A 71,422-nucleotide genomic window follows, 5' to 3' on the forward strand; every position below is an offset into this window, starting at 1 on the left:
AAACATTAATAAGCAATGCATTATTATTGTTAATTGGCATAAAATATGTAGCTCTAAATCTGATGGGGTTTACAAGTTCCTAATTTTTAGGTGGAGAATAAAGCATATCCTTTTAGACTAGCCTGAGATTTTGCATACAACTGCATGCCTTGAACTATGGCTTGGTATCAAAAGATTATTATGACATTGTTTTGAAAAATACTTTTAGATTGTTGGCACGGGTAATCAAATAAATTTTTGGAATGATTTGTGATGTTCCATTAGATGTATATCTTTGTTTGCAAGTGTTCCTTATCAAGATATGGTTAAACTCTCAACTAAGGTAGTCCATGCATCGAATGGTAACACATGGATTTTGTCCTCTACTCTTTGCAACTTACTTGATATTCACAATTTGAGTGATCTTGCTACATTAGTTCTTTTGATATTCCCAATTGGATGTTGGAGGATTCTGGTTTGCTTAATCATAAGGCAGCAAGGCAATTTTTCACTTCTTCTCATGTGATTAGGGGAATCTAATTTGGTATAATTCCATTCCTCCTGCTAAGCCTTTAGTTTTTTGGAAGGTGTTTCAAAATAGATTACCCGCTGATAAGGATGTTCACAAAATGGGTGTTTCTCTATATTCTATGTGTCCCTTTGTGTAGGGAGCAAGAGGAAACTATTTTGCATTTATTCTCTAAATGTCCTACTACTATGTGTATTTGGTTTTGGCTTTAACAAGTCTTCACTAATTTAACTACTCTTTCTCTTATGATTTAAACCTTTTTAGGGAGTTCACTAATTAAGCACATTGAGTTAACAATTGTTACTTATTCCTTATGGATGATTCGGAGCATGGGAAATCATCCATGCTATCAAATGGTACATTAGATTGTTAGGTAATGCCTCCATTGAATCTATGAATAATGATATCACCGAATTTTCTATTTTGAAGTTCTTTAGTATCAACACTTAGCCTGGGAAAGTTTGTCCTTCTGCTCAAGTTGTCTGGAACTTCCTAAATGTGAGTTGGGTTAAAATTAATGTTAATGGTATTGCTAAAGGTTGCCCTAGTGTTGTTGCTTTTGTTAATATCTTCAAAGGTAGTCAGAGTGAGTATATTGGTAGCTTATTTTCTTCTTTGGAGATTCAAAATTCACTATATGTTAAGATCATGAGAGTTATTCTTGTTGAATTTGACTTTTTTATTATGCAAGTTTTTTCCTCTCCTTGAAGTTATGGAACTCAAGATATCACATGTCTTTCGCAAAGGAGATAATTGTGTTGACAAATTAACAAATATGGGAATTGAGAATAAGATTGACTTCAAATGGTATTTTGTCTATAATAGGTTTCAGCTCCCATATTTCATTTTATTTAATTGAGAGTGTGTTTTGTAATCTCTTGCTATTGGTTTGGTGTGATCCCCATGTTTCGTTGTTTAATTGGAAATGTGTTTCGTTTTATTTAATTGGGAGTGTGTTTTGTAATCTCTTGATATGAGTTTGGTGTGATCCCCATATTTCGTTTTGTTTAAATGGAAATGTGTTTCGTAATCTCTTGATATGGGATTTTATATCTTGTTTCTTTTCTTTTCTTTGGTATTACTTATGTGATGACAGATAATTAGTGAATGTTGAGATATTAACCTAACTGAAATATCAGTGAATGTTGAGATATTAACGTAACTGAAATATCAAAGTTCATAATAATGTCTAATATTTTATAAAATAAATATTTTTTGGCATTTGCGATAAAATAACGCCTGTGCTTAAGCGGTTCAAATATCTACACAAGAGCAAGCTACATAAATATTTTAAAACACACATTATCAGAAACAAAATAGTAGTTGCAAGTCCTCCATTTTAAGTGTTAATCTACATAAAATAGGAGTAAACATCTAACAATACAATAGCCTCCAAAACAAGATAAATATGTCCGTTTAACTAAGTAATAAATAAGTCCCTAAGGTTTTCTACCATGAGTTGTCTTCATATTTTCAAACTCTAATTTATACCCTATAGTTTCTGCAAGACTGCAGCACAGTTCTTTCTCTTCTGAAAAAGGACAAGTCAACCTAAGAATCTTTAGTTTTGTTCTTCAACCTCATCGCCGGTGTCTTCAAAACTGGTTTCTGTTGAGCTTCATCCATACAATTCCCTGCTGCTCAAATTTTGGGTAAACCAGAGTAATGGCTTCCTCAGATTTTAGGGATTGACGTGGCTTGCAGAAAAAATACAGATTTTATTCTAACATCCTTGTACAGATTAGGGCAATTTGAGAGTGCTTACTATACCAGTAAACAATACAACAACCCTTTGCTCCTCCAACCAACCTCCTATTTATTCTACTAGTCACAGTTTAGTTAGTTACAAATGTACTGATTTAGTTACAAGTGTATCTGATCCCTATCCATATCTCTACTCTTCTGTCTTTGCACACACACTTGGGGTCTCATCACTTCAGCAGTGCCATTTCGTCAGTTATGTTGGAAGGAACATAGAATGCTCAGAATCTCTTCGTGCCTGGAGTCTATAATATCTATAAAGTCCATCTCATAACTTGGTATAAAGTACTTATCATCGTTGCCAGTAAAAACATACATGCAGCATCCACAGTAACCATTACCAGGTTGATTCGATTTATATGTTTTATAGTCATAACTATTCTTTTTTTCCATTAACAGAATGCTTGACTTACACTTTCAAAGGAAGGTTGGGCAGGAAGAGCAGTCAAAAGGCAAAGATTGCACTGCAACAAACGTGGATCCTGTCCCTTTTGCTAAAAGTACTTCTGAACCAAGAGCCCAACCATCGTTGCCAGCAAAAACATACATGCAGCATCCACAATAACCATTACCAGGTTGATTAGATTTATATGTAATTATAACACTAATCCTTTTTCCATCATCAGAATGCTTCTCAAGTACACAAATATCTCATGGAGTTTTCACTCTCTCTTCTGATCCAACTTCAAGATTCCTCAGGAATGGGATCCCCTTGTTGTTCATTGAAATTAATATTTCTTTAGCTTTGCTTTCCTTTCCAGCAGATTTGTAAAAATGCACAGCTGCACTCATGATGAACCTGTCTCCTTTTGTTGATTCACGTATACTTTCAAATAACTTTGTTCCTTCATCCACATATCCACATTTCAGGTAACCATTTACCATTGTACGGTAACATACTAGATCAGGAACTAAACCAAAAGTTGATAGCCCCTCATAAACCCTCCTGGCTTCCTCAATCAACCCAGCTTTTGAGAAAGCGTGGAGTAAAATATTAAAATGGACACAAGACGGTGGAATGCCTTTTCTCTGCATAGCATATAAAGTTTCCTCGGCTTTATGATAATTCCTGTTCCTTGTGTACCCTTGGATAAGGGAAAGATACGTGAAAGAATCAGGCAAACAACCTTGCCTCTGCATGGCCTGGAAAATTTTATCTGTTTCATGAAGATCTCCGGCAGTAGCATATACATTGATCATGATATTGTAACTTACCTGCATTCCCAATCAAAGGCAAAGAATTAGCACTAAAGCACTAAAGCACTAAAGCACTAAACTATATAATGCCTGAAATGCAAAATATTCCTTTTTGTACAATGTCGGAAGTATGATAATGCACAACCAATGAATTACAAATAACCATTACCAGCATCTGACCACCATCCACATATAAATTGTACGAAAGTTTCTTTAGAGCAAGGTATAATTTAATGAGCAAAATTATCATAAACAAAAAATAAAAAATGGACAAGGACTGAGCATTTTTGGATGAATATCTGGTTAAAAAAATCATATTTACCTTTCCAGGCTTTATACCTTCTTCCTGCATTTTACTGAACAACTTGGAAGCTTCAAGAATCATACCTACAAAATTGAATAATGAAGATTGCAAAACCCTAGGACATACAAAACATGAAGTAAACAAAATAATAATCATATAGATTTGAGAATATCGAAGTGTTAATCTCATCATGTTTGCGCTCTCCATTTTATATCAGATACTAGTGAAGAAGAATTATGCACATGAATTCTAGCCAGATACACGTTGCAATCATAATTATCAGAATTCATCTGGGTTAAGGTTAAAAGATCAAATACCAGCTTTCCCATAATAGCCAATCAAATTCATGTATGTTTTTTCATCCGGCGGGAGACCAAATGAGCTAGCTTTGTTGAACATCTCCAATGCTCTATCCAACTTCAGATCTTGTCCATAGACACTGTGTCATCAGTTTAACATTATGTCTAAAAAACAGAAACCAAAAGGATAGATAGGAAACTTCTGAATCAAAAACAGGCATATCAAAACTATAACCTTATCATTGTGTTGAATGTTTCAATTGATGGAGAAACACCAGAGGAATTCATGCGGTCAAAAATACTGGATGCAAATTGCAATTTGCCTGCAACACCAAAAGAATAAACATACATATATAAGCAAGCCTCCAGTTTCATTTTATCTTTCCTATTCATGCAGGATGCTTGATATCAACCTGCTTCAAGCATGGCCTTGATAAAGGTATTGTAAGCCACAGTGTCAAGCTCCAGGTTGTCTTTAAGACTGCTGTGAATAAAATTCTCAGCCTCCTGATGTTTTCCTGGAAAAGAACTAGGTATGAAATTATCTACCAAATGCCAAATAACGACGAACTAAAATGGTGAATCACTTCCACATTTTCTGAAAATAAAAGATATGTGTGATTTTTTAACAATTCCATGCTATAACAGACATCTTAAAAATAATATCTAATTCTCATGCACTAAATGCAATAGGATGCCAGCATCCCCTTAAAGTTTTGAAACAATTGAAGTACTGTAGGAATTGCTGAAAGGAAGCCAATTAAATTTGAAAACAAAACTTCAGTCTACAAGGGAAGCAATCTTTAACTTTTGTGGATAAAAGAAGAAATTCACAGTGCACTTGATTTGAGAAAAATGGAGGGGACAGAAAATGAAGGGGAGAAATCCCTTCCTACCACTTTTGTCTCTTGTCCAATATTGGGGAGATGTGCAGGGGAGGGCAAAGTGATCTATAACTTTGGAACGTCCTGCAAAAACTATCCTTGAGATTTTATTTAACCTCCTTTCCCCTCTAATATTTCCGAAAATTTCGGTCCCATCCACTCAAACCCTCTGCTCCTGCCCCCTCCTTTGAACCAAAGGCATTGTAAGATAAAAAAAATAAGTGACTGGAAAACAAGATATCCTACAACCAAAAAAAAAAACCAAAAGAAAAAATAAAATCAATAAAGGAAAGCTACCCAGTCCTTAAACATATATATGAGTAAAACCCCTCTAAATACCATGATCCTTAATCAGGTTAAAGCCAAATGGTCACTCATTAAGCTTTTCCTAATGAAACATCAATCAAGTTCCAATCATATGTATCAAACAACAGCAAAGGCAGCAGATCACCAAAAGACTTCCCTGTTCTACCAGAACCAGAAAAACTGATCATACAAGACTGCCCAAGGACCTAGGATATTCCCAACGCACTTAGAAGATACCAAATAAATGATTTCCGTCAAGAAACAGATACAGGACAATGCAAAAATATAAAGACCGAGCTTGCATCATACATAACAGATGTAACAGACGAAATAGCCTCATGCACCCTACAACATGTCACTCATATTAATTTTATTAAGCTAGCCTGTCCAAATAAAGGAATTTGTCTTAGAGGGTGGGATGAGTGCATGATTGAAAAAGATCTTTATTAGTATTAATTTATCAGAGAATAAAAATAATTTGTAATTTATAGACTAGAATTTACTTTTATTGTATTTTTATTTTATTTGTAATTGTAGTTTGGGTTGAAATTGGACTTCAATTGAAAACGATATGCCTTCAAAGTCTAGGCCAAAGAGAGGGAAGAGAAGAGACAGAGAAAGCATGGTTTCTCAAGGAGCATGGAAAGCATGACCAAGCATGATCACACCTCCTATCTCAGCCAAATAGATGAATATTTTAGATCTAGGATTTGGCTTAAGGTACCCAAAATCAACTTCATGAAGTGGGACAAAACTCCTATGACTCAATGCTAAGCAAGAGAATGCATGTAAACTCTCGGCATTAAAGTTACGCATGCATTAAAGATTTGTTCCTTCTTATTATAGATGAGAATTTTAAAGACATGGGAAACTGCCATCTTCAAAGCCCTGTGCAAAATTACTACAGTATTTTACAGCACTTTGCTAACAAACGAATTAACGATTGTAAAGCAATTATTTTATTGCAAGAATCAGGTTGATTCATGGGTCACACTCAAGTTAATTTACTTTTCCAGGGCCATACCTCCATTGGTCAAAGAATTTACAGCAATGCTCATTCCAACAGCGCCCAAATCATGTCCTTCCTCAGTCACTTGCTTGTATAGCAAATAGGCTTTCTCTTGTTTCCCGCATTTAGCATATGCATTGATCATAGAGTTATACAGCAGTTTACTAGATGAGGAGGGATTTACATATTCTGCAAAGATATCTGCAGCTTGTTTCAGCATTTGTTGTTTGCCATAATGATTAATTAGAGAAGCTACAGCGGCTTCTTCCATTCTGCAGCCAAGCTTAATTAGTTGATGATTAAGCAATTCTGCCTTACTGATTTCTCCTGGAAAATGAAAAAATTATGTTGAAAATGGAAATTTCAAAAAAGATATCAAAGAATGTAATATACGATAAATTTTGTATAGACATACCTTCTTTAGACAAGTTGATGATGAGTTGACTAACAACTTTTGATCCCCCAGAAGCATAACCCAACAACAGTTTCAGTAATAAGTTTGTCTTGCTGAAGTTGTCATTTGTCAGAAATAAACTGAGCATCAGCCCAAGAGCTGTAGCGTCAAATTTTTCAATGGGCTCAATGGCCACAAGTTCATCATTAGATTGTGCATCCCCCTTATATTCACAGAGAATCCAATAAAATGTCTTGAAGAATTTATCACTTCGAAAAGATTCATTATTAACCATCTGATATGTCAACTGCTCAGCTTCTAGCAGCATTCCCTCCTTACAATAAACCCTCATAACTGTTCTATAAAGCTCCTTGTCAAAATGGGTCTCATCCTCCCTTATTTGGATAATGAACTCCTTGGCCTTATTAATCAAATTAAGCCCCACATACAAACTGAGCATATCATTACAAGAACCAGCATCAGGTGGACCTGTTTTGGAGAGAGCTACAAATGTTCCTTCAGCAGATACTACATCTTCTTTCATCACATAACACTGCAGCAGCACAATATATGCAAATCGAGAGAACCATAGGTTGCTAGACCTCATGAGTTCAATAACTTGTAAGGCTTTGTCTAGTTTTCCTGAAGCAAGATGGACTTGAGCCATTGCCAAATATGTTTTCTCACTGGTGAGTTGACCACGCTGATTTGTCTCTTCAAATGTTTTTTGAGCATCCTCATATAAGCCCAGTTTTCCATAAATTCTTATAAGCAAACCACATATGACTTCATCAGCGGCAATTTTGTTGCTTACCATTAGTGAAAAAAGGGACAGGGCTCTAGGGTAGTCCTCATATTTGTAATATAAAGATAAAAGTGAAGCACAGGTGTAATTACTAGGAACTATTCCTCGAAAAAGCATATCCTCATACAGTCTTTGCACTTCATCTCTGTTGCCACTTTTAGCACTTATGTTTATAAGCAGATTATAAGTTACCTCCTCAGGAACAACTCCATTATTCCTCATCTCATCAAAAGTCTTGAAAGCATCTTCATGCAGCCCTTCTTTGACAAGTGAGCTGATGGATACGGTATAAGTAAAACTATTAGGTATCACCCCTTTTTCCACCATATCCTTCCACATCTGTACAACCTCTCTATGGAGTGATTTCTTTTGTAAAGAAGACATCATAAAATTATAGACAGCAACAGAGAGAATTGTTCCCCTTTCTTTTACAGCAGAATAAAAAGACAGCATAGCCCTGTGGTGTCCCCATCTGGCATACGAACAAAGCATGGTACCACAAGCAACTTCATCTGGCTCACAATCCACATCAAGCATCTCCAAGAAGATCTCTTCTGCCAGTTTCAGCTTTCCAACTTGCCCATATAAGCGCAATACTATTGTGTAGACAATTACACTTGGTCTGTAGCTCAACTGTTGAGGCACCAAACTATCAATTCACTGTATCAATCTCTATACTTTGGAGGAGAACAACAATATAAAATGAAATAATCATGCCATAAACGGCCGCAAGGTTCACAAATATTTTCATAAAAAATATGACCTTATTTTTTAGGATTTTTTTAAAGAAAATAATTAACAACACTCTTTATCCTTCACTACATTATCATTTTTCAAATTTAGTACCCCAACTTTTTTTCTGACAGATTTGGTTCTAACTATTTTAACTTACATCCAATATTTAATGGAAAAGTCTACGTGTCAGTAGAAAGATGAGGTGGATGTGTTGTATAATGTCACACCAGCATTTCCTTTAAATGTGGAAATCAAGTTAATGTATGGATTAAAATTGCACTATTAAAATAATGGTTGGCCAAATTCCAAATTCAATCAAACAAAAGATGGGGGCACCAAATTCCAAACCAAAAAACAACTAAGCCGATTGATAAAATGAACATAAGCATGCACATAAACATAAATGAATTTGAAAACCAGGTGACCAGAAGCTCTGATGCATAGATAATCTGGTAGATAAAGAATCAACCCAGCTAACACAGTAGGGAAAACATCTTGACATGGTGTCATACCACCCTATCACAAAGAATATGTACAAGATTATTAAGGGATCACAATCCACATACTATTAATCACAAACCCTTAACTATTTATCACATCCCGGGATTTAGGTAATTGATGTAAAAATAACAAACCTAGGAGATATTTGTCTAACATCACCTTCTTTCATTCCTGTAAATGTGAAAACGAAAATAAATATTTTCATATTTCTTAAAAGATTATAAAAATATATTCTTGGGATTTTTATTCCTAAAAAAATTACTCTGTCACATTTTGAACTGTTTCTATTCCCATAACAGGGTGAGTATGTTATAGGCAGTTATAAGTAGAGGTTATTGGCGGAGATCCCACATTGAACTGTTTCTCATTCCTTTACTACTTCTGATTTGGCATAATCATTTTTGGATAATGTTTTTAATTTGCAAGGCTTCCTAGCCATGATCACTTCTAACAGGGATCCTATTTTTATTAGCAAGTTTTGGCAAGATCTTATGGCTTACCAAGGTGTAAAGTTGCAGTTATCCTCAGCGTACCATCCTCAAATTGATGGTAAAACTGAGGTAGTTAATAGATGTGTTGAAACTTATCTGAGATGTATGTTTCTGACAAACCAAAAGAATGGTCCAAGTGGTTGCCACTTGTTGAGCGGTGGTATAACCGTATAACATTAGCTTTCATAATAATATTCAGATCACTCCCTAGGAAATTGTATTTGGTCAACCACCTCCTGCATATCTTCCATATCTGCCAGGAGAGTCTACTATTGAGTTGGTGGATAGAAGTCTTCAAAAGAGGGAGGAGATGCTCAGGTTATTGAAGTTCCACATGAAACGTGCTCAGGAGAGGATGAAGCAGCTTACTGACAAGCATAGGACAGACAAGAAATTTCATATTAGAGATAGGGTTTTGTGAAGTTACAGTCTTATAGGCAAGTTTCAGTGGTGTTTAGGAGTAGTGCTAAGCTAGCCGAGTTTTTTTGGACCTTTTCTTGTTGTGGATTGTGTAGTTCCAGTTGCATACAAGTTAGAATTGCCAGCTCAGTCTCAAATTCATAATGTTTTCATGTTTCTCACTTAAGGAAACAGGTTGGTAATGTCCCTGATTCTGCTACATTACCATCTGCATCAATGTTGAAGGGTACTCCAAGAGAACCTGAGGCTATTTTGGATAGGATGACAGTGAAAAGAAGGATTCATGTTGTGACCATAGTACTTGTGAAGTGGAAACATCAGTTACCCAAGGAAGATACTTGGGAATTCTACTTTGACTTGAAGCGGAAGTTTCCTCAATTCAATCTTGAGGACAAGAATTTTGTTAAAAGGGGGGATTTGTCATAGGCAGTTATAAGTAGGGTTATTTTTGTAAATTATATTGTGTGGATAAGCTATATATAGCTGATCACAACAGAAGCTGGAGTCATTGAATTTTACAAAAAATATTTATGCACTGTGATTCGAAACCAATCAAGAAAGTGTTCGGGTTCCATTCCATTTCCTGGAATCCCCATTATCCGACTTCTTCGTCTCTCTAGATTCCTAGAACATCTATATCAGAGTATCTCATATTTCCACAAGAATGAAAGTTATTATTTACAATAATAACAACCTATTCTCACTGCATTCTTCTATCTTTCTTTTTTACTTTAATTTTCAATTTTTTAATAAAACAAATTTTATTTTTTATCTAAAATTACTAACTAGCAACCAAGCATGTCGATAGGAATAACATTGTTTGGCATAACATCCCAAGGGATATGGTTAGGAAATACAAAATCATACCCATGGTTTGGTTATTAGATGACAGTTTACACTTTCAGTATTTAACCTATTTTCTCCAATTTATTAACAAACAATAATAAGATTGAAGTGAAGAGAAAGAGGAACCTGCAATTTCATCCAATAAAAGAAGTCTCTGACTTGCCTCCACCCCTTTTGCTCCTTGAGCACGACGCACATCTCCTTGAAGCTGAGTTTTCCGACAAAGGAACCCATCTCCATCCTCATGTCGTAGTCGCCATCAACTTTCTGGGAGAGAGAGCGTACTTTTTTTATTGCGGCCACGACGTGCTTGCCGTAGAGGTGACCGTTGCGGTCGTCTTGCAAGTACTGGACCATCTGTTCGGGGGTCCTCTTTATCCATCTCGGGGTCTGCGCCTGCGGGCCCTGGTTCCGCCGCAGAATGCTCTGGTACGCCGCCTTATTCTTTATGATGCGCCGCGCGTTGTCGTCCGACAGAGGTTTCTTCGGGTTCTTCGTCCACGGTTTCGGGCGCGTGGGGTCGCCAAAAGTCGGAGACCACGGGTCGCGCTTGATGGAGCAGCGAATGAGAACGGGAGGGGGTCTCTTCTTCTTTGTCTTTGCCACAAGGGGATGAGGTTTGGAAGGTGGAGTCAAGTAGAGGAGAGGGGATTTCAGACACTCCATTACTATGGAGCTCCCACAGACACTTCACCTCACGTTCAAAATCTGGATATATATATATATATATAATAATAATAATAATCAAATTAGTATATTTTAAAAATTATATATTATTTTAATTTTAATTTATATAAATTAAATATTTAAAATTTTTAAATATAAATATAATACATGGAAAAATCTTAACACCACATATACATTTAATATCTAAAATTTCTAAAATACATGGAAAACATAAATCTACGTATAATTATGAATTATATAAATTAACAATAAATTTATATAAGTAGGTGAAAGATGTTTTCTATTATTAGTTTAAAAGAATTTATTTTTATTTTTATAATTATAATAAAAAATTATATAATATATTTAAATTTTTAGAAAATTAATGTATTTTTTTTAAAAAAATCGATTATACATTCTTTTTACGATCAAGATTTTATAAAGGCTATCTTCTTGTAGTGTATTGTTGAACCAAATGTGTTCAAGCTTTGAAGAATCCAAACCCTTTGAAGATTGATGAAAGGTTGGATGTGCTTGTTGTTGCTGAGCTGTCTTTTAGATAGGATCTGGAGTAGACTTTATGTATAATCCACTCTTAATTGAATCCAAAGCATAAGTATTCTCAATCCTTTTAAAAGAAAAGTGTTTTTCAAACTAAGTGAAAAACAACCTGTTGTTTTGTCGAAACAATCGATAGTTTTACACTTAGGTGTTTTTAGAAAGGTTGAAAACTGTTTTCAGTGGTTGACTTGCGGTCAAAACCAAAACAACCGATTGATTCGTAGAAACAACCGATTGTTTATTTTTGGACCATAACATAAAACTGTTTTGTGCTTTGACTGAGCATTAAATGATTTTCTAACTGTTTACGCTTCAGTTTTTAATGTTTTGACCAATCTTTAAATGCAATTAATAGTTTGTTAAGATTATGCAAAAAAACAACTTTGTTTTAAATATAGAAAAACAAATTTGAGTTTTTCAACTGATTTGAGATTTTGAAAAGTTGAGATTGCTTAGAGATTGCATTGATCAAAGAGTGTGAGATAGGATTTTCATCTTGTATTGATTTCATATTTGTTCTGTAAAAAGAGTAATCCTTTGTATCTTTGAAAGAAACTTTATTTGTATTGCTGAGAAGTGTTGTGTGCTCTTGAGGGGATCAAGATCAACATTCTTAGTGTTGTTGTGTTTAGCCAAAGGAAGTGTGTGTCTTGAGGGGATCAATGTCACTTCTTTGGTTGTGTTGTAAGTAATTTAGGGTTGATTGCTTAGTAGATTCCCCAGTGGTTTCTAGGAAGACTGGATGTAGCTCTGGGTTTAGAGTGAACCAATATAAACTTCTGTGTTCATTCTCTCTATCCTTAATCTCTTTAAATTCAGTTTTGATATTTGTGAACTGGTATAAACAACCGATTGTTTTTCTGGTGCTGTGCTTATTTGCTTTGTGTTTTGGCAAACTGAATTCTGATTCAAGTGTTTCTCGAAGTAATTTCATTCTTGACTTAAAAGTTTGCGAAAACCCTCTTTAAACCATTCACCCCCTCTAGTTTAAAGTCATACATTCTAATAATCCAGGAGTTGATTCTTGTTTGTATTAACTTTCAAAGCTAGTGGAACCAACAATTCTCAAGTTGAATAGTTGAGACTTGATGTAGGATATTGTTGATCTAAACTAATATAAAAACTCTAGTGCAAGCCACTTACTTTGAAAAAACAAGTTTTTGAAGAAGGTTATGATATCAATAGACCTTCATTGTTTTGTTGAAAATTATACTTTTTGAAAAATAAGAATGTGAATATTCTTGGAATTAGTTGATAGAGGAATGTATTATCCTATTATAAATGGACCATATATTCCTATGCATACCATTAATAATATGCAAGTTGAGAAAGATTTTGTTAAGGTAAAAGTCTAACACCCTACAATTTTGATTCAGTGCCTAAACCAACAAAACATGTAGTTGTGTATGATAAGACTACAATAATATCATATAAGGGCATCATTTGGCCAAAGAAAAGAAATTGTTGATAAGGACAACATTTGTTAGTTGAAGATTGAAGTATAGAAAAAAGAACATTGAGCCGACTTTTCACTTCACTTCATACTTAGTAATGAATCTCGGACAAAAGGAATATCACAAAGATAAATCGGAACATCTAAAAAACGTTTTATTCTTCATCATTCAAAGCCTTTTGAAAAGTTTTTGTATAAAGATAAGTTTTTAAGTTTGATTTTCTTAATGAACCTTCTTAGGTAAAATATGCATCATGTTCTCTATCAAAGGAATTGATCACAATTTGATCTTAAGTCGGAATAAATAAGAAAGTATCCACACAAATTATTCAGAGAAGTTGGCAAAGTGTGTCGAACATGACACATCAGATGAACACATTTTAAGTATGCTTTCTTTACAAACCAATTTGCCTTCTTAGCATTATTAATCAACTAATATTTGCGATTTTTTTTAAAACTAATTAAATTACAATTCAATCCTCCCTTATTATGATTTTATTGTTTTCACAGTTAGTATTAGAGCTAGCCGTTAAAGGGTTGAGCCCTTGACAACGACTATAGGAAAAGATTCCACACAACAAGGTCAAAACAACAAATGATAAATTGAAGAAGATCATCTACTGAAAGAGAAGAAGACTGATAAGAAGTCACTTTTCCCAAGCCCAACTAGGTTAAATATGAGGTGTGAGGCATAACCCTAAACATTATTGGAAGAATAGAAAGTGATAGAAAACCCTAGAGGAGGCAACCGTTAAGGAGAAATATCCTGGGTCTTATTTTCTTGCTTTCCATGCTTGTAATGGCCAACATGAGTGGCTAATTCTACCCTTTGAGATTGGGAGTAATTTGTTCAAACTCTTATGTATTGAGGAGATATTTAAACATAATATTTTGTTTTTGATTAATGATAGGTATTGTCATTTTATTCTTAATGCTTGTTTTATTATGATTTTGATCCTTAGATTTGACTGAAAGTACTTCAAAAATCTGACCCAAATGATAATGCTTAACATATTTGAATGCTAGGAATAGATTTGAAATGTTAATTGTTATCAACATGTACTCGTAACGATAAGGATTTTTATAAATATGCGAGAAATTTCATCATCAAATGATCAGACCATTCAGTTAGAAAAGTTCAACATCTTGTTGTTTTGAATAAGTGCTTAAACAAACAAAGCATATAGCTGGATCTGATAAGATAAAGATTAGATCATTTCAGTGCATCATCTGTCAAATGATAAGAAATTGTTGATCAAGCTTAACATCTGTTGAAGAATAAAGTACAGAAGAAAGAAAGTTGAGCAAACTTTTCACTTCATCTGATAAGCATTGATTAATGTAAGAAGAAAAGAACATCACAAAGATCAATCAAAACGTCTAATAAAGATGTGAAATAGTATCATATGATAAACTTTATTCAGACTACAAGCTAACAAAAGATCAAATAATATACTTGAAGCTTGGATCTATTTTATAGAGAATGCCTCTTACTTGCACTAAAAATTGATAACACTTGAATTGTTCATGCTTTTATAGGATTATTGTCTTCTTGAAGCACTTTTACCTTTCTTATTTTTTATCTTTAGCATAGATTTGTAATTTGTGTAGTAAATAAGAGTTGTAACAAATTTGGTATAAAAATTGTATTTTCAGATGAAATTTTTGTATAGATCATTTGAGTTGATTATGATTTTATAGAGTTGATCTTTGTTTTTAAGTTACGAAGTTGCAAAAAATACATTTGGATCATGAACATTGGAAGTTCTAAACTTAAAAGATTAAAACTCTCACATTTGTTGAATAGTAAGGCATTAGACAATTTGTGAGTTGGAAGACAATCCAGTTTCGGATTGTGTAAAAGATTTCTAGTTGGCCTAATTTTTTTTTAGCTTAGGCCCACCTATTTGTAGTAATTCAAACTTTATAAATAGGGGATTGGTGGTGGGTTTATATAAATATTTTCCTTATTTAATCAAATCTCACTCTTTTACTCAGCAAGCGAATCCAGTTAACTTAGTACAATAGAGGGTTGTTGTGTCCACATGAAATTAACACTAACACAATATTATCTTTTAGAATGAAGTGATTTATGTTTTAAATATGGTTTTCATGTAACAAAAATAACAACAACAGTAATATTAATACTACTAACTATTTAGATCAAGAGGTGAAGTGTTAGACAATCACTAAAGTAAAGAGATAACAAAATAGCAAGGATGTTGGAATTGGAGTAACCTTGTGAATATGCTTTGTTATTATTATTTATAAATGCAATGTTTTATTCAAAATTATTGTTCCTATTTTGACCAAACCAAGTTGATTCCTCGTGCAAGGTGATCTAAAGTAGTAAGCCACTATTATGATCTTACATCTGCATTAGGATGGAACAGTTCACTATTGTCTTAACTTCACGCTCTACGACCATTGAATCCTATTGCTGGCTTAATAGGGTTCAAAAGTATGAAATCATCTTCTGTTCTTATTCATGCCCTATGGACAATCAATGTTATTTCTTACCATTGTGTATTAAGCACACTACCAGATCAATATAAAAGTGAAACATGCACCTATAAACAACAACTCTAGAAATATCATAGTGTCATTCAATCCCAACAAAATAGATTTAGCAACTCATAATGAAATATTACAGTATAGCTCGAGATGAGCACCTAAATTACAACAATAAGGGTCATTCGATGTTGTGACCATCTTGGCTTCTAGGTTCCCTCCTCCAAAGGTTTGTCTTCACTTTTTCTGAGTCTTTGACCTTTTTTAACCTGATTGGATACTAATATTCAGACTCTCTGAGCCTAAATCAGCAGAACCTCACTATCTAAGCCTCTCTAAGGATCTCTCTTGATCCTTCTACCTAAACCTCTGAGTACCTCTTAGTATTTAAGCACTCTTCCTTTCTTGCATTTAGTAATGTTTTTCAATTTCTTTTGATGCCTCTCGAGGCTTTGGGCGTTACCCAAGGTCTCTATTTATAGTTTTTAAAATTGGGATTCAAAGGGGTCCAAGAAGATTGGTGATTCACTCGGTGCAAGCCAATCTGCTTGGGGGATTGGCTTTCTTCGTCCTTAAGCATTCTTTTTTAGCTTCAATCTTCATTTTTTGGGCTTCTAGAGATTTCAAAGTCAAGGATTTGTTAGGGGTTGGCTTGTGATCCTACTAATCCCTGCCAAATCTTTAATCACGAGGTAGGCTTGGCTTAGCTTGGGCTCCAAGAAAAATCAAATCCTTTGGATCCTAACTTGATTAAATTTGGCTTGAGCCCTTTTGAGCAAATTTGGGTTTTCTTCACGGTGAAATATTCTATTTCACTCAGCCCTTTACCATGATGAATGACAAGACTATAAAGGATATGTTTGGCGGAATGAAGTTTCTTCTAAAAAGGTTAGAGAATCTTAGACATAGTTACTCTAAAGAATAAATCAACCTAAAGATACTAGAAAGCATGCCAAAGGTATGAAAGCCCAAAATAATGGTTATTAAAAAAGTTCATGATCTAAAAGAGTTCATATGGGATGAGCTTCTATAAACCTTATGAGTGCATGAAGTTCATCTTATGGATAAGGATATTGGAGAATCTATCTATGTGAAAAAAGGAAAGTATGACGATATCTTGAGATCTTTTAGACTCGGAGTTAGATTCAAGCTTAGATGAAGAAAAGAAAAATCTATGTCTAATAGCTGACATTGAAGAAAGGGTCAAATTTAAACCATTATTTGATTTCCTTATAGTCTTTGATTCATCATGTTCTACGTCTTATGATGAAGATGAATGTGATTTTTCTTATATGGATATTCTCAACAACTATAACTTCTTTTTTAGCAATATTTAAAACTAAAGATAAAATTTAAAGTTTTTCTCTTCGAAAACAAGTTAAAAAAGGATAAGATTATGCTGATGAGAAAGCATATGGCTTGGGACATACTGTAATGAAGGTTCAATTGGTTCCATAAAGGGGGATGAAGCCTAAACTTAATTTGTGAAGTATCAAAGATTAAATGTGAATTTTAAACATGAGTAGAGAGAAAGAAGTAGAGAGAGATTTATACCAGTTCACCCAACAACGAATGCTATGTCCAATCCTCAGCCCGCTCAAGAGTCTTTCACTAAGTATTCTCCACCTCTCTAGGTACAAAAGTATTCATACACCTCTTCAGGTATACCATTATTCTATAACTCTATAGGTACACCAGTTTACACCTCTGTAGGTTACCAAGTATTCTTTACCTCTCCAAATGCATAAGGTATTCTCTACCTCTCTTAGCAACCAGTTATAATCTCTCCATGAGATCAAGACCTCTTAACAATGAGAAAAATCTCTATTGATAGAACAATTAAATCTCCCAGGGTAGCTTCACAAGTGAAGGATTTATAATGGCTACGCTCAAAACCTAATTCTCACAAGTTCGCTCTTCACTAGCATATATGAAAGTGTATGCAAAATCTAAACACAACTGAAAAAAGCTTTTTTATACAATATAATGTTTCGTAAATCGTTCATATGTACTTCATTGTTGTGTTCTTCACCCTTGAGGTCTTTATATAGACTTATGAATGTGTGCATTTTAGCTTTATGGTTTCTTCATTCTTCATGCAGCCATTAGACTCTTGATAAGAAAATTATTTCTCTAATTGATCTTTGCACGTCTTTAACGTGTGAGGCATTTCAAATTCTTTCCTCATATTCACTAGATATGAACGTTGTAGCTTTAATCTTCTTAACTTCAATATCTTGACCAATATTCCATGTTGATATTTTTCTTCAATGTGTTAGACGCTCAATATGGTAAGTCTTGCTCTGATTGATCTTTCGTGTCTTGAGTGTGTGAGGTATTTCAAATACTTTCTATATATACCTCAAATATGTCCGTTTGAGACTTTAATTCTCTTTACCTGAATATTTGCTCAAATCTGCCACATTGATCTTCTCCTTGAATGCGCTAGACGTTGGAAATGAAAACTTTTACTCTGATGCAATCTACACATTCTTGAAACATTATAAACATTTCAAAATGTTTCTTTAACAGTACTCGATTAGAATGTTGAAGCTCTAATTGACTCAAATAATTTTTTCTTCTCCATTTTTCTTGATCTTCTATGTAGTAGTAAACACTTAATATGAAAATATAAGCTTTTATGAAATCTTTACCTCTCTAGCACGTATTTGATTTTCAAATACTTTCTCCGCATATGCTTTTAACATCTCTAAACTTGGAATTTTCCAATTCTGATATTGCTTAACTCTTTATTAGCGCAAATATCACTTACTAGCTTTATCTCTTCCCTATTGGACGTTGAGAATGAAAACTTTAGCTTTCAGTTATGTACAAGTCTTTAAGTCCCTTTGAAAATTTATTGGGAACAAAATAAGTATCAGTGAACATTATAATTTATAACATAAACCCTAAACAATAACTATGAATTATTAATGTTTTTTATTCTTAGATATTTCATCTTGAATGCTCTTTTAAAATATGTTTCAAGATAATATTAAATCAAAATGTTGTAGCTTAATTACATCTAATATGGATTTTATTCCACTAAACATATTTAAAAAAATATTTAATATAGAAACAATTCAAATTCTCCTTTTTGAAAACTTTTACAGTGAAATACTGTTTATTCAAATTCTTTCCAAAATCATTTAATCCAATAATCTTATTTCAAAAATACAATTCAAGAATGTCAAATAAGATTTATAATTGAATAGGTAGTGTGTCATAAATTATTCAAACAATAAGAAGGTTAATATGGACACTTCCCTAACATATTGATTCGTCATATGCGTTGAAAATGCTTGCATCATCTGATATGTGCAATCTCTAGCATTCGTCTAATGCTTGTAAGCGTGTGCATGCCTTGTGTTTCCCAGGGAATTCGTATAATATGATTTTCTAATAAGTTCATCAACATTATGAGCATTTAATAGATCTTTCTCAATTGTATCGTCTAATCCATAACCTGATGTGATCTTTTTACGAGCTTCGTCTAAACATTTTATAGTGTTTGTTATCATCAAAACATATAGATGCTCATGTCTGTTTATTTAACATATATTGTCTGACGCACGCAGAGAAAATAAAAATTATGGAAGGAAAAATAACATGTTATAAGCATGAATTTGAAAGGTTTTCAGAAAGCTCTAAATCTTCATTATCAACTTACAAACATATGTCTAATAAGTCTAACCTTGGTTATGATCTCCAAGGTAAGAAAAATCATTTATGTAGTACTAATGTATTTGTGGAGTCTATACAAAGCAACAACTTTTTAATAAACAATCATTAGAAAATATCAGACATATTAAAGGGCATTTATAATGAAATGAAAAACCTTTTTGTGCACGAAAATCAAAGCATCTCAGCACAAAATAATCATCAAATGCATTTAATCTCATTCAAATGCATTGCCACATCCATATAAAAATCATTCTTTTGGATTCAACTTATCTCATTCAGAAAAACCTTTTGTATCGCACAAGCTTTCCATCACTCTCTTACATCTCTGAAGAAAGTTTGAATCTTTAAGTATTCTTTGGTCTCTCTCATCCAAACCTTTGTCACCAAAATTAGTGCTTCTCGAGAAGGTCACACAAAAAGACTTTGTTTTGTTGATTTAGAATGATCAAAGGCTTTGAAGAATCCAAATTCATGTGTTTGATGCAAGGCTGGAGTTGTTGTTGTGTTTAGGATAAGATCTGGGTAGTTTATTTGTGTAATCCACTCTTTGTTGAATCTAAAGCTAATGTGTTTTAAAACCTTTTTGAGTTTAAAGTGTTTTTCAAACTAAGTGAAAAACAACCTGTTGTTTTGCCAAAACAACCGATTGTTTTACTCTTAGGTGTTTTTGAAAAGGTTGAAAACTGTTTTGGTTGGTTGACTTGCTGTCAAACCAAAACAATCGATTGTTTCGTGATTTCAATCGATTGTTTGTTTGAAAATCCTAACAGAATTTTGTTTTGTTAGTTGAGTATGCTTTAAATGATTTTCAACTCAATACGCTCCTTTATTAAATGCTTTGACCAATTTTTGAAAGCTATAAATAGTTTGTTTATGTTTTATAACACAAGAAAAATAGATTTGAGTTTTTCAGTTATGAAATATTGCTTTCAAGTTTTGAACATTCACATTCAACTTTGGTTTTTCTCAAGAGAGAGTGGAATAGGATTACATTTGTATTGATTTCAGATTGTTCTGTAAACAAGTGTAATTCGTTCTGAATACTTTGTAAATTCTGGTGTTGTTGCCAAGGAGTGTTGTGTGCTCTTTAGGTTGTCAAGATCAACATTCTTGGTGTGTGATGTGCCAAAGGAAGTGTGTTTCTTGAAGGGTTCAATGTCATTTCTTTGGTGGTTGGTGTGTAATTTGTTTTGATTGCTTAGTGGCTTCTGGGGATTGGATGTAGCTCTTGGTTTAAGAGTGAACCAGTATAAACTGTTTGTGTATCTCTTTTTTCCCTTAAACTCATTTAGATTCAGTTGTTATTGCTTTGCTGGTATAAACAACCAATTGTTTCTAATAAACCATCGATTGTTTTTCTGGTGCTTTGCTGTTTTGTGTTTTATATCTTGGCTAACTGAATTTCTGATTGAGTTTCATACAAAGAATTTTGTTCTAGCTGAAAAAGTTTTCAAAAAAAACCCTTTAAACAATTCACCCCCCTCTCGTTTAAGGCCATATATTCTAACATGTTTGTCTCCAACGTTGGGGAGGAAATGGTGATGTTTTGGAAACCCCAATTCATCCTTGAAAGATATCTCAAATTTTCCAATCTAAAGCATGCCAACTACTCTCTAGTGGGATGGGTGAAGTTCTTTATCCTATGGAACTTATAAAACCATGAAACATATATTTGGTTTTGGGCAACTACACAACTAGTACATGACGACTTCAAATGCGAAGTCACTGACAAGTTGGTGAAAGTCTTTGCCACCATTATCACCAAGGCAGGACATCTAAAAGGGGGAGTCAATCGTTCTCAAGCTAGTGCTAAGATGACCTAACTATTGAAGAGGTGGCACCTTGTTCTACGGTGTGCTATGATTGATGTTGGGAACAAATATCGTGGAAAGGAGTTTTCTAAAAAGCTCCAACTTGTCACCACTGGGAAGAGTGATACATAATATCCTTTTCAACATTGTCTTACTATGCACAAACTCTCAGGACCACGTTTCAGATAGCGACTAATTCGTGTTGTTTCCTTTGTTGCAGGCGAAGCCAATCAATCTGCCTTGTCTCATCTTGGAGTAATGGAAGACTACCTTTAAGGATAGGTTCACCCAAAAGAAAAGTAAGGCTCATATCCCTTACTACATGTTATTCACGAGAATCATATGTTCACTTGGCATACACAAACAAGAGTTGCCAACCTATGAAATAGTGGAGAATGGAACTCCTCCACTCTTGCTAAGATGCACATGGCAGATGAAGTTGTGGAACTCATACTAGTTCAAGATTAAATGCCTCATAGATGATTGTGTCTCGACTAGCATTTAAATATATGTAATTTTCAAACGAGCCACACCACTCAACATCGATAATTGACTGACCAGGTGATTGGTTACATTAAATAGCAAATAAATGATACATGACAAATCAGGGTAAAACCCCTATATGTCTGGGCAACACCCCGAAAAATCTGGGAACTATGAGATAAATAAGCTAATATTGTTTTATTAAAGATATGTGCTAGAAACAATCCATGAACCAGATAACCCACTACTAAACACTATAAATAAGCCTTGCTACGTAGAGTAATGTATGCTTTTATCAAATACATCATACACTTTTGATACAGATTACTTACTTGATCGTCAGAGAACCTTTTATAAGTTAACTCCCGACCGTGCACCAAAGAGCAAGCACTTGAAGAGTTGAGCACAAGAGAAACGAAGGAGGAACGACTGAACACGAATGAGTGAGTACGAGAAAGATGAAAGAGAAACGACCGAGGAATCAAATACAATTGTTATAGCCAGTTCTAAATACTATCTAAGTCACACCAGTCTAAGTCACATCAGTATACATAAGTATATATATAAACATTTAGTTATCAATATTCAATTATAAAATTATCTTTAATTTTTTTGTTGACCACTTTTATTATAAATAATTTGGTTATGATAAATTGAATCTAATTTTTTTCTTTTACTTAGTCTATCAAATTTAGCAAAATATAATTTTAGTCTATAAACACTATATATGGGAGATTATAAAGGCTTTAAAAACAATCATTTGAATATTTAAAATTATTATTTTTATTTTAAAAATTAAAATGCCTTTTTAATTTGGTAAACAGAATTGTCTCTAAAATCATTATCAAACCTAAATTTTTGAAAGAATTTGGAATAAGAGTGGATTTCTATGTGACGCTTCGAACACATTTATATAATTATTTGACACATACTATTTAGTTATTTATTTATATAGTTGTCCAAGATTACTACTTGGAGTAAAAACATTATTTTTCCTTGGAAAATGTTGGTTGAACAACCGGTTATGCAATTGCTCCAGTGTACAACTGCCCAGGTGGCAAAAAAATTAATATTAAAATGTTGTGTGGGGCCCACTATTTTTTTAAAATGTTTAATATTTGGTTAAAATTTTCATTAGGGTTTAGGGTTTACATTTACCCAAAGTCTCCCTCTATCAATTTCTTCTTCTTTTGGTTTACCTGAACTGTCCCTCTTTCAATTTCTTCTTGTTTTGGTCTACCTGAACTGTCTCTCTTTCATTTTCTTCTTGTTTTGGTGTCGTGGTTCAAGACGACACCGTTCCCTCTTTCAATTTCTTCGCAAAGTTGTGGATGTTCTGCAGTTGTTTTGTGGTGTTGTTCGTCGTCGGCGTCGTCTTTCGGTGTGTGCTCGGTGGACGCCCTCCATCTCTTTTCACGGTGGTTAGTTGATAAAGGGTTTAGGGTTACCCGAAGTCTCCCTCTTTCAATTTCTTATTCGCAAAGGTGTCGTGGTTCTGCATTGGTTTCGTGGTGTTGTTCGTCGTCGTCGTCATTCGGTGTGAGCTCGGTGGACGCCCTACATCTCTTTTCACGGTGGTTAGGTGATAAAGGTAATATATTTTTGATCAACTGGGTTTTAATTAAAATTGATGATTCAATTTTAGTTTGAGTTTCTTGAAGCTTTTCTTCCTTGAATGCTGAACTGTTGGTTTTTTGTGTTATTAGTAGAGACATTGATATAAAATTGTTAAATGTTTTTCATAGTGATGAAGTTAGAGCATATAAATTGTATGGTGTAATTGTTGAACAAATGAGTTTTGTATTTGTTGGTTTAGGGTTTAGTAGGAATATGTGGTTGGGGTGGTTATAGTCCATTAGGTTATTGAGTGTGATTGTATAAGTTGGTAGACCATCAACATTTGCCATGTGCTCCATTTCCTGCATGTATTGCATCTTGAGGTTTGAAGCTATTATTAGTAGAGGATAATTGTTTGAAAGACTTTGTAGGCAAGGCCAATGGGTAATGTAAGAATATAATTCCAAACAGATTCGTACAAGTAGATTAATTGAAAACAGAACACGATAGGGTAACCTCATCAGAAAAACTACATGCAAATTACTTATTACCCCAACTTTGTGTTGTGCACAGATATGTATTATGTCTTTCATGTTGTTGACAACCTCTGAAATCTGTCAAGGTTTGTAGTAAGTAATATATTGGTAGAGAAAATACATAGCATAGCATATGAAATAAGAGGTTTTGTCTATAGTACTGAACACTGTACATACACTTTGAGGTAGTATTCAATATCATACCTGCAAACATCTCACATATCTTTTAGAAAAACCCAAGTGATTAAGCGATTGCAACTCCAAAATGTGTGGAAGCTGCCACCATGCTGTCAATACCCTGATGCAAAATAAACATTACATTAGGCTTTGAAGCTTGAGTCTAGTGTAATTGTAATTGTTTGTTACCTAGATGTGATATAGACTGTTCTAAGCAGCAAATACTTTTTAAGCAATCATTGTTATAAAATGCTAAAAAAGAGAGTGTTGTTGACAAAAAGGAATGAGAATATGAATTTGTATATTTAAGAAATTACCATGACATGGTCTTAATTTTGTATAGCATCATTGTAAATATATGAATGTGTGACTTAGCATCTGTGTATGTATAAAACATGTTATTTCTTTGAAGCAAGGCACCAAAATGCAACCAAACATGCCCATGGGGTAAACTGTCATACTACAATAAAATGTTTTTGTTTCCAATTTAACGGTTCATGATTTCTAGCATTACTTTATTCTAGCAATACCCAATAAATATGAAGAAACATAGTTTGCACCATATCCTTTGTGTTGAGCTGTTTTTATCCATCTATATACCGAAATCATAGTATGCAACATGAGTGTAGGGCAGTGCGTAGTGATCACAAATTGACTGAATTTACAGGTTAGTTGTATGTGGTGACCGTAGTAGGAATATGTGGTGACCACATTAGACTTCCTGCACAGTTCCTTTGCAAACTTATTCTGTGAAGTGGTTGTTGGTGTTGCTTTGGGTAGGCATGATGTCGACAGAAAAGGCGTTAGATCATATTTTAGATCACAAATTCACTCAACTTAGGGAATTGTTGTATGTGGTGACCTTATTAGGAATATGTGGTGACCACATTATGTAAATTTGAAGAGCGTGTTAGTGTTGGTTGGGTTGGGCATGATATGGGCAAAAAGTGTATTATATCAGGTTTTGAGAGTCTATTAGTGTAGGGCAGTGTCCAATGATAAGAAATTCACCCAACTTAGACGATTGCATTATGTGGTGACCCAAGTAGGAACATGTGGTGACCCACATTAGACTTGTTGTACAGACCCAAGTGCAAAGTTATTCTGGAAATGTGAAGTGCATGTTGCTTGGGATGGGCATGATGTGGGCAGAATTTGAGTTAGATCAGGTTTTGAGAGTCCATGAGTGTAGAGGATTGCAGTAGGTGGTGACCCAAGTAGGAACATGTGGTGACCCACATTAGACTTGCTGTATAGACCCAAGTGCAAAGTTATTTTGGAAATGTGAAGTGCATGATGCTTGGGATGGGCATGATGCAGGCAGAATTTGAGTTAGATCAGGTTTTGAGAGTCCATGAGTGTAGAGGATTGCAGTAGGTGGTGACCCAAGTAGGAACATGTGGTGACCCACATTAGACTTCCCGTACACACCCAGTGCAACTTTATTTTGGAAATGTGAAGTGCGTGTTGGTTGGGTGGGCATGATGTGGGCAGAAAGTGAGTGACATGAAGTCTTTAGAGGGCATGAGTGGAAGGCAGTGTGAAGTGAGCAATCATTCAGTCAAATTAGAGGATTTCAGTATGTGGTGACCGATGTAGGAACATCTGGTGACCCACATTACAGTTGTTGCACATACTTAGGGAAACTGTTCTTGAAAATGTCAAGTGAGTGTTCGTCTTGGTTGGGTAGGGGCATGAGGTGGGGATAAACTGAATTAAATTAGATGTTCTTGCACACACATTTTCAGAATTTGTTGTCTGTTAATTTGTTTATTTTCTTTTGGACAGTTTTGAAAAGGCTTATCTTGGTTGGATGGGGAAGTGTGACGGTGAAAAGTTTGATCATGAAGGAAGCAAAATGAAGGTTTGATTTACTATATTACTAGGTTGATAGTTGATAGTTAATTATGAAATTGTGTAATTATATTGAATTTAAACATTTCCCTTGCACGTTTATTTTGTAGATTCGAGTAAGACACAGAGTGCAACCTGAACATATTGTTAACATCAATAGAAATTTAACTTCATTGCAGCGGCAAAGAATAGAGGCAACCCCCTTTAAGTGGATGCTCCACTTAGAAGAAGAATTTGACATATCAAGTCCCCTTCTTCGCGAATTGATTAGTAGGTGGAGTGTTGATGATAATTGTTTTAGGATCAGACCACATTTAGTACCTTTTAAGGTTGTTGATGTGTGTTTTGCATTGGGGTTGCGAGTGGTGGGTGAAGAATTATGTTTGCAAGATGATGGTGGTGGGTTGGTGAATAAGGTCTTTGGAGGAGAGGACATAAAGATAGATATTCTTTTGGAAAAATTGAGAAACAAAGTTTATAGGAAAAAAAAAATGTTGATGAATTCTGCTGATTGTACATACTTCTTTTATTATATGTTTTCTTTTTGCCTAGGACTTCTAGAACTTTTTCTTCATTTCCTTTTAAGGTTTTAGATAATTTAGATGCATTGGATGGGTACAATTGGGGTGGTGCAGTGTATGAGTTAATAGTTTCGAGTTTAACCCGGTCATCCGAGGTATATAACAACCAAACGAATGGTCGTGAAATTTATTTGGCATGTTGCGTTCCTGTTTTGCAGGTTAGTGATAATTATGAGAAATAATTATGTACTTGAACTTTATTACATTTATTTTGTTTCAAATGAATAACATTAATTTTTTGGGAGCAGCTTTGGGTTGTTCAACATGTTGGCCTTGGCATCCCTGTAGAAAGCCAAGCAATATCTTTTCCGAGGTTTTTGCTAAGGTATTTAATTGTGTGTTTAAGACCTTTACTAACATTCGTGTATTTTTATATGTTGATCATAACAAAGAAGTTGTTATTGTAGATTGTATGGGATTGGCTAGTGACTGAAGTCGAGCAAGGACTAAACATTGTTAAAGAAGCCCTCGAAATTGGAGAGGAACATCATGAATATACTGCCTATTCTCCAAGTTCGTGGGAGAAAGTTTGTAACGAGCATAATATGTGTGAATTTGTACTTCTTCAGAACAACAAGAGAATACGTGATGTTGAGGACCAATTACGAGTGTTAAAAGAACTAGTGGACAAACAAAACCATTCGTCATGTTCCAGAGCTGTACCTAAGGACAGTACGAGGTCACGTCCTCGAAGGTCACCTCCTTCAGACTTAGGTGGTCGAAGCCCACATCCTATTGACATGTTGAAGATGTATACAATGTTGTGTTCGTTGGTAGGAATTGCTAGAAACCGGTAAGTTAATATACTGAATAACCATTAATTTTCATTTTTTTTTTGTATACTGAAGAATTTATGTTCTTGTTATAGTGTTGTTGTTAACATTGAAGGCAACATATTGACCGGTTCATACCTGCAATCTTTATCTCCGGAAGCCAGAGTTGACAACATGGTATAATTACAAGTGATAGTTGTTTGTTGTATTATGTAACTGTTTGAAAAATTCATTCGTTGGAATCTGTTTTTAGGTGATGCTCTTTGCAACGGGGTTGTTCATGGTTGATCAACTTCAAAAGAATGGAAGGGTCCAACGTTTTTGCTTTAACCCTTTTTTTGCTGTGAGTGGATTGTGGAATTTAAGTTTTTGTTTTGATATGTATAGTTTCTATTAATACAACTACATTTTTTGTTTAATAAAGGATCGTGTTATTCAAGAAATGAAAACAACTTCGGAAAAGAAAGAGTGGGACACGAAGGATTACTGTTCGTTTGCAAAAGATTTGATTCCATTTGAATCACTATCATATTGCGATTTTGTAAGTTTGTATTATATAATTTTGTAATGGTTTTGGTGCATAATTTTTTATGTGTTTAATTAAGTTATATTATTCACTTTTAGGTATTCATCCCAACGGTGCACAATGACCATTGGTGGGTGTATGCCTTTAATTTTCTTAGTAGGGAATTGCATGTCTTGGACCCCCTTGGCCATAGAAGGGGACAACGCAACAAAATTGATAAAGCGATGGTAAAGAGTACAATATGATGTTTAGTAAGGAATGAAGCGATGAATTTGGTAATTGATTTCTCATTTCTTGTATTGTACAGTGTAGGCTGTGCAAGTTGACCATGTGTACAAAATTCTTGACAAGTTCGGTGGAGTGAATAGTCCTCCCATCAAAGTAGTCAAACAAAAACTTCCTATACAGCCAAACGGGTTAGTATTGAAATGAAAACTTTTGTTATTTTTATTCATATTCATATGTAATTAATTTTATGTGCTTTCCTTATGTAGTTATGATTGTGGAGTATTGGTTTTGAAATATATTGAGGTGTGGAATGGTATGGTTGAGTATGAGGGGAAGACGATGCCTGAATACAACAGTGTACGTATTTGTTCCTTTGAGTAGTAGAGTACACGTTATGAGTTTTATTTAGCACTCAAAATTGATTTTCAAAAATAATTTCAGGAGGAGCTTCAAACATTCCGTCAAGAAATGGTTTGTAATTGGGTCCTTGATGCACGTAATGCAGAATGAGAAAATGTGTTGAGGGAGTTCAACTTTCGTGGAACTTCAGAATGATGGTGGTTGAAAGTGCATTGGATGTGAAGCTAAGCTGCATGTTCTGCAATTGTGTAGTTATTCATTACATCTTTTAGTGTATCCTACGACCATTGATAAGTGTAGAAACATAATGGATTACATACACTTCCATTGACTTGAAGAATGTGCAAACTTTTTAATGTAGACAATTTATGAATATTGTTGTACCATTTGATGCAGCAAACATTCTAATTTGACAATTTTTTTACCAAGTCTTTGTAGTCAATGTTTGTGAAAAATTTATGATACAATTTTAAAATAGCAAACACAAGAAAATTGTGGTCAAGTGTTACAGAATAAGTGGTGATCCATGAAGGAAAATCTGGTGAAGTGTAACAAAGTTTCTGCACACAAACTACAATAAAAATGTGATGATGTTCGTGTGAAGTAAGTGAGGACGAGGCCACCTATAGTAAACAAATTTAGAAATTTAACACTCACTTAATTCAAGAGTGTTTTACATTGAAGAATATGGAGGAGTAAACATACCTCAAAGTATCAATACAAGTAAATCATGTTAATAAATAACCAAAAGTACAAAGTGTAATAAAGAATCATAAGTGCACAACATGTTCCACAAGTACAAACTGTAATAATGAATCATAAGTCCACAACATGTTCATACATCGCAAGAATAAATTATGACATATGATTGACGCCATAATAATATTATTACACATGTAAAATAAAGAATATAGTTAAAATAAAAATAACATGTAATAAATTATAGAATGAAAAAAAAATTCAAACCACAAAGCACAGAAGGTGAATATGTTATTAACCAGTCTACATTTATATGCTTTTACTTCACATCTTTCATTCTGATTTAAGTTGTCGAAACACTTAGAGTAATAGAAATAAAAAAAAGTGGAACAAAATAAATTTTGAAATTTAACCTTCATTCAATTAAAGAGTGTTCTGAATTCAACAATTTTGAGGAGTCAACATACATCAAAGCATAGGTAGAAGTAAAACATGTAATAAATAAGCACAAGTTCAAAATGTAATAAAGAAGAAGAAGTGCATATGCTATTAAGCAAGATGAAATTAATCTTGTCAAGGAAATTCATCCAACAATGGTCTTGTAGGTGTCATCTTAATCATCATGAATTTCTTCATGACTTTCTTTTGATTGTGCAGCGAGAACAGTTTCGTCACCAGGCCATTTAACCAAATGGTCAAATTCTTCAGCGTTGGGCCAAACCAATTTGCTTTCAGCCGAGTGATGTAAAGCATATGAGTGGAAGGAACCATTCAGGCTGACCATTGCTCTGTGGTTTGCTGCTTGTTGCATTTGAACATGTTTCATGTGAGACTCTAAATTTTTGATGTAATCAAGCATATTCATTTCAGGAACAATGGGTGAATGCAATTGGTTTATTGGGGGTTCAACTGGTTGGTCCTGACCTTGTTGACTTTGTTGTCTTTGCAATTGTTGTTGGTCCTTCTCTGAGCAGTTCCTCTGTATGATTTTTTTGTCAATTGGAGGTCTGATTCTGGTGGAAAGGTTTACTTGTATACCATTTGCTGCACATAACGAAGTAATAAGAGATGGAAACCCCAAGCCTTTTCGATGAAGAGGATTATTCCCACCTTGTTGAAGAACAAAGTGATGAATAGAGTCAGATATCAGGGTTGCGACGTCCACGTCATACTGTTTCAGTAAACAGAACACAATATGGCACTTTGCCATACTCAAGTCTGAACTGTGTTTGTTTGGGATTACATTGGACAATAACAACGATGTCCATATCTGAGTCAAAGTTGTCATACTGGACCGAATAATTCTGAGTGGCTTTCCATTGTTGTTAGTCTCATAGGTCCGCCCAGGAATGCATAATAGGTCTGATGTTTCTGTGTTACTCAACGAAGTAAAGTTCGTTCCCCGTTTCAGCATACCATATGTACACAACTCATCTTGATCCAGTTGAAGGGGATTTCCCAAGAAGTCATTGATGGTATTCCTATCGTATGGAATCCACTTGCCTCTTACTTTGGATCTCAGATTCGTGTCACCTTCCTTCACAGGCCACGCATTCGCATAAAATTCAAGAACAACATCTGGATCGTATTTGTCAACCGGCATAGCTAGTTGTCCCCATTTCCTCCGTGTTAGTTCTTCAGCAAATTCAGAGTATTCTCCTTCCTGTAGTTGAACTTGTCTTTCTGCAATAATCGTCCAATGCTTTATGGCTTCATATCGCTCCTTGCGGAAGTCATCCCTGAACAATTTATGTCTGGAGGGTTCGACCATTGGTTGCTTTCCTTCAGCGTGTGATGTGGACCCCTTCTGTGTGCGCTTTACTGTTTTTGGAGCCATCTGTGACAAGTTCCTTCATCAAACAAAGCACATTTTTCGAACTAGAAAACATTATAAAGCCATAACCAATATATGAAACAGTTATTGTGGATTCAAATTTGGCACATATAAAAGGCATCCATATGTATGTCAGTTATAAAAACCATCCATAACAATGCCTGCTTATTTTCCTAAATAAAGAACGTTTTAAAGTCATAACCAATATATGAAACAGTTACTGTGGATTCAAATTTGGCACATATAAAAGGCATCCATATGTATGTCAGTTATAAAAACCATCCATAACAATGGCTGCTTATTTTCCTAAATAAAGAACGTTTTAAAGACATAAGCAATATATCAAACAGTTTCTGTGCATTCAAATTTGGCACATATAAAAGGCTTCCATAACAATGGATGCATATTTTCCTAAATAAACAACATTTTAAACACATAAGCAATATAACAAACACTTACTGTACAAAATAGGATAGCAAGACAGTTACCTTGGTGAGAGACTTTGGTGAGAGACGTTGTGAGAGAGAAGAAACGGTTACCTTATTCTCAAATATTGCCTCAGTGTAAAACTGCATATTTTGAATCATTTGAATTTTTGTATTGCAACCTAAAGTGACCCGTTCCATGACTGCACCTATATCGTGTAATCCATAGATTTTGGTTTAACCTAAACTAGACCCATTAACCACTGGCCCATTTAAGGTCAATCCAAATATTTTTCGTGCAACCTAAAATTGGCCCATTTCAGCATTGTCCCATTTTCGCTCAACCCAAGTTTTTTTCGTGCAAGCTAAAATGGCCCTTCACCACTGTCCTATTTTCGCTCAACCCAAATTTTTTTCGTGCAAGCTAACATTGGCCCATTTCAGCACTGTCCCATTTTCGCTCAACCCAAATTTTTTTCGTGCAAACTAAAATTGGCCCATTTCAGCACTGTCCCATTTTCGCTCAACCCAAGTTATTTTCGTGCAAGCTAAAATGCCCCTTTCAGCACTGTCCTATTTTCGCTCAACCCATGTTATTTTCGTGCAAGCTAAAATGGCCCTTCACCACTGTCCTATTTTCGCTTAACCCAAATGTTTTTTGTGCAACCTAAAATTGGCCCATTTCAGCATTGTCCCATTTTCGCTCAACCCAAGTTTTTTTCGTGCAAGCTAAAATGGCCCTTCACCACTGTCCTATTTTCGCTCAACCCAAATTTTTTTCGTGCAAGCTAAAATTGGCCCATTTCAGCATTGTCCCATTTTCGCTCAACCAAAGTTTTTTTGGTTCAAGCTAAAATGGCCCTTCACCACTGTCCTATTTTCGCTCAACCCAAATTTTTTTCGTGCAAGCTAACATTGGCCCATTTCAGCACTGTCCCATTTTCGCTCAACCCAAATTTCTTTCGTGCAAGCTAAAATTGGCCTATTTCAGCACTGTCCCATTTTCGCTCAACCCAAGTTATTTTCGTGCAAGCTAAAATGCCCCTTTCAGCACTGTCCTATTTTCGCTCAACCCATGTTATTTTCGTGCAAGCCAAAGTTGGCCCTTCACCACAGTCCTATTTACGCTCAACCCAAGTTATTTTCGTGCAACCTAAAATTGGCCCATTTCAGCACTGTCCTATTTTCGCCCAACCCAAGTTATTTTCGTGCAAACTAAAATGGGCTCGTTCAGCACTGACCCGTTTTCGCTCAATAATTTTTTTTGCAGTACAACAAATAGTGCAAGCATTGAGGGAAAATGTATGACTGCTAACACTACGCACATCATTGATCGATTCAAAATCAATTTTTAATACGGTCAAAACTCTTTTATACAAATATAGAACCAGTGATTGCATGTGGGTGCCTGAACATGTACCACAATTGTTCAAGATTACATAACAAAATTGTACATGTGTGATTAATAAACTTCATCCTTAATACATTGTTCACATCCATCAAAAATTGACTGAGTGCCTTGTTTTGCACCTGCAACTGAATAACAAACATGACTTCAAAACATCTTCATGTATAAAAAATTAACTGAATAACAAATTCGAATAAGTTATAGTAGAATTAACCGAATGACCTGACCTGCACTTTAGTGGTGTCAAATATTCAAATTACTATGTAATGATGTCAATAGCGAAACAAATCCAATAGAAGGACTGCTTGAGACCTGACAATGGATAGAATAACATTACTTGTTTGTACATATTATTCAGAGATATACATCATATGCAAGAGTTCAGTTCTTCAACAACATTCATATTTTGTACATACCCCCTGATTTGAATAGCGTATCTCATTCAGTGTATTTAGGTTCACTTCACTTTCAACCATGACCCTAGAACACATAACTTCTGAATTTGCAGCCTCGTCTGTGGCCTATAGCAAGTACAACTTAGTTCAATTTAAAAAATGTTGTGCATAGTTATAAGGATAACAATTGTTATAAGAAATGGAAATTAAGTTCAAGGTCAAATATGTTATGCATTTCACTAACCGTAGTGCGATCAATACGAATTTGGCATGGCACAGAAGATTTTTTTTGTTTTCCGCCCTTTTCAGAGCATGATTTCTTTCGTGTTGAGCGTGGTCTTCCCTTTCGTTTGACAATGATGGGGCTACGCACTTCATTCACCGGGTTATTCAAACTTGTACGAATAGGTGACATTGGTGGTTCATTAACATCACGCACGCGTGGCTGACCAACATTTTTCTTTGTTGTCCAATTAGGGTGTGTTCGTTGAACATGTATGACGACAAAATCATCAAGATGCTTGTGCAAAAGTTCTGTTGTATCAGTTGTCCCACTAGCACTTTCAGCTATATCATAGAATTTCTTACACAACCCATCATATCGTTGAACTTGTGGATCTTTGTCCTTGCTCCCATATGAAGCTCTTATATATGTGTGCTTGCGGCGAACATTTTTACTCCACCTGGTCAAAATATACTTAGTCGGCACTTTTATCACTTTTTATTGTCCAAGAACAACCAAACAATGTCGACACAAGATCCCCCTAAATTCAAATAATAAACATGTGCAACAAACATCAAGGTTTTCGCGGTCAAATAACACTACACAATTTGAGTGGTTTGTTCGGCCATCCCGGAATGACTCTTCCATAACATTGAATCGACAGGTATGTCCGTCAACAAAAAAATTATTAACAGCACAATTCATCTTCCCTCTAAATTCAGCTTGGACTTCATTGAATTTTGCATGGGTGTATTCTGCTTGAAACTGTCTTTCAATGGCTGATTGTGAGCTACAAGGAATAACTTTGTTGAGAGAAGCAAAGTCGGGTTCACACTCCAATTCTGCCTTATGTTGCAATGCATTATCATATTGGTGCACAAATTGTTGGAGACATGTCATGGAATTAATATACCCATCGAAAAATGCATTCATGCTCTCACTTCGTTGTGTTGTGGACATGCCTGCCCAGAAAAACCCTTTAAGGTAACAAGGAACCCACCGTGCCCGTTCTTCAAATAACGTGTTCAACCAATCATTGTTGCATAAGTCATACTCACTTATGAAATTCCCCCACGAGGACATAAAAACATCAACATTTGTCGACTCATACACTACACTTTTTAAAACACGTTTCATATCTTTATATTGCGTATATCCTTGAAGTTTTTCGGGTATTTTCTTCATTATGTGCCATAAGCACCACCTGTGTCGCGCATTGGGAAAGACAACTTCAACTGCATTTTTCATTGCCCTACATTGATCTGTGACAATGCCTTGGGGTGGTTTGTGTGACATACAACGAAGCCAACTTTGAAATAACCACACGAATGCTTCGGTGTCTTCTGAAGAAAGGAGTCCACACCCTAACAAAATTGACTGCCCGTGGTGATTAACACCGACAAATGGTGCAAATGGCATATCATACTTATTCGTCAAATATGTCGTATCAAAACATAAAACATCTCCAAAACTATCCCATGCTGCACGACTTCTTGCATCTGCCCAAAATACATGACGTATGCAATTATCATCATCTAAATCAATATCAAAGTAAAATTGGGGGTTAAGTTCCCTCATATGATAAAAATGGTTTAAGAGTGCTTTGCCGTCTCCTTCCTTCCCCAACGCTCTTCTACTTTTGGAAACATAGTTACGGACATCTCGTTCAACAAATTCCATATTCTCATACCCACTTGCTGCAGAAACAAAAGATCGAAAAGTCTTATTTATCCGAACTCCAGCGTCGTTATTTATATCAACCACTCTTTTTGCGTGTAAACTTATTCTTCTATTTCCTCTAAACAACCTAGACTTGGTTGGGCTCATGTCGTGTGAATGTTCTTCGTGCACTGACATGATATACCACTTATTGTCTTTGATGCCAACAGTAATACGAGCTGGACATTCATGCTTCTGAGTTGGAAGGGTGTTAACTTCTGTGGGAATGGTTGACGTATATTTACCTGCTCTTGCACAAACCAACATGAAATATCTTAATTCTTTGTCTTTTCCTCTCTTTGAACTTCTTGTTCTAATTCCAAAACCTTTTCTGATGGCATATTCTCTATAGAAATTTTTAACAGCATCTGCATTGTCAAATGACATGCCAACGGTAGGAACTATTTCACTAACATCATTAACATCAAGACCTATGTTATCAATTTGTTGTGAAGGTTGACCATCTTCAAACAAGGAAATGTCATCAAGAGAAATATTATCCATGTCTATCCAAAGCTGCATTATATACAAATTCTATATCGTAAATTAACACATGTTATTTGTTAACAAATATGTCCAAATTTGTATCAAAACTAGGGTTATTTTTTTGACTTTGGAACTAAAATATGTAATAAGGTCCCACAATATTTGGTGCAAAAAAATTACACATTTAAGAGGTTTAAATATTGCATGTTTTGGCATAAAAAAATGAAGGTTCATGTATGAACTCCATCCAAAAAATGAAAACTTTAATTACAATGCCCTAACATTCTGTATAACTGTAATAGGAATGCATGTGTATTAAATATGTGCCCTAACCTGTGGGTCCTGCATTGGAGTACATGGAATGAAGGAGGTCAATGGAAACTGAATGTATTAATAGCTATGGGTGCCACCTTCAACAGCACTACTGCACAAAAATAAATTTTTCACGCTGCAAGAGGCCAAATGTTGTTGCTGGAAGATGACAATGGAAGCTGGTAGGTGTTATACACAATAAAGGCACCAAAATTGTGCTACTTGTGGGAAAAGAGTTCCATTATTGCAACTCAACTAACACTGGCCTGAAGTGACAATTGGGACAGAATAATAAAGGGTTCTGCTGTCATAATTAATTAAAGTGGTTGAAATTAATGTTTTCATAAAAGGTACTTCAATTAAATGCTGTCAAAAAAACTGGTTCAAATTAATGCTATAAATATGTAAAAGGGTCCCGAGCAATTACATAATCGGTGGTGAAACCAACATTTTCCATGCTATAAATATGTATTGAACACTGCACCACCGTATGAATGGTTGTTGCTTAGACAAAGAAGAAACACTATTTCCTCATACTTTAGTTTTGCTGGGTTCAATATCACTTTCAATGGAGCAATGGGAAAACCTTGACATTGACACCAGTGACCTTGCAAGCTTCGTGCGTCGTTGTAACACCAACAAAAGTCTCATTCCAGGCCCAGCCGGTAATGTGCAAGCAGTTATCCTTAATCGCAACTCCAAAGAACCAGTCAACACTCAAGAATTTATAAACAATATAGCTGACGAAAATCATAGGCGTGATTTTGATTCCAACCCATGGAATTGGGCACAACATTTTCTTCACTTTCATGGTAATGTTTATGACAATCATTTTCAGTTTAACAGTTATTGGTGTGCAACAACTAATTTTGTATTTTTTTGTTTTAAGGACAAATTGATGGACATGATTGTGAGCAGATTTCTTCTTTGGCTAACATTAAGCAACATTCTGTTTTTCCCTTGCTTACTTGTGTTGTGAAAGAATGCCAACCAAATGGTTTAGGAGACATGTTAATAACTATTAAGGTAATATATGGCTTATGTACTGTTTCGATCCTTTCACTTTATGCAACACAAAAATGACTATTATACACATCTTTATTACAGGATCCAACTGGAACAGTTAGAGCAAGTGTACACGCAAAGGTGTTAAAAGATTCCGAATTTGGATCACAAATTGCAGTAGGATCAGTCTTGGTGCTAAAGAATGTATTTATCTTTCATAAAACTTTTCTTTCAAATAAGTCCATATCATATTTCATTAAACCATTGATGTTGTTATAGGTAGCCATATTTAGTCCAAATCAAAGAGCATTCTACCTTAATATAACCGTAAAAAACATTGTTAAGGTATGTGACTTTCATTATAACTATAGTACAAAGAAGTGTGTCTTTCGTTACAATATTCATGCGTATACGTTTTAAAATTTGACATATGTACACCATCTAATTCATGCCTATAGGTTTTCAAATTTGACATATGTCCACCATCTGAAGAGGAAGTTCGTTCTTGTCATGCAGTAATACGCAATCCACCGACTTTAGGTACACTTTCAAAAAAATTCTATACTTAAAAAACAATATCCTATATCCAATATTGTAATTCACATTTCAATATCCAAAATATATTCAGATGCAAAGCAATTGGAGTTATTGAATAAGAAGGAGGAAGATAGAATCCGACGTTCTAAGATGGTTTAAACTTCCACATCTTACAAGCATGCCTATATGCACAATGAAGACTATTATTGTATAATTTAGGATACAAAATTCTATTTATAATTTATAAGCACATGTTTGAACAATGCTTATTACATGTGTTAAGTGAATTGTTTGGTTACTTGTCCTTCTTAGCTTCTATGAACTTAGTTTATGTCTGTTCACACTGCTATACATTCAAATTTAAAAAATATCTTCAATTCAACAACATAAATGGAAGACAATTAAAATTAAAATAAAAACTTCAAAAAGTCCAACTAAATTACAGTTACTAAAATTACAATGCAGTTGCTAAATACATTTGTTAAATTCTCTAACAACATTACACCCAATGAAATAAACATGTATCATTCCTAACAACTACTTCGTAATAAAAATACTTAAGTCCTAAACACATCATATACGAACCCTGATTCAATTATGACTAACAAAAACATTTTTTCCCCTACCATACCTAGTCCATGGTGATTTCATCACAGCCGACTTCACACGTTTCCTTGCTCTATGCTTCACTCGGGTGAATATGTTACTTTTTTCTTCTCTCCCATCTTGGTCTTCGGGTACGTCTTGCTCTTGGGGTACGTCTTGTTCTTGGGGTACGTCTTGCTCTTCAACTACGTCTTGCTCTTCGGGTAAGCCTTGGTCATCGGGTACGCCTTGCTCTTCGGGTAACCCTTGCCCTTCAGGTATGCCTTCCTCATCGGGTTCATCTTTATCATCAACATAAGACGTCTGCAGATGTTCGTCATCATCTACAAAAGGACTATCACGCACACAAGATTTTGCACGTGCACTTAAAAAATCTTGTAACTCTTTCAACTCCTTCTCCAAATTGTTGATGACAACCTCTTGTTCCTTTGCTTGGCGAAGCATATCAACTACTTTGACCTTCATTTTACCATAATCCTTTTTTTTTGACATGTCAGATGTAAATCCACGTCGAACTACCTCAAATGCTTGAACAACAAATTCTTTTTCCAACTCTTCATTGGACGCAGATAAGTCCACAATAACCTGTTCAGGCAGACAACAAATACCAACATAAATGAAAAAAAAAATAAGTATTGTACATTAAATAAAAAATTTCAATGTATTGAACACACCACATTCTGTTGCAGTCCAGATGCAATTTCAATGTCACCCAGCCTAACAGCCATCCAATGTCTGATACGAGGATATCTATTTCCAATCCTAGGCATTTGTCGCTTGTAAGAGAACAAATGTTCAAGAGCCCATATCTACACAATTCATGTCAAATTAATATCAGTAACCAGAAAATGTATGGGAATCATTACACATACGAAGTAAACATTTTAAATTACCTGCATTAAGTACACACAACCACGAACATGGATATATGTAGCATTAGTTTTCCTCCTCATACACATTGAAGCTGAACACAAACTCTGAACCAAAAAGTCATAAACTAAACCTCCCCAATTAAACCTACCCAATTCGCTCAGATCATCCACAACCCTAAACAACCCACCAGGAACTAAACCCATTCTACTTGGAAATAAAAACTCTGACATTCCTAACAAGATGTACAACCTGCAAAAGTCATTTATGGAACATTCGTTGCGACGTTTAACAATTTCATCATAAATCATTTTCACAGTCACATGACTACTTTTGAAAAGCTCTTACTCTTACAATTGTTTTCTATTTTTTCTAAGTCAAATTTGTCTCTCATAACTCTAAGACCTATACCTAAACAAACATCTAACAAACTAAATGAGACAACTCTAGAGCTGACTACAAAACCATGACTTCTCTCCACCCACCTGCTACATAACTCCCTTAAAAGGCAGCGACTCAATTTCAGCTTCCCATCCAACACAATTAGCCAACCAAAGGGGGTTGACTCAATAATAAACTTTTCTTCAGCACTTAAGGTTTTGTTTAAACTTCCCAAAAATTTAGGTCTGCAATAATGCCTAAACACCTGCATTTATAAAAACATGTACACTTTACTAAGAATGTCATGTCATCGTATGCCTAACAAAATTAAGCATATTCAAAATCAAACCTTATCATCCAGAAAAGATTTTGCATGACTACTTTCTTGAGTTGTCATTATATCCTACAAAACAAAAAAAAATCCACAATGAATACGTTACTCAAAACCAAACAACAATGAAAGAACAACAATGTTTATAAAATCAAACAATTCACAGATACTATATTCTGTAAATGTGCTTATGCAATCAACTGACTTTGGGTCAACACAAAGAACATAAGAAGGGCAAAAACCTTACGTTATTCCCCTTCCCCACCCTAACTAATAACAGAACAAACCTCAGATTTTAAGAAAAAGTTACCCTGCCTCTGTCATACAACTATAATGTGGGTCACCAGATATTCCCTCTAGGGTCACCACATTCTGCAACTGTCTAAGTTGAGTGAATTTTGTGGTTAGTTGGCACTTTCCTACTCTCATGGGTTCTAAAGAAGCCCACCCTTCACCAACACGAACACTCACTTCTCATATCCAGGAAAAACTTTAACTAGGTCTGTGCACTAAGTGTAATGTGGGTCACCACATCTTCCCTATAGGGTCACCATTTCATGATATTCTTAGTTGAGTGAATTTTGTGCCCACTTCACAATGCTCTAAACTCATGGACTTTAAGACCTCAACTAAACAACTTTATCCCCAGCTCATGCCCCACTACAATCAAGACGAACACTCAATTCCCATTAGGGTCACCACATATTCCCTATAGGGTCACCATTTCATATATTCACTTAGTTGAATGAATTTTCTGCACAGTTCACACTGGTCTACACTCATGGCCTCTAAACACTTCAATTAAACACTTCATGCCCCACTACAACCAACATGAACACTCACTTCCCATTTTTACAAAAAGTTTCCCCACGTCATGGCCATCTGAACAAACATGAACACTGACTTCATATTTTCATAACAAGTTTCATTGGGTTTGTACAGGAAATGTAAAGTGGGTCACCACATATTCCCTGAAGGGTCACTACATACTGTCACTCTCTAACTGAGTGAATTTTGTGGTTAATTCACATTATCATACTCTCACAACCTCTAAATAACTCATTTAACCCACTTTCTCCCCACCTTCTGTCCCTCCCTAACCAACACGAACACAATTGACATTTCAAGAAAAAGTTCCTCTTTTAGGTTTGTGCAGGAAGTGTAATGTGGGTCACCACATACTGCAACTGGGGTCACGACATACTGCAACCCTCTAAGTTTACTGGATTTCTGCTCACTTCACACTGTCTTACACTCATGCCCTCTAAAGTTCTGATCTAACACACTTTCTCCCCACATCATGCTCATCCCAACAAACATGAATACTCAGTTCATATTTCCATAACAAGTTTCACTCGGTTTGTGCAGGAAGTGTAAACTGGGTCACCACATATTGTCTGAAGGGTCACCACATACTGTCACTCTCTAACTTGATTAAATTTTGTGGTTAATTCACAACGTCCTACTCTCACAACCTCTAAATAAATCATTTAACCCACTTTCTCCCCACCTTCTGTCCCTCCCTAACCAACACGAACACAATTGACATTTCAAGAAAAAGTTCCTCTTTTAGGTTTGTGCAGGAAGTGTAATGTGGGTCACCACATACTGCAACTGGGGTCACGACATACTGCAACCCTCTAAGTTTATTGGATTTCTGCTCACTTCACACTGTCTTACACTCATGCCCTCTAAAGTTCCGATCTAACACACTTTCTCCCCACATCATGCCCATCCCAACAAACATGAACACTCAGTTCATATTTCCATAACAAGTTTCACTGGGTTTGTGCAGGAAGTGTAAACTGGGTCACCACATATTCCCTCAAGGGTCACCACATACTGTCACTCTCTAACTTGACTAAATTTTGTGGTTAATTCACATCGTCCTTCTCTCACAACCTCTAAATAACTCATTTAACCCACTTTCTCCCCACCTCTTGTCCCTCTCTAACCAACACGAACACAATTGACATTTAAAAAAAAAACTTCCCCTGTTTGGACTGTGCATGAATTCTAATGTGGGTCACCACATACTTCTACTAGGGTCACCATATACTGTGAACATTGTGGTTACTTCACACTATCCTACTTTGATGGCCTATAAAAACCTGATTTAACCCACTTTCTCCCCACCTCTGCCCCTCCCCAACCAACGTCAACAATAACACTAATACTCTCTTTTAACCTTTTTTATCCATGTCAACATTACAGGATTTCCTTAAAAATTTTTGTACCTCATGAACCTAACATTTCAAACAATCATTCTGCATTATTTATACACCAAGACACATATTCCCAACAACAATACTTTCCACAAAAAATGAAGTCATATTCCAGAAAAATGGGTCACGAATTTTGGACAACTCTAATTGAGTTGCTCCACGAATCCCTTTTCTTTGTGTATCCTAACATGGAACTATGAAATAAAATACTACAATAATAGTGAAATACAGACCCACAAAGTAAACCCAACATGAAATACGAATATCAAATTCAGCTTTGGCTCATACACAGGACAAATAACAGGAATGACCCAACAACAAAAAATCACACAACATCAAGGTTTCACTTAAATGAAAAAAATAAATGTATTACCTTTGAAAACAAGATGTCCAACACGACACCGCCACCCAACCACCGTCAAAGGAGGATGTCGAAGACGACACCACCGCCAAACCACCCTAAAAATAGATGCACCTACAACGACCACGAACGTCCTTGAACATAAAGGTTGCGTAGAACTTCGAACAAATACCTTGCAGAGAGGACGATGTGGTGGACAAGACGATGTGGTGGACAAGACAATGTGCTGGAGAAGACGATGTGGTGGAGAAGACGATGTGCTGGAGAAGACGAAGTGGTGGAGAAGACGAGTTCGTGGAGAAGAAACCTAAATTCAGCCCCTTTCTAAAAACCTAATTTCACATTCTACTAATTTCACATTCTACTACTAAACACTCAATTTCAGATTTTTCGTGAACCCCACAATCCAAATAAAATAATATTTTTTTGTGCCACGTTGGCAGTTGTATGGTGGAGCAACACATTTACGGTTGTCCAAAAATGGGACTCTTTTTCCTTTCATTACGAACTCTTCTTTCTGTATCGAAAGCACGGACACGCGGTTTTCATTTCCCACCACCCACTCTCGTATCTCAGACCCACGTGTTCAGCATCCCTCTCACCTCTCTCCATATAAACTCCATCTTAACTGCAACGCGATGGTTCTAATAAACGTAACAGAATTGATCGATGGCGGCATTGAGATGGACACCGGCTGTGACGCTGGCGGTGACGATGTTGGCGTGCGTGTTGTTTAGCGCTTCGCACGGGACAATGCTCGGGGCGAAGACGGAGATCACGGACGTGAAGAGGAACAAGGAGGTGCAGGATTTGGGGTCTTTCTCGGTGGAGGAGCACAATCGGATGCTGAGGCAGGCGCTGAAGGGGATGTCAGAGGAGACGAAGTTCGTGGAAGTGGTAGAGGCGCAGAAGCAGATGGTGTCTGGGACCAAGTACTATCTCAAGATATCGGCCACGCAGAGTGGGAATCCCGTAATGTTCGATTCCGTCGTGGTGGTCCAGCCTGGCCTTGCTTCCAAAGATCTTCTCTCCTTTGCTCCTTCCTCGCAGAAGAAAACCTAGCCTACCCTCCATTCATGGTATGCTTATTCTTCCATGCGAATAATCTTGTGAAATAAGAAATGGTGATACAAAATTACTCTGCAAATTTAATTTCCAATGTAGGAACAAATTAAACCCCTGAATCATGCTTTTGAGCTTCGCAGTTCCTCAATTTCTTAGGGTTAATAATATTAGCAGTTTTTTTGTTTTCATGCCTAATTTTTTAGTTTTTTTCAGTTCCTACCGTCAATTTCAACTCCACAAATTGTTAGAAGTAATGATGTTAGTTAGGGCTCTAAGTTAGCATCTAGGTTCAGTAATGATTAATGAATTAATATTAGAATAATGTGAAATTATGTGTAGATGAAAAAGTATGTAGATATTATAGTCTTTCTAAGTAATATATTTATCTTTATGACTTTATTATTTTTATTTTATGTGAATATGTTCTTTTCTTATTTTAGTATGATATCGTTACTGACAACATTTTTCTAACAGAAGTTGACAAAAAAAATAAAATTAGTATTACTTAAAAAAAAACACATTTAATCTTTTTTTTTAATTTATCTTACGTAATGCATTAACATTTTGTGTCTATATTATTTTGAAATAGTAAAAATAAAAAAAATGCATTTAACTCTAGAAATTAAAATGCTTTTTTTCCTTTATTTTTCGTGGACATATTCTCTAATGACATTTTTTGTGCGTATATAAAGTAACTATTAAAAATGTAATTATCTCGAGAAATTAAAATGTCTCGGTGTTTAAGATTTTTGTTGGTAGAAATTAAAATGTCTCGGTGTTTAAAAATGTATTTTAGGATTGCATTAAAAAGTAAATTATTTTATTAATATATTATGAGTTATATAATCAATCCTCACTTTTATTTATATTCTAAAAGGTATACTTTAGAAAATATTAACGGCCTTTTTTATGAAAAAAATATATAATGTTTTATAATATTATTTTTTATTATAAATATGCGTGCCTTTTTTAATGAATGTTGACAATTTTTTAAAATAATTACAAATAAAAGAGAAATTTAACATATTTCTAACATTTTTTAAGTTAATAAACTGAATTAATTATTAATTTTATTATTACGTTTAAGTTAGTTAGAATTGTGTTATATATATTAAGGATATTAAGAACTACACGGAGTATTGCATTATAATATCTTAACTAATTTTTTGAAACAAGTCTAAAATATTATTTTAAGATGACAGTTTTTTAATATAATAAAGAAATCAGTTTTTTCGTAAAAAATTATAACATCTATGAAATCTGAACAATTGGAAATAATCATAAAATACACGTTTTCAAATTCATAAAATTAGATTAGTTTTTAAAGTTTTTACCTTTCTTTTCTTTCCGGCACGAAAATATTTTTAGACTTTGGTTTTCGGAGGTTCAAATTTTAAAAGCAATTTTAAATTTTTATTCCTGAGCGGAAAATAGGTGATCGAAATTTAGTCTTTAGTACACATATTAAAATTATTATTTTAACATTGTAATATTTTTATTCATTTCCGATTTTTATCCTCGCACTCATAATATCAATCCTATTTTTGATAATCATTTCAAACATTCTTTACACCTACTATTAAACATCTTAAAACATTCCTTTCAATCTTTTTAACATCCACAACATTATTAAATTAACTACTTTTTATTTCTAATTGTTTACACCACCACACATATTTCTAAATTTTTTAAGTCACTATTTTTATTTTTTTAATGCACCAAGTCAAAAATTATCATTATTTTTTCAATTATTATTTCATTTTTATTTTCAATCAACTAATAAAAAAATAATTCTAAACAATATAAAAAAAACAATTTTTTCCCATTGCATAATTTTTTATCTTCTTCCCTCTTCATATCCATTAAAACAAATCTTGCCAATTTTAATTGAATATTTCAATACATTTTTTACTTCAAATAAATTGTGTTTTATGGTGTTTGAATTAGGGATGAGATGTCTAAGGATTTAAAAGAGTAAAAAAATGTTTGATAATTGTGAAAGAAGTTTTAATTCTTTTAAAATCTAAATTTACCATTTAAAAATATTTGAATCATTAAATTCAAATTTAAATTTAAATAATATTATTATTTTTATATTTATTTTTTATAATTAATATTATTACTATATAAATTTTATATAAATAACTATTTATATTTTTATATTATAATTGTATATTTTTTATTTTTATTGATATTATTGAATATTTTAAAAAAAAAATTAAAAAATACTATTGTAGATATTATTATTTAATAAATTTATTTAATTATTATTAATTTTTTAATTTATATTTATTATTATTAATATTTTCAAAATTTATTTTAATCTACATTATTTATAATTTTAGTACTATTTTATAAATTAATTTCAAAAAATTTTATATTTTATAATTTTAATATATTTATATTATTAAAATTAATAATTTCTTTTAATATTATTATATGTATATATATTTATATTATTATTAGTATGTTTAATAGTATATATTATATTTATCATGTTTAACTTATATGATGATTAATAATATTATGAAATTTAATTATCTATTATATTAAAAAATATAATTTAATGTATTCATAAAAAATACATTCACATATTAAATAAAAATATCATTACATATTATACTACATAATAAACATTACAATTAATAATAATTTTAATGTTAATTGTAGTAATAAAGTAGGACGTGACCATTCCTTGGCCCCATTTTGTTTCCTTTCTCTACTTTGTATTATTGATAAATGCTTTGTTGTGAAAGATATCATTTCCTAGACCAACAAAACTATTCATATTCTCAACCAACAAAACTATTCGCATTCTCACCTGTGTTGTTGTTGTTCCATTTCTTCATTCAATTTGGTGCTTCCGCTTCAATTTGGTGCTTCCCCTAACGTTGCTCTGCCACACTTTCATTCAACGAAAGTGATTGCCTCAAACTCATCACAATTTATTTCATTTTTTACTCTTTCAACGTCTACCTCTATCCCAGTCCATCTAAAATTATTATTTTAAAAAATTGACTGGTTCTTTGCTATTTATCTAATAATTTTGGATTTGTTAGTGCTAAAAAAATTGAGGGTAAAGTTAAAAAAAAAAGTAAAGAAAGATGTTTACGTGCATAGTGTGTACCAAGCAAATCACGGATGATAAGGATGAAGAAGGAGGAGTATTTGAGAGTGACACGTCTAGAAAATAAGGTATAATTATTATTTTTTTCCCCACATTAGGATTAATAATATTAATATCATCCCTTCTATTAAATTTTTACTAACAATGTTAACTTTTGATTATGTGGCATACACACTTTCACTAGTATGCACAGTGGACTTTGCACTTAGGGACACTTGGGACACCATCTTCAGTGGTAACTCTTGAAGACGGAGAGAGACGAAGTTTCTTTTGTATAGAATCACATTTCTTATGGGAATCCTTGTTTTCTTTCAAAGTTTCGAGGTTTCTATCACTCCTTAGGTTTGTTCTAGGAATGGTGGTTGAAGTGTCGTCAAAATTGATCTTTCTGGGTTCCTAAGCCAGAGAATGTCGGCGGATTAAACGACAACAGATTGTGGTCGTCGGAGTCGGAGATGGAGATGGAGAGGGAGGGCGTCCGCAGTGCAGGGTTTGCCAACACGTCGCTGCAGAGGCCGTGGTTACCAAAGTAGGAAGAAGGATGAAGGTTTGGGAAGATGTCAGACGATGGAATTGGGTCGGTGAGGGAGTTGTGAGAGAGATCAACATGGATCAGTTGTTAAAGTTCGATGGAATGGTTCTAGTGAGGGAATTGTGAGAGAGATCAACGTCGGTGATGGAAGGGAAAGCAGAGATTTCCTAGGGAATTATTCCGGTAGTGAGTTTTGACTCAAGTTGAGTAAAATCAGCTTTTGGCAGTGTCCAATATCCCATGGAATCGTACCGTTGATGAAATTTCCCTGCAATTCGAGCTTATACAGTTGCTGACACCTAATGAAATCCAGAATTTGACTGGTGATGTTCGATGAAGCCGCGGAGAAGATCGCGAGATTAGTTGCATTCCAAATGGATGCAGGTAAGGAGGTTCCGAAGGGGTTTCCAAATATGTTGAAGTACTGCAAGTTACATAAGCTCTCCAGAACTTGATAGTGGAATTTGACATATCTATACAAATGTTCCATGTGCTTTACATGTGCATACTATTGACAGTGTGTATGCCACATCATCAAAAGTTAACGACATTAGTAAAAATTTAATAAAAGGAACCAAATTACATACTTTTTAAAAAACTTTGGGACCAAATTGATTTTTTTTATAAAAATACTACTGTAATAAATTGAATATTGACCCTAAATGTAGGGACAAAAAGGTAATTATAGCGAAAAATAATTGATGATATGCAAGATAGTTGTTTATTACTAAAAAAGTTCTCATAATAAATTAGATATCAAGTATATGTTAAACATAATTGATTATCAACTCAAAAGATCTTAAAAACGATTAACTTTTAACTATAATCAATTATCCATTCAAAAATCTCACTTAATCAATTATGTGGTTCTTAGAATCGGTTCTTTGTGCTTTTTATGCATGGTCACTGCCACTAACTTCTTTGTTTTCCTTGCATGTCCATTCCTACATCAAGATTCTCTACATAATGTGAATGGGCAAGAGAGTAAAATTACTTTTGTCACATTGATTTTCTCAACCATTCTACACACTTCAGCGAGACATTCGTTTGCAACATTTTGCACATTTCAGTGCCTTATTTTCCTTACACACAGATATCTAAAGATGAAACACACCTTCAAATTTCTCTTAAAAAACAAAGGTGAGAATTTGATGTGAGTTGATTTTAGATTGTTCCATTTTAGAGGTGACACTTTACTTTTGATTGAGATTTTTAACAAGTATATGGTGAGACCTAGGGAAGATCCCCACTGGACACGAACTTAACCAAGTGGTTAAGTAAGTGTGATGGTTCACTTCCAAAGGAAAATAGTAAAATCAATATAAGGTGATAATGATGATGCATTGCGGAAATTGAAAAAACATGAAAGGAAACGATTAAGATGGTCATGACTGAATTCTAAATGGAAGAACAACACAAGAACACAAAGGAAAACCGAATTATAACAAGTATAAAACACAAGAATAAAGTGACGTAATGGAAATGAAGGAAAAGGATGGAAGAAGAAAGCTTATGTGTGAATTGAGAAGGGATATGCGACTTGGAGTATGGTTTCCTCCAAGATGAGTGTGGAGGGCCACCACTTGAGAGCTCTCAAACTCACTAAAGATAAGACCTATTGCTAGAGCAAACAATCCTCACATAATTTGTGCAGAGTTTTCCTTCTTCTATATATTTCAACATGAGAAATACAAGGAGGAAGACACCTTATTTATAGGAGATAGTGCATTGGAAAACAAGAAGTAAGGGTAGGATGGGAAACCTAAAAGTGGGGCTTAAGCATTGACTAAGGTCAATGCCACACCCTAGGCCACTTCTTCTATAAATTAGGTAAAATAACAAGCTAAAGTGATAAGCACACCCCCTATTATGCTAAAGGACAACCTATTCTACTAAAATTACAAATAAAGACACTAGCTGATGCTCAGCTCCTAAGGCCTGTGCTCTACTCCTCGTGGTCCTCTGGGGAAGGCTAGGTACTAAAGCATTGGCTAGTGGATTCTGACCTAGCCTTGTGTCTTGAGTCATGCTTCTACTCATCCTCCGAGAAGGCTGAGCCTGGTATGTGGGCGCACTCTCTTCTAGGTCCTCATCATGTTCTCTGCGTGGGAGAGAATTTGTCCTCGAATTTGGAAGACCTGTAGAGAAAAGAGTCAGATCACTAACATTGAAAGAATTACTTCCTAAATATGTATCAGGCAGATCTAACTCATAAGCATTGTCATTGATCCTTTTAATGACCTGAAAAGGGCCATAACCACGTGGTAGAAGTTTGAACTGCCTTTGAGTAGGGAAGCAATCCTTCCTCAAGTGAAGCCAAACCGAGTTCCCAGGTTCAAAGATCAATGCCTTGCGCCCCTTATTATCATGCTGAGCATACTTCCCTACCTTCCTTTCAATTTGAAGCTTGATGTGATGGTGCAAGTTTTAATAAAGGAAGCTTTTTCAAAACCATCCTTGCACAACACCTCATCAAGTATAGGAATAGGAAGTAGGTTAAGGGGTGTGAGGGGATTGAATTCGTACATTACCTCAAAAGGGGTGTGAGAAGTAGTAGAATTAACTACCTGATTATAGGCAAACTCAATGTGAGGAATCAAGTTTTCCCACACCCTTGGTTCCAGAAATAAGGCATCTCAACATTTGAGCCAAAGTCCTATTGCCACTTCTGTTTGACCATCAGTTTGTGGGTGGCAAGTAGTAGAAAACAAAAGTTTATGTCAAGTTTTCCCCACAATGTCCTCCAGAAGTGACTCAAGAACTTAGAGTCTCTGTCAGATACTATACTTCTAGGAAGCCCATGCAATCTAACAACTTCCTTGAAGAAGAGATTTGCAATATAACAAGCATCACCTACTTTGTGGCATGGTATAAAATGAGCCATTTTTTAAAAGTGATCCACCACCACAAAAATAGAGTCCATACCCTTAGATGTCTTGGGAAGACTTAAAATGAAATCCATAGAGATGTCTACCCAAGGCATGTCTTGGATGGGAAGAGGGGTATATAAACCATGGGGTTACACCTTATACTTAGGCTTCCTACATGCTATGCATTTATCACAGAAGCTATGTACGGATTTGCGTATGTGGGGCCAAAAGAAATGCTCATGCAATGTATCTAAGGTTTTAGCTACCCTAAAATGTCCCATAAGACCACCCTCATGTGCCTCTCTAACAAGAGATTGCCTCAAAGACCCTTGAGGGACACAAAGTCTTTTCCCTTTGAAGAAAAAACCATCATGTATGATAAAGTCTTTGTGTCCCCCCTTTGAGCACTCTTGATAGATGTGAGAAAAATCAAGATCATCTTGGTAGATTTCCTTTATGTGATCAAAGTCCAAGTATTTAGTATCCAAAACATTTAACAAGGTGTGCCTTCTTGAAAGAGCATCCACAACCACATTAGCTTTTCCTTGCTTATGTTTGATCACATAAGGAAATTTCTCAATGAACTCTACCCATTTGGCATGTCTCTTGTTTAGCTTGCTTTGGCCTTTCAAATATTTAAAGGATTCATGATCAATATGTATCACAAATTCCTTTGGGAAAAGGTAATGTTGCCAATTTTGCAAGGCTCTTACAAGAGCATAAAGTTCATTATCATAGGTTGAGTAATTGAGATGATTCTGCTTGAGTTTTTCACCAAAGTAAGCTATGGGGTGAACCTCTTAAAGGAGGATAGCCTTAATGCCTATGTTGGAGGCATCACATTCAATTTCAAATGTCTTAGTAAAGTTGGGAAGTGCTAAAATGGGGGCTTTGGTCAATTTATCTTTCAAAGTTTCAAAAGCTTTTTCTTGTTCTTGGCCCCATTTAAACACCACATCCTTCTTTACTATGGCATTGAGAGGTGTGACAATGGTACTAAAGTCTTTCACAAACCTCCTATAAAAACTAGCAAGGGCATGAAAGCTTCGTACCTCACTAACATTGGTGGGTGTTGGCCAATGTCTAATTGCTGCAACCTTTTCTTCATCCACATGCACCCCTTTTGAACTCACAACAAACCATAGAAAGTCTATGTGATCTATTGCAAGCACACATTTTTGCGGATTAGCGCTTACAATACTTGCCTAACATGCTCCTTATGATCTTTTAAAGACAAACTATAAATGAGGATGTCATCAAAATAGACCACTACAAACTTGCCAATGAAAGGTCTTAAGACATGGTGCATAAGTCGCATGAAGGTGCTTGGAGCATTGGTTAAGCCAAAGGGCATGACTAACCACTCATAAACCAATTTTGGTCTTAAAGGCGGTTTTCCATTCATCCCCCGATTTCATCCAGATTTGGTTATAACCACTCTTAAGATCAATTTTGGTAAATATTTGAGATTCATGTAACTCATCCAACAAGTCATCTAACCTAAGGATGGGATGCCTATACTTAATGATGATATTGTCTATGGCTCGACAATTGTTGAGCCAAATGGTGTTTAAGCTTTGAAGAATCCAAACCCCTTTGAAGGATGTTGAAGGCTATGATGTACTTGTTGTTGCTGAGCTGTCTTAGATAGGATTTGGGGTAGATTGTTTATGTAATCCACTCTTGATTGAATCCAAAACATAGGCATTCTCAATCTTTTAAAAAAAAAGTGTTTTTCAAGCTAAGTGAAAAACAACCTGTTGTTTTGTCGAAACAACTGATTGTTTTATACTTAGGTGTTTTTAGAAAAGACTGAAAACTGTTTTTATGGTTGACTTGCTGTCAAAACCAAAACAACCGTTTGATTCGTGGAAATAACCGATTGTTTGTTTTGGTATCATAACAGAAAACTGTTTTGTGCTTTGACTGAGCATTAAATGATTTTCCAACTGTTTACGCTCCAGTTTTTAATGCTTTGACCAATCTTTAAATGCAATGAAAAGTTTGTTAAGATTTGATAACAAATAACATCTTTGAATATATTCAGAAAAACAGATTTTAGTTTTCCACTTACACAAGTTTTGAAATTTTGAAAGAGTTGAGATTGCTTAGAGATTGAGTTTGATCAAAGAGTGTGAGATATGATTTTCTGCATGTATTGATTTCAGATTTGTTTCTGTAACAAGTGTAATCCTTGTATCTGTTGAAAGAACCTTGTGTGTTTGCTGAGAAGTGTTGTGTGTTCTTGAGGGGATCAAGATCAGCATTCTTAGTGTTGGTGTGTTGGCCAAGAGAAGTGTATGTCTTGAGGGGATCAAGGTCACTTTCTTGGTTGTGTGGTAAGTGATCTAGGTTTGATTACTTAGTGGAATTCCTCAGTGGTTTCTGAGAAGACTGGATGTAGCTCTGGGTTTAGAGTGAACCAGTATAAACATATGTGTGCATTCTCTCTACCCATAATCTCTTTAAATTCAGTTTTGATATTTGCAAACTGGTATAAACAACCGATTGTTTCTGCAAAATAACCAATTGTTTTTTTGGTGCTGTTGTTTTTGCTTTGTGTTTTGGCAAACTGATTCTTTATCATTTGTTTCTCGAGATAATTTCATTCTTGACTTAAAAGATTGCGAAAACCCTCTTTAAACAATTCACTCCCCCTCTAGTTTAAAGCCATCCATTCTAACACTGTACACATCCTCAAACTCCCATCCTTTTTAGGGACAAGAATCACAGGCATAGCACAAGGACTCATGTTATCTTGGACCCAACCCTTAGCTATTAATCCCTCCACTATTTGTTGAATTTCCTTGGTTTCAGTTGGATTGGTCCTATATGCTGGTCTATTTGGTAAAGAAGCCGCGGGTATGAAGTCTCTTTGGTGCTCAATTCCCCTTAGAGGAGGTAATCCTTTAGGGGGGGATCTTGGAACACATCTTCAAACTCTTTTACCAAAGGGTCCAAGCACATAGGACTATCTACCGCCGTCTCACTCTTAAGGGTTTTCTTTGGATAAGCTATGAACATAGCTTTTTGAGAAAGCATTACCTTTTTAACCTCTTTTGAAGAAATGAGAAGGCTTCTCTTAGAACTCTTTTTTTCCTTTTCATTTTCTCTCTTTTCTTTCATTTTGACTTGGTCCTCATGGACCTCTTTTGGTGAGAGAGATTTTAGTGTGACCTTATGCCCATGGAAGGTAGAAGAGATTTTGTTGGTAAGGCCATCATGTAATGTTTGCCATGGCCTACCTAAAAGAATGTGTGTGGCTTCCATAGGTACAACATCACACAAGACCTCATCCTTGTTGATGCGAATCAAATAAAGAAGGCTTTTAATAATGAAGGACAAGATCATTCGCCCTCACATTTAAAGTTCTTCTTATTATTCTTTGCAAAAGATGAGGCCCAAAGCCCAAGCCCACGCCCAAGAAGGCCAAAGCCCAAAAAGCCCAAGTTCATTTCATGAAGGGCAAGGCCAAGTATTAAATAATAAAGAATATTGTTGAAGGTGCTTAGAGGGAAACATTAGAAACCTCTATTGTTAAAGCATCTTTTAGTCTTTAGTTAGGAGTTTTAGGGGGGGTGCGTTAGTAGATAGGTGTAGGAGTAAATAAGGAGGTGCCAAAGTGAGAGAAGGGATCACACCTTCCTCATGCATTGTTTTAGGCGCCAATTCTAGAAGCTTTTAGGAGGGAGTTTTTGAATTTGTGTAGCTTACATTTCAGCACCTTAGGCTATAAATTAAGGTGCAGCCCTTGTATTTTTCAGATTGGAATTAATCTAAGAAAACTCTACTCAAATTTTGAGTGATCTTTGGAGAGCTTTTAAGCCTTCTTCTCTAGTCTTATCTTGATGGATCAATGGAGTCCTCAAGTGGCGGCATCACTCTTATCTAGGAGCATTCCACACTTCTAGTGGCGAGATCATCCAACATCCTTCCATCTTCATGAGCACTCTCTTCTCCTTCCTTCCTCCTCTTTCTATTGTTTTTGTTAGCTTGTGTTCTTGAGTTTTGGTTTGGTGTTCTTGCTGTTTTTTATGAGTTTTGGTTCGGCATTTATATTTCAGCCCATTCATCTTGCTCCTTTGTTTTTCTAGCTCATTTGTTCGGTTCAATTCATTCTATAAGTAATATGTTCGGTGCAATTGCTTTTTCTTCCACCTTATTCGGTTCAATTTGACTATAATTGGTTCATCCAAATGAGTTTGGGATTTGGTACTAGTTTTTGGTGAGTTCTTGTCTTAGAACAATGATCCAACTCTAAGAAAAGTGCCTCTATAATGTCCAGCTCAAGGTGATTCCTAAGAAGGTCAAGAACCTTTCTCTATGAGGTTATTGGAATCACATCATGTGGTATCATGAGTTTAGGTGTGTTTTTGTTTAATTGTTGAGTTGTGTAGCACTTTATTTCAAGAGATCTTTTAATTTCTTGCAATTTAAGTTTCTGTTTTAGGCTTAATTGAGTTTTTCTTGCTGTTTTTTCTTTTGTTACACCAAGTGTTTGTGAAAAGGTTTATGACACTCATTGTTCATATGAGTATGGCTGCTCTTTTGGAATGACATTCACCTTCCTAGAGCTGACCTTAAGCTTCCTTTCACTTGTTGATACATCTTGTAATATGTCTTTTAATTTTGTAATCATGTCAAGTTTTGTCTTAGTCATGTTATTCCATAATTGTCATTACTTCTTGTAGTACTTTTATTGCTTTGATTGTTTCTTGCTTTGGTTTACTTTCTGTTTTGAGTTTATTGCTTGATCCTTTGTGAATTTTCATTTTTAGATTTGAGTTCATGCTTGTATTCTAGCTCTATACAAGTTCCTTTACACAATTTCCATTATGTCTTTGCTAGTTCATCATACTGTTTTTCATTCCTAAATAGGTTCCTCTGTTTTCTTACAAACGTGCTACTGTTTTCAATTTACTGCAATTAACTGGCTCACTGGAAAATTGTGAAAATTTGGATTTACATTCTTCAAAGTGTTACAAAAGCATAGCAAAAAGAAGTACAAAAAAATTCCAAGTACACAAAAAATGATAAATAAAATACGAAAAGTGTACATTACTGCCGAAAAAAAGACGGTAATTGGGCAGCAATTTTGAAAAATTTATTTCTCTCAATTGGCTTACTGTTTTTAGTTCGTTCCAGTGCCATTATTGAGTTGAGACATTGAAGTTTGTGTGGTTAATTTTTCACATTCCAGTTCGCTTTCAATCGTTCCAGTTAAATCTGTAAACATAGCACAGTTTGCATACAACATTGTTTTCTTGTAGTTCTGTTTTTGTTTTTTAAATCTACTCTAGTACTTTTCTCTAGGACTCTTTTGGTGTGCCTTCTGTCCTCATTGAGTTCTTTATTTTCTTGCTTGTCTTTCATTCTTTAATCTTTGAGTTTGTCTTACATATAGTATTCCTTTTGCCATTACCTTTCTTTGCTTATACCTTTTCTTGTTTGTCTTTATTGTTTCATTGGTTTTGTGGTGGTTGCCTTTGAGATTGGTGTGCTTGCTTTGACATCTTTCATTTGAGGATTCCAAGACCTCAAGATCAGATTTGTGCAAGGACATTATTTCTTTGAGAGTGACCTCTTTTTCTGCCTCAATTCACTTTGGCATTTTGCTTAAAACACTCACTGTTTTTGCTAATTTTGTTTCTTAACTTGTTTTCTGTTTTTGTGTGTTTGCTGTTTTTAATTACAAATGGCTGGATTTTCAAGTGATGCATCATACAAGCAGAATTCTCCTTCCAAAGCTTCAATCCTTGGTGAATTACATGAAGCACAAAGAACTATTAGACGCTTGGAAGAGAAAATGCAAAAGATGGAGGTCCAACAAGCTAGACCATCTCCTTCTATCCATGATGGGCATCATTCACAGAGACCTTCAACAAGAGGTTCTTCCAATGACATAGGCCGTGAAGAGGACCATAGGAGAAGGAGAACTCCACCCCAATTCCTTGGACATAGACATCACAACCAAGGGGAGAGACCTCACTATGGCAATGGCTACTACCAAGATGCAAAGGCTAGGCTACCTTCGGTCAAGCTTCCTTGTTTCAATGGCTCAAGTGATCCTAATGTATATTTAGATTGGGAGGCTAAGTGTGAACAAATATTTGAGATCCATGAGATCCAAGATGAGCATAAGCTTAAGCTAGCCACCTTAGAGTTTAGTGATTATGCCATGAAATGGTGGCATGGAATTGTAAAGGACATTATCTATCACAAGGGTCCTCCCGTGGACTCTTGGAACTCTTTAAAGGATCAAATGCGCGCTAGGTCTGTACCCCCACATTTTAGGAAAGACCTCATGTTGAGACTCCAACGGTTTCAACAAGGCACGCTAAATGTGGATGAATATTATAAGGAGCTTGAGACGCTTGTGCTTAAAATTGAATTAGAAGAAAGTGAAGAAGCCATGGTTGCTAGGTTTGTGAGTGGTCTTAGGAAGGATATTCAAGACATTGTTGAGTTACAAGAGTATTCATCATTGGGCTCTTTAGTTCATCTTGCAATGAAGGTGGAAGCCCAACTTGCTAAGAAAAACTCTTTTAAAAATGCTTCCAATGATGGATACTACTCCAAGTCTTGGAGAAACAAAACTTCTTTTTCTAAACATCCTTCCAAAGATTCTTCTTTCAAACCCAAGGAATCTAAGCCATCTACTTCTAGACCTAAGTCTCCCACTAGAACATCTAATACTAAATGCTTTAAATGTATGGGTTATGGTCATATTGCTGCAAATTGTCCTTCCAAACGAAGTATGTACATGCATGAGGGCATTGTAGTTAGTGAGCATGATTCGGATTCTCCAAAGCATTCATTGCATTCTCATGCATCTAGTGAGGAAGAGAGCAAATGTCCACTTGAAGGGGACTTGTTAGTTGTGAGAAGACTTCTTGGACAAGTTTCACAACCTTTTGATGAAAGTCAAAGGGAAAATATTTTCCATACAAGATGTCTTATTCAAAACAACATTTGTTCCTTGATAGTGGATGGGGGTAGTTGTGCAAATGTGGCTAGTACAAGAGTAGTAGATAAGCTTGGATTGCCTACTATCTCTCATACAAAGCCCTACAAATTACAATGGCTTAGTGAAGTAGGTGAAATCATGGTGAATAAACAAGTCCTCATTAACTTTGCAATAGGAAAGTATAAAGATGAGGTTTTATGTGATGTTGTGCCCATGGAAGCATCTCATCTTCTTTTTGGAAGGCCTTGGTAATATGATAGACATGTTTTACATGATGGCCTATCCAATACAATGTCTTTTTCCTTCCTAGGGCGCAAGGTTATAATAAAACCCATCTCTCCCAAAGAGGTTCATGAGGACCAAATAAAAATGAAAACTAAAAGAGAAAATGAGAAAGAAAAAGAAGTAAGTACTACACCGAGTCACACCATTTTCTCCTCTAAATCCATCATGTTGACTCGTGCTATGCCTCAAATGGACCCTCCAAGGTCTTCTTCTTCTTTATCTTTTTCATTACCCAAGGTTCCTATTTCAACACCAACTTGGTTAAAATATGTTAAGGATGATTTTTTCATACCTCCTAATGGGTTTCACCATTTAAGAGGTCTTTTTCCAAAAAACATCATCATTCCCAAACAAATTTTTCCAACTTGGTCGATTTATAGGACCTCCTTTTCTGCAATCCCTTTGGTTCCATCCGCTAAGTCATGTATTCCTTTCTCTTACACTTTTGATTGTAAAAGTAAACTGACTTTGTTATATGCAGGGATTCAGAATTCGTGGGCGAATTCTCTCCAACTCGGGGAGTATGATGCGAATCAAATAAAGAAGGCTTTTAATAATGAAGGACAAGATCATTCACCCTCACATTTAAAGTTCTTCTTATTATTCTTTGCAAAAGATGAGGCCCAAAGCCCAAGCCCACGCCCAAGAAGGCCAAAGCCCAAAAAGCCCAAGTTCATCTCATGAAGGGCAAGGCCAAGTACTAAATAATAAAGAATATTGTTGAAGGTGCTTAGAGGGAAACATTAGAAACCTCTATTGTTAAAGCATCTTTTAGTCTTTAGTTAGGAGTTTTAGGGGGGGTGCGTTAGTAGATAGGTGTAGGAGTAAATAAGGAGGTGCCAAAGTGAGAGAAGGGATCACACCTTCCTCATGCATTGTTTTAGGCGCCAATTCTAGAAGCTTTTAGGAGGGAGTTTTTGAATTTGTGTAGCTTACATTTCAGCACCTTAGGCTATAAATTAAGGTGCAGCCCTTGTATTTTTCAGTTTGGAATTAATCTAAGAAAACTCTACTCAAATTTTGAGTGATCTTTGGAGAGCTTTTAAGCCTTCTTCTCTAGTCTTATCTTGATGGATCAATGGAGTCCTCAAGTGGCGGCATCACTCTTATCTAGGAGCATTCCACACTTCTAGTGGCGAGATCATCCAACATCCTTCCATCTTCATGAGCACTCTCTTCTCCTTCCTTCCTCCTCTTTCTATTGTTTTTGTTAGCTTGTGTTCTTGAGTTTTGGTTTGGTGTTCTTGCTGTTTTTTATGAGTTTTGGTTCGGCAGTTTTATATTTCAGCCCATTCATCTTGTTCTTTTGTTTTTCTAGCTCATTTGTTCGGTTCAATTCATTCTATAAGTAATATGTTCGGTGCAATTGCTTTTTCTTCCACCTTATTCGGTTCAATTTGACTATAATTGGTTCATCCAAATGAGTTTGGGATTTGGTACTAGTTTTTGGTGAGTTCTTGTCTTAGAACAATGATCCAACTCTGAGAAAAGTGCCTCTATAATGTCCAGCTCAAGGTGATTCCTAAGAAGGTCAAGAACCTTTCTCTATATGGCTAGTGGAATCACATCACTTGTATTTACCAATTGAGAAGGCTATGAGGACTTGTTTATTTACTATTATTTCCCCCATCTTCACTTAGCCATTGAAGCTTGTAGGGCTTTGCATGAGAGATGATGGGTAACCCAAGCTTGTCCACCACTCTTGTGCTTGCCACATTTGTACAACTACCCCCATCCACAATTAAGGAACACAATTTGTCATTAATGAGGCACCTTGTGTGAAAAATGTTTTCTCTTTGACTTTCATCAAAAGGCTTTTGGACTTGGCCAAGCATGCACCTCACTACTAACAAATCTCCCTCACATGGAATTTCATACTCTTCCTCACTTTGGCTCCTAGAAGAGGTAAGGGACCTAAACCTTTTGAGAGTTATGGTCACTCATGACAACCATCCTATTTCTTTTAGAAGGACAATTACTTGCAATATGCCCAAAGCCTAGACATTTAAAACATTTTTTACTTGAGGTTTTGGTGGGTGACTTAGGATTAGAAGTTGAGGGTTTAGAAACTCTAGGATTGTAAGTGGAGTCTTTGACAAAATTGGAAGGAAAGGTTTTTGAAGAAGTTTCATTTTTATCCTTCCATGTTGATGTGTAGAAGCCATCATTATGAGTAGTTTTGAAATGTGTTTTCTTTAAAAATTGTGATTCAACCTTGATGGCTAGGTGAACCAACTTTTCCAAATAGGAATACTCATATAATTCTACCACATCTTATATTTCTCTTCTTAAACCACTAACAAATATAGTTATCTTTGACTCCTCATTTTCATGCATATCTATCTTAGTCAAAGTAGTTTCTAGATCTTTATAGTACTCATCTACAATTCTAGGTCCTTGTTGAAGTCGTTGGAGCTTCAACAAGAGTCCTTCCTATAATGAGGAGGAACAAACCTCGCGCGCATAAATTCTTTCAAATCATACCAAGAGACAACAATTGGCCTCTTGTTTAGCTTAATGTCCATTACAACTTGGTGCCACCATTGCATGGCATTGTCTAAAAATAGGGAGGCTAGTTTTACCTTTTGTTCCTCTTGGACCTCATATACATTAAAAAATTTCTCAACCTTAGCCTCCCATCCTAAGTAAATATTGGGATCACTTTCCCCACTAAAGCTAGGCAATTTGCCATAGGAAAAAGAAATTTTAGAAGGATGGTGTTGGTGGCGCCTTTCATCATATTGGTGAATTGTCCAATCTTCATCTTATTCTTGGGTGCCGTAATGGTTGTAGCTCCTTGAAGCTCTCCTTTGCTCCCACCTCCTTCCTCTTGGTTGTCTTTCATGTGCCGTTTCAAGTCTTTGAAGTCTTTCCTCCAATTGTTGCATTTCTTTCTCTTGTTGGGCTAAAGATCTCTTTGTTGCCGCAAGCTCACCCATAAGGAAAGCTTTTTGGGGAGATTGAGGTTCTGCTGATTGCCCTGAAGAAAGAAGTGCCATAAAATTGCACAAAGAGTCAAACAATTAGTGAAAGAAAAAATTTAATAACCCTCTCCTCACTTGTGTCATTCTTTTGTGTAACAAAGAGGAGACAAGATCCAACCACTCAAAAATAATTTTCTCTCAACAAAGGTCTATCTTGGGGTTTCAAGCTCTTAAATGAAAAAGGACAAAGCCTTTAACACTTGATCTCAAAAGAACCACAACAAAACTAAAGGGTTTTAGAAGACAAACAAGAAAAGCTCAAAACAAAGAAGCTAAACCAAGTTGGAAAAAAAGATTATGAAAAAACTGTTAAAGAAGGACAAGGAAGAAAAAGCACACAAAAAAACTCTAAGATACTTACTTAACCTTTAACAATGAAGTTTTACTCTTGCTAGAAATTGTAAAAGCAAAAGGATAAAATTCCACAATGTTGAAATCAATTTTCCAAATGAAATGAATCCACTTTTTAAAAATGTTGGTCTTGCAAAAGAATTTTGCGCAACTTGTCCTTTCCTTTTCTTTTTATCCTTGTTTATGGTTTATGGAAATAATCTGTCCATCATTCTTGTCATGCATATTGTCATTCATTTCCAATTTTTCACAAAAAACAAAGCTTGGGATTAAAATTAAATGAACACTTGCAATCTATGTTTGCAACTACAATCTACTTCCACTTAAACAAATTTCTAGTTACTTTTTATACCTTTACAATTAAAAGCAAAATAAGTAGAACCAAAATAAGGATTCCTAGAAACACTAAGAACATATGACTCAAACACAAAGAGGTAAGAACAAAAAATTGGACACAAAATAACATTCAAAAGTGAATTGAAAGCTATTGAATAAAGAAAATGCCAAATTGAAAAAAACAAGAAAGTACATGCTGAATTTAAATTTTCTTGAATGTAAAGGCAAGAATTTAAAGGTGCAAGAAAGTATGCTTAAAAAACCAAAGCTTCGATAACCACATGATGTCAGTTGATTTTAGATTGTTCCATTTTAGAGGTGACACTTTACTTATGATTGCGATTTTTAACAGGTTTATGGTGAGAAATAGGGAAGATCCCCATTGGACACAAACTTAACCAAGTGGTTAAGTAAGTGTGAAAGTTCAATTTCAAAGGCAAAGAGGAAAATCAAGATAAGGTGATAGTGATGATGCATTGCGGAAATTGAAAGACATGAAAAGAAACAATTAAGATGCCCATGGTTGAATGCTAAATGGAAGAACAACATAAGAACACAAAGGAAAATCGAATTATAACAAGTATATAACACAAGAGTAAAGTGACGTAATGGAAATGAAGGAAAAGGATGGAAGAAGAAAGCTTATGGTGTGAATTGAGAAGGGACACGCCACTTGAGAGCTCTCAAACTCACTCAAGATAAGACCTATTACTAGAGCAAATAATCCTCACATAATTTGTGCAGAGTTTTCCTTTTTCTACATATTTCAACATGAGAAATACAAGGAGGAATGCACCCTATTTAAAAGAGATGGTGCGTTGGAAAACAAGAAGCAAGGGTATGATGAGAAACCTAAAAGTGGGGTGACCTTAAGCATTGACTAAGGTCAATGCCACACCCTAGGCCACTTCTTCTAGAAACTAGGTAAAAATCAAGCTAAAGTGATAAGCACACCCCTCTATTATGCTAAAGAACAACCTATTCTACTAAAATTACAAATAAAGACACTAGCTGATGCTCAGCTCCTAAGGCCTGTGCTCTACTCCTCGTGATCCTCTAGGAAAGCTAGGTACTGAAGCATTGGCTAGTGGATTCTGACCTAGCCTTGTGTCTTGAGTCATGTCCTAGTCATCCTCCAGGAAGGTTGGGCTTGGTCAGTGGACGCACTCTCTTTTAGGTCCTCATCAGAATTCCACCTTTTAGAAGCCGAATTGCCACTAGCTATCATTTAGTGTTAATCACGAAATTATGCAAAATGCTACATTATCTAGAAAGATAAGTGTTATCAGTTATGAAGAATGTTGTAAAGAAAAAGGAACAAAGATTGAAGATGCATTAAATGCAACAATCATGATAAAGCTTGTTAGACAAAGAATGGACAATGCATATAACCTAAAACCTCATTGACTATAAATAATCATCTAATGAATATCTTCTTCAACAAGTATATGAAAAGGAATTCATCAAGAAGAAGAATGAGAATTGATAAAAGGAAGGTTATGGAATGCCATAAAGGTTACTCAAATAAAGAACCTTCCACTAAGTCAATAGATTAGAGGTTGTAACATACAAATATCTTGATCAAACGATAGACTACACCCCATAGCTTCGTAGAAGGATCCTCAAGTTGAAAGAAGATAAAAGTATTAGGATCCTAAGAAACCAAATGGAAACCACTTAGAATGTTTATCAAGTTACCTATGAGAGTGAGCCAAACCATTCTATACATCGAAAGACGCTACCCTTTCGAGAGAGCAAGATTATATGAATTAGGAGAGAAAGCTTAAACATTGTATTCGTCATTAGACGCAATCCTCCCTAGTCATCAAACCGAGTGATTAGTAGATCATTAAACACCAAAATTCCATATATTAGCCAGGAGTAGTTGTTTAGAAAACAATACTCGGGTAAGCTATGAGTGGTTTAAGTAAAGAATACACCATGATAGGGTCAAACATTAATGACTACAATTTGAAAGAATACTTGGTTAGTCAGGAGTGGCTAGGTGCAAAGAATACTCAGTTAGTCATAAGTGACTTGAGCAAAGAATACTCAAGTTAGCCAAGAATGACTTGAGCAAATAATACTCAGGTTAGCCAAGAGTGACTTGACCAATGAATACTCAAGTTAGTCGGGAGTGGCTTGAGCAAAGAGTACTTAATTAAGACAAGAATGACTTGTGTCAAGAGTACTTAAGGGGTTAGTCAGGAGTGGCTACGAGCCCAAAGAATATTTAATCTTTACTTTGCAAGTATGCTTAGTTGAACTTGACTGGTTTAGTTAAGAATTGAATTTGACTTGATGTGATAGATGAACTAATATAAATCATTATGTATAGTTTGTCTCTTCTCTCTCTTGTTATATTCCATGATATACTCATCTAAACTAATCCAAGATTGAGATATATATGTGATAACCTATTAAAATGATTGTTGAACTTTTCTCTAATAAGCCTTTGATATATTTATACTTGATTTGATTGATCATGCGCTAAATAATGATGATTTAATCACTTGTTATAGTAAACATTGATATTTACTAGTTAATTTATGTAGTTAAGTTATAGAATTTGAATCTCATGTAACCCACTAAACTAGATGAGCCAAACTTAAAGTGAGCCTTTAGTTCGTTTGACTATATTAGTTATGAATTTTACTCCAAGAGACATGTTTCAAGTTGTATAAGAAGAAACTTACTTGAAACGTGCTTCACTTTAAAGCTTGCCTTTTTGACATACTTACATAGGTCACATACACATTATATATTGTCTATCAGACTAAAGAATCCTAGTCTGATCTATAGACTTGATAAATAAGAAAATAACTTAAACAAATGATTCATTTTAATGTAGTTAAGTATGTATGATATAACATATCAAATGAAAAATTATCAAGAAGTTAGAATTATTTCACAAACAATTTTTGCGAAATTTTTAAAAAAAATTATTCCAATAACAATTCAATGCTCCATTTTTGTATTTTTTTTCCGCAGTTGGTATAGAGCTAATCTCTAAAGGACTGAGTGTCTAACCGCGTTTAGAGGAAAATATCAAACACAAGGAGAGCACACACAATAATATAATAACTTTGTCTTACTAACTCTTCCTAGTTTGTGCAGAAAATTAATTTTTAACTAGTTTCTCTCACATGCGGTTGAGAGCTTTAATGCGGAAACAACATATCCCAATCATTCTCCCAAATCGGATCAAGATACCTAATAGTGCATTAAATGATGCTTGTTTCCATGAATGCCTCCATATTTTCATCCACATCGTCAACATGGAAAACCCTAAATGTCAGTTCAGTTGCCTTCTTGTTACTTATCAAAATAGTTATGTCTTCCGTATCCCTCAAGTTTACTTCCTTACACCTCCTTATTTGAAGAAAATCTTGAATCCTCGAAAAAGTCTTTGTCCATAGAGAATAGATGGCTCCTATGAAATCTACACAAACAATACCATCCATCTCAATTGTTGTTGAAGCCATAATCGTATTTTTGGAGTCATACTTTATTCCAGGTAGATTCTTAGACTTCAAAAGCTTTGAAAGAATGGATCTTCCTTTGGTCCTAGGTCCAATAGGTTGGGTGAAATTTTTAGGGCTAAGAAACTACTGGAATAATGAAACATAAAGTTAGTTTTGGTCGAATGCTCATATTGAATAAGAAGGAATCGTTAGAGAAACTGATGGAGAAAAGGTTGAAATCACACAACAACCATCGCAATCGAATGCCTACAAAAGAAGAAGGAATGTATTTTTCCTCGTTATGGGATGATGTTCTTACTACTAAAGAAATAGATACTACATTATATATAGTGTTTCAAGACCATCAAAAGGTTCAAATGCCACAATATGAGGGTTTATGAAAAGTCCAAATCTTTTACCAATGGGAAGGATGGTTCACAAAGTCCTATATAAGATAATTCTACCAAGAACTGGATCATGTAATCATGTTTATGAGAAAGATGGATTTGCAATATTCCATGTTTTGAAAGGAAAAAAAGGATAAATATCCTAAGACTCGTTCTTGAGCATTGGATGACGACCTTCAATGATCTTTTCAACTAAAATATAAAGTGAGACTCACATCTCTTACTGCATACTCTTCACCAAAATAATTTGATTGTTTAATGTGTCAACCTATAACAAACCCTCAAACAATATCATAGGGGAATGGAGTCACTCCACGCAGGCCAAAATTCATATTATAGATGTTGTTAAAGAACAATAAACTTCCTAAATATGTTGAAAGGGAGTCCTCAGCACAAATGAGACCTCATCAATAGTCTCTCCAACAACTCCCATAAAAATCAATACCTCAACTATCTCACAAACGAAACTCCAAGATACTTTCACCACCTCCCAAACAAAAACTTTCCAAAAGATTCAAACACACTCATTTAAACCTTATGTCAAATAAATAAGATTTGATGGTGATTGATGAACTCATTCAAAAAGAAGTTATGAAAGCACAACATAACACAAAACCTGAATTGCATTGCAACTAGAAGCCATAATAAGGTTGAGCCCACATGGAGCTATAAGTCAGTTCAAAGAAATCAACAAAGGAGCAGACCTTGACAACTCCCACAGACGATTAACAAACTTCCTCACAAAAGACTACAAATTCTAGTTCCCCAAGTTCTCCAACATCTAAAAAAAGGTTTATCTTTATACTTCTAAGCAAATGAGATGATACTTGAAGACATGATCACTGATGCCAAACCTATCTCCATCCTAAATCCAAGTGAAACTTATCTTGAGATAGTTGATGTTGCAACCGTAAACGCATTATTGCCAAGTTGAAAAAGCATCCATGGAAATGCAGATGAAAAGTATGTCTTGATTGAATTTGCATCAGAAGATGAAGATGAGGCAAAAAGTAAGGACCATATGGCACCATAGAAAGGTTCTTCTATTTAGAGAAGAATGATTGCCAAATTTTTACATCACCATCACCACCATCACTATTAGTATCAACATTATCATAAAAAACTATATTATCAAAATCAGTTGCATCTAGAATTGAATCATTTAAATTTGTTCCTCCAATTAAGTAAACATTTACATCATCATCTTCAACTTGAGTTTGCTCAACCTCAACAAAATTATCTTCTTCTTCAGTTATCCATCCATTATTAAACTCAATTTCATCAAATGGGAGAACAAAAAATTTCTATTTTTTTGTTTCTCAACTTCAAGTTATACTTTACATAAACCAAGTCATTCATTTTTTTTTTCTGATGCCAACGATTTCTTCTTTTTGTATGAACCTATAATTAAATATGAAATTTTATTCAATATATAAAACAGAACAAGAAAATTAAAAACCTTAAAAAACTTCATGAACTTGAATTACCATTTCAAATGAGCTCCAATTAATCTCACACCCTGAAGAACTACAAGTTAAACTCAAAACTCGAACAACAAACCTTTTTAGTTATGGAGTTCCATCCCCAAACATGTCCCACCATTCTCCAGGGAACATAACTTTCCTACACTCCATTGCATTTTCCATAGAAAATAGTTCTCTAGCATAGTGAAAATCAGAAAGTTGCAAATTGATTTTTGTCCTTTCTGCAACGTCATTAATCAATTTTATCATGCTTATGCCCCCCTTTCACCTCAACATCATCATTTCTAAAAGTTGGTTCATAGTGAAAGTGGGGGTTTAGGTAATAGGCAACTGCATGCAAAGGCCTATGAAACTAATTACCCACCTCCGATAAATGATTTTCCAAACAGGTTCATAACTATGTACCAGTTATGTTATATTATAAATAATTACACAAATAAATAAGTATTTAAATTTACAAAGGAAGAAAGTAAGATATGTTACCTTTTCTTGATATAATTAAAGTTGTTTTTAATCTTCTTTTTGGCGCAATCGATCTCCTCATATATAAATCACATAGCGAGTTTTGCATCTGAATCTACCAATCGAAGGAACACCATAAGGGGACAACAACTTTTAAGTATATAGTTACATTCTTCTAAAATCGACTATCTAATACCATATTTTGAACTTTCCTCCCTTCCTGTGAAATTCCAAACTTGCTTGTTTTCCATTCTTCAAAGTTAAACATGGTCATCAATGATGTTTTCATTTCATACAAACAAGCTAGAGTCAAGTAAGTTGTGGCAAATCTATTCCTTTTAGGCCTTATCAAGTCCCTTCCCTTTGTAAACCTTTTCAAAATGCTAATTGGCATTGTTCTACCGTAACTGTAGGTAGTGATCATTCTTCCCTTCTTGATAGTAGTTTCATGGACCTTTAATTGCTTCTTAAAATCTTCAAAGATTAAATCAATACTGCTTCCCTCATTTCCTCTTCTGAAAAGACTCTGACCAACATCTAATTATCATGCCCGGACATAAAATTAAATCTAACGTTGTCCAACTTGATCAGAAGCTCTTCAATTCTGAAAAATTTGGCTTAAAAAAAAGTCTATGACCATGTCTTTGACCACGTCCTTGTTCTCACACCACCGATCATTCTCTAGGACCCCATCTAACTCGTTCTTAGCCCTCCTCCATTTAACTAACGAATGGAAAACTTTGTATTAGGATTTCCTCTCTTCAACCACTTTTGTCTTGCTTTTTGCTTCAAAATTGCCTCTTGCTTAAAGAGATTTTTGTTAAGATCTGCTAAGAGAGACCTTTTTTCCTCCCTCTCGTACACATCAAGCTCGTTTTCGTCATCTCTCGCATCCAACTCGCTAATCCTCTTTTGCAACCCGTCACACAGTTGATTCACATTCCCAAAAATCTCTTTAGTCCAAACTTTTAAGTTTGCTTCAAGTTTTTTCAATTTTTCTTTGAAAATGTACATTCCTCCACCTTGCACCTTGTAACTGGGCCATTTTTCTCTCAAAAACACCTTAAACCTACTGTCAGTTTTCCAAACATCTAGACTCTTAAACGGTTTCAGGCCCCAATCCACATACTCATCTCTTAGTAAGATTGCGCAATGATTGGAAACAAATCTGCTTAAGATGGACTGTTTACAATGGGACCAAGCTTCAATCCATTCCTTTGACACAAGAATCTTGTCAATCCTATTATTCACTAACCAATTTAGTTTGTACCAAGTAAACTTTATGCCAGTTAATGGAATATCTAACAAATTTGCTTTCTCAATAAAGGCATTAAAGCCATTTATTTCCCTACTATAATCAGACACGGACATCGAACTTTTCCTCTCCTCCCGCCTTCTAATAGAATTAAAATCCCCAATTACACACCAAGCCTTAGATAATTGTGTCAACATGTAGACACTAATCTCTTCCCAAATCAACATCTTCTCCCGTAACGAACCAAAGCAATAAACGTTCCCGATTGTGACAGGAACCCCCATCCCGACCTTCCAAAGCCCTTCAATGATAGAAAAAATCATACCATTAAAAAACCCGGACATCTGAAAACAGTTTTTTCTCCATACCGTAATGATCCCGCCAACACTATTACTTGCTCCGTTTTCAACCCAATCGACTTCATTAGAACCGTACAAAAGAAAAACACTCTCCTTACTTAACTCAAAACTTTTTGTCTCTTGTATACACATCATATATGCGTGCTCCTTACTAATCAAGTTTCTTAGATAATTTCTTTTAATGTTACCTCCTAACCCTCTTATATTCATACTAATTATTTTCATCATCAAAAACCCAATCGACCCAACAAGCACTACTACATATATAATAATTAGTAACATAAAAAAAAATATTACTAAATCTAGAAAACTGTTACTAATAAGATTTAATAACATTTTACCAAATGTAACAGATATTTTATGTAACTAAAGACTTTTAGTAACATTTTTATATTTCAATAGGTACATTTATAAAAATATCACTAAATATTTTTAGTAACATTTATTTAATAAAATTGTAACATTTTAAAAATGTTACTAAATCTTTTTAGTAATATTTATTTAATAAAAAGTAACACTATGAAAATGTTACTACAAATCTTTAGTAACTTTTTTTTTAATATAGTTTTACTTTTTTTAATATAATTTTAATATAGAAGTGACATTTTAAAAATGTTACTAAATCATTTTAGTAATATTTTTTTTGAAAAAAAGTAACATTTTAAAAATGTTACTAATTATTTTTAGTAACTTTTTTTAATAAAAAAATGACATTTTAAAAATGTTACTAATTTTTTTTAATAATGCTTTTTAATAAAACAGTAACATTATAAAAATGTTACTAAAACTTTTAGTAACTTTTTTAATAAATAAGTAACATTTTCATTATAAAAATGTCATTAATATAAATATTTTGTAATTTATTATTATTGATGTTAGAAATATCCTAGAAATAGTTTGAGGGATTCATGTTTGAAAGAAAACCTCAAATGCTTCAATAACGAAATTAAATTCATATTTGCTATACTATGAAAATATATATGTCCTCCTTGAATAAATACAATAGAAATTACATTTACTTATTTACAATGTAGACATGTTGTGAGAGAAAAAAATTATACAAATGAATGTTAGCATGCTAGTTATATACCATAGATAGTCACACTACACCATTTTCTATCTATGGTAACATTTTTCTAGTAGCATTTATTTAAAATGTTACAGTATATTAATTTTAATTATTATAGTAACACTTTTTTACATAAATGTCACTATAAATAAAGTAAATATAAATTTTAATTATTTAGTAACAATTTTGATATAAATATCACTATACACAAAACAAACAGTAACATTTTATAAATAAATATTATAATTTGTAAATTTAAACTACTATTATCTCTTAAATTTTTTAACTTAGTAAAGTTTTTAAATATTACACTTAATTAAATTTATACAAAATATACTCTCAATTTCTCACCTCTTCGTCACTCTCTCAGTCTGGCCGTTCCTCTTCGTCACTCTCTCAGTCTCGTCGTTCCTTCCTCAGGTTTCACTCTTTTCTCCGTGCTTCATCTACGTCCTTCTCGTTCGTTCGGTCAAACGACTACTGCTACGCGCGTGTGTGTGCCGTTGCTACTGCTACGTGCGTGTGCCACTGCTACGTGCGTTGTCTCATTCTTCCGGAGGTAAGGATTTTCTCGATTGTTCAAATGCTTCAATTTGTTATTGTTTTCAATTACAGTTTTTATTTCCCACATTTCAACCTTGGATTAGTGTTTCTTTAGTAGGTGATTATTGCGGTTTCATTTTCAATGATTAATTTGTGTTTGATTTCAATATTAAAATGCTAATAATTAGTGATTCTCTCCTTGATTTGGTACAAGACGTGTTGATTCTGATTTTGCAGTGTTATGATAATATTAATTATTTTTATTTGATAGATCTTTTCTTCTAGTGGTAATTGGAGATTTTGTTGATTTGCTTTTTATTTATTTCTCGATGCAGTTAACTCTGCTCCATTTCCAGCTCTTGCTCAAGTGATAACTGTGGATCTCTATTTAGGACTACAGCTGAAGGTATGTCTCGGAACATCACTATTCCAGTTGCTATGTATAACCTTTTTTTCCATGTTTTCCCTGCCTTTTCAATGATTTTCACTATTAGGATGTCTTTGTGGAAAACTAGAAATAATGTTGTTAATGAAAGGGAATATGTAACATGTTGTATTTAAGGATTGCATAGCAAATAAGAGAGTTATGCATGTGAAATAATGAGCCTAGCTAGCTGGTATACATCAGGACTCAATTAATTTCTCGTTGCAGTGCCTATAGTCAGTGTTGTGTTTAGCAAATTAAAGTCTACCCTAGATAGCTAGTACCGAAACCAGTGGCATGTCCAATACTGATAGAAATAGTTTCTGAAACATTGGCAAAAACCACTCCATGGAATTCTAAGTAACATGCTTATTTAGATTCGGTGGATGGTGTAATCAAGAGAGGGGAACCTTTATTGTTGTGTGTACAATTTTGATAACATGGAACTGAATTTTAACTTTGTCACCGAGCTCAACCAAACCACTATATTGGATACATATAATTCAGAATAAGTAGAGGAATCAAACTTTTTAAAAAAATTTCAAGGGGTTTTATCAACTATGCATACCTAACCGTTACCAGTATGTCTATACTCATAAATTAATTTAACAAATTAAACTCAATTTTAGTGCTTCTATGACAAATCATAGACTAAAAAAATATAGTAATATTATTGCAAACGTGTAATTGGTACGTATAAAGAGAATGTGGAGTGATGAAAGAAATTAGAGAAGAAGATAACAACAGAAAAGGATGAAAAGAAGAGTGTTACTGTATAAAAAAGCCATATATAATACAATTAGGTACAACGCACTTGATGTAACTAAATAATATAATTTGGTAGCAGCATGTTACATTATTATAATCACGTGAAGTTTAATTTAACATCAATTCATAACTACCATGAAGTGAATCCAAATCTGATTCTTTATATGTAATTGAGTAAATTTTAACTGTACAGACAAAAAAATGGATTAGATGTGCGTGAAATATGAGAAACAGTTTTAAATATCAAATGAAAATGATTTTTACGGAGTAAATAAATTGGCAAAACCTGTTGAATGAATAAAAAAAGGCACATGCTTGGTACCTTTCGTGAAAAAGTGTTTCTTTTTCAAAGTCTAAAATATGTAGAAGTGCTAGAAACTTAGCATGAAAATTGCATCTAAGGCCGACCACAGTAATAGGCTTTCAAAGTATTTCCTCTGTTTCAACAAGGATATGTAATCATTCATCTTTATAAAAACAGGTTGATATATTATGATCTTTTTAACTATTCTAACTTGACCTAACCATGATTATATATGGAAATGGAATATTGTGTCATCATAATTTACGTATACTGAATTTTAAATATTAAAGTTTAAAATATTATATCTTATATTTTCTAATTTTTGAAA

At 34.6% G+C, this 71,422-nt stretch overlaps 7 protein-coding genes and 1 long non-coding RNA gene across 9 annotated transcripts in view; 4 read left to right on the plus strand and 4 right to left on the minus strand.

Annotated features, from left to right (window-relative positions):
- Window positions 1–1,771: 1,771 nt before the first annotated feature.
- Window positions 1,772–11,153, minus strand: LOC137806587 (pentatricopeptide repeat-containing protein At5g27270). Of its 2 annotated transcripts, none has more exons than XM_068606787.1 (8): window positions 10,587–11,153; window positions 6,684–8,100; window positions 6,284–6,595; window positions 4,483–4,587; window positions 4,305–4,392; window positions 4,088–4,209; window positions 3,789–3,853; window positions 1,772–3,484 (listed from the first exon to the last, which is right to left on the minus strand). In XM_068606787.1, the coding sequence occupies exons 1-8, from the start codon at window positions 11,124–11,126 to the stop codon at window positions 2,921–2,923; spliced, it is 3,213 nt and encodes a 1,070-aa protein (XP_068462888.1). In that variant the 5' UTR covers window positions 11,127–11,153; the 3' UTR covers window positions 1,772–2,920. The 2 variants fall into 2 exon arrangements, with proteins under 2 accessions (XP_068462888.1, XP_068462890.1); XM_068606789.1 differs by having other exon boundaries at window positions 6,684–8,116; window positions 10,587–11,152.
- Window positions 11,154–25,032: 13,879 nt separating this feature from the next.
- Window positions 25,033–27,878, plus strand: LOC137839072 (uncharacterized). Its single transcript, XM_068648201.1, has 10 exons — window positions 25,033–25,068; window positions 25,220–25,272; window positions 25,688–25,763; window positions 25,864–26,226; window positions 26,340–26,429; window positions 26,742–27,127; window positions 27,203–27,284; window positions 27,361–27,450; window positions 27,532–27,648; window positions 27,732–27,878. The coding sequence occupies exons 1-10, from the start codon at window positions 25,033–25,035 to the stop codon at window positions 27,876–27,878; spliced, it is 1,440 nt and encodes a 479-aa protein (XP_068504302.1).
- Window positions 27,879–32,830: 4,952 nt separating this feature from the next.
- On the minus strand, window positions 32,831–35,428 carry LOC137839073 (protein FAR-RED IMPAIRED RESPONSE 1-like). The gene is made up of 4 exons (XM_068648202.1): window positions 33,804–35,428; window positions 33,227–33,665; window positions 33,004–33,108; window positions 32,831–32,899 (listed from the first exon to the last, which is right to left on the minus strand). The coding sequence occupies exons 1-4, from the start codon at window positions 35,426–35,428 to the stop codon at window positions 32,831–32,833; spliced, it is 2,238 nt and encodes a 745-aa protein (XP_068504303.1).
- An 862-nt stretch (window positions 35,429–36,290) lies between these two features.
- On the plus strand, window positions 36,291–37,423 carry LOC137839074 (uncharacterized). The gene is made up of 6 exons (XM_068648203.1): window positions 36,291–36,534; window positions 36,612–36,748; window positions 36,830–36,919; window positions 37,007–37,072; window positions 37,186–37,267; window positions 37,356–37,423. Exons 1-6 carry the CDS (start codon window positions 36,291–36,293, stop codon window positions 37,421–37,423), a joined length of 687 nt encoding a protein of 228 aa, XP_068504304.1.
- A 350-nt stretch (window positions 37,424–37,773) lies between these two features.
- Window positions 37,774–42,525, minus strand: LOC137806588 (uncharacterized). Its single transcript, XM_068606790.1, has 5 exons — window positions 42,051–42,525; window positions 39,471–39,524; window positions 38,764–39,386; window positions 38,545–38,679; window positions 37,774–38,455 (listed from the first exon to the last, which is right to left on the minus strand). The coding sequence occupies exons 3-5, from the start codon at window positions 39,049–39,051 to the stop codon at window positions 37,856–37,858; spliced, it is 1,023 nt and encodes a 340-aa protein (XP_068462891.1). The 5' UTR covers window positions 39,052–39,386; window positions 39,471–39,524; window positions 42,051–42,525; the 3' UTR covers window positions 37,774–37,855.
- A 182-nt stretch (window positions 42,526–42,707) lies between these two features.
- On the plus strand, window positions 42,708–43,100 carry LOC137839075 (cysteine proteinase inhibitor B-like). The gene has a single exon (XM_068648204.1). It carries the CDS (start codon window positions 42,708–42,710, stop codon window positions 43,098–43,100), a length of 393 nt encoding a protein of 130 aa, XP_068504305.1.
- Window positions 43,101–67,095: 23,995 nt separating this feature from the next.
- LOC137839076 (uncharacterized) lies at window positions 67,096–67,911 on the minus strand. The gene has a single exon (XM_068648205.1). The coding sequence runs from the start codon at window positions 67,909–67,911 to the stop codon at window positions 67,096–67,098; it is 816 nt and encodes a 271-aa protein (XP_068504306.1).
- Window positions 67,912–69,931: 2,020 nt separating this feature from the next.
- Window positions 69,932–71,422, plus strand: part of LOC137805804 (uncharacterized) — a 5,548-nt gene continuing 4,057 nt past the window's right edge. The window contains exon 1 of the long non-coding RNA XR_011080240.1: window positions 69,932–70,004. This is a non-coding gene — a long non-coding RNA (uncharacterized lncRNA). The remainder of the gene's footprint in view (window positions 70,005–71,422) is intronic.

The sequence above is a fragment of the Phaseolus vulgaris genome, chromosome 3 (assembly GCF_000499845.2).
Source record: "Phaseolus vulgaris cultivar G19833 chromosome 3, P. vulgaris v2.0, whole genome shotgun sequence".
Lineage (NCBI taxonomy): Eukaryota > Viridiplantae > Streptophyta > Magnoliopsida > Fabales > Fabaceae > Phaseolus > Phaseolus vulgaris.

Excerpts from the sequence above, each read along its gene's own strand:
- LOC137806587 (XM_068606787.1), bottom strand. The coding sequence starts at position 11,126 with ATGGAGTGTCTGAAATCCCCTCTCCTCTACTTGACTCCACCTTCCAAA. Across the intron at positions 8,101-10,586 it reads TTTATTGGATGAAATTGCAG|TTGAGCTACAGACCAAGTGT; the intron begins GTTCCTCTTTCT and ends GTGCCTCAACAG. Across the intron at positions 4,588-6,283 it reads AAATTCTTTGACCAATGGAG|GAAAACATCAGGAGGCTGAG; the intron begins GTATGGCCCTGG and ends GTTCTTTTCCAG.
- LOC137839072 (XM_068648201.1), top strand. The coding sequence starts at position 25,033 with ATGGGCATGATGTGGGCAGAATTTGAGTTAGATCAG. Across the intron at positions 26,227-26,339 it reads TGGAAAAATTGAGAAACAAA|GTTTTAGATAATTTAGATGC; the intron begins GTTTATAGGAAA and ends TTTCCTTTTAAG. Across the intron at positions 26,430-26,741 it reads GTTTAACCCGGTCATCCGAG|ATTGTATGGGATTGGCTAGT; the intron begins GTATATAACAAC and ends TTGTTATTGTAG.
- LOC137839073 (XM_068648202.1), bottom strand. The coding sequence starts at position 35,428 with ATGGATAATATTTCTCTTGATGACATTTCCTTGTTTGAAGATGGTCAA. Across the intron at positions 33,666-33,803 it reads AACCACTCAAATTGTGTAGT|GTGGAGTAAAAATGTTCGCC; the intron begins GTTATTTGACCG and ends TATTTTGACCAG. Across the intron at positions 33,109-33,226 it reads TTCGTATTGATCGCACTACG|GCCACAGACGAGGCTGCAAA; the intron begins GTTAGTGAAATG and ends TACTTGCTATAG.
- LOC137839074 (XM_068648203.1), top strand. The coding sequence starts at position 36,291 with ATGGAGCAATGGGAAAACCTTGACATTGACACCAGTGACCTTGCAAGC. Across the intron at positions 36,920-37,006 it reads TTGCAGTAGGATCAGTCTTG|GTAGCCATATTTAGTCCAAA; the intron begins GTGCTAAAGAAT and ends ATGTTGTTATAG. Across the intron at positions 37,268-37,355 it reads ACGCAATCCACCGACTTTAG|ATGCAAAGCAATTGGAGTTA; the intron begins GTACACTTTCAA and ends AAATATATTCAG.
- LOC137806588 (XM_068606790.1), bottom strand. The coding sequence starts at position 39,051 with ATGATTTATGATGAAATTGTTAAACGTCGCAACGAATGTTCCATAAAT. Across the intron at positions 38,680-38,763 it reads GTTGTGTGTACTTAATGCAG|ATATGGGCTCTTGAACATTT; the intron begins GTAATTTAAAAT and ends TGAATTGTGTAG. Across the intron at positions 38,456-38,544 it reads CTGGACTGCAACAGAATGTG|GTTATTGTGGACTTATCTGC; the intron begins GTGTGTTCAATA and ends CTGCCTGAACAG.
- LOC137839075 (XM_068648204.1), top strand. The coding sequence starts at position 42,708 with ATGGCGGCATTGAGATGGACACCGGCTGTGACGCTGGCGGTGACGATG.
- LOC137839076 (XM_068648205.1), bottom strand. The coding sequence starts at position 67,911 with ATGGGGGTTCCTGTCACAATCGGGAACGTTTATTGCTTTGGTTCGTTA.